At 46.1% G+C, this 71,455-nt stretch overlaps 2 protein-coding genes across 3 annotated transcripts; both read right to left on the reverse strand.

Annotated features, from left to right (window-relative positions):
* Positions 1-19,145: 19,145 nt before the first annotated feature.
* Positions 19,146-24,148, reverse strand: FUT11 (fucosyltransferase 11; the record flags this gene model as incomplete). The annotated part of the gene is made up of 3 exons (XM_080694778.1): positions 23,456-24,148; positions 22,713-23,338; positions 19,146-19,293 (listed from the first exon to the last, which is right to left on the reverse strand). The coding sequence occupies exons 1-3, from the start codon at positions 24,137-24,139 to the stop codon at positions 19,146-19,148; spliced, it is 1,458 nt and encodes a 485-aa protein (XP_080550904.1). The 5' UTR covers positions 24,140-24,148.
* A 1,216-nt stretch (positions 24,149-25,364) lies between these two features.
* Positions 25,365-52,846, reverse strand: SEC24C (SEC24 homolog C, COPII coat complex component; the record flags this gene model as incomplete). Of its 2 annotated transcripts, XM_080694575.1 has the most annotated exons (23): positions 25,365-25,505; positions 25,894-25,983; positions 28,802-28,993; positions 29,701-29,880; positions 29,977-30,095; positions 30,234-30,372; positions 30,555-30,700; positions 30,805-30,901; positions 32,323-32,493; positions 32,658-32,774; positions 32,986-33,079; positions 33,506-33,697; positions 33,835-33,959; positions 34,111-34,226; positions 34,431-34,569; positions 36,118-36,245; positions 36,481-36,592; positions 38,103-38,171; positions 39,410-39,546; positions 45,359-45,509; positions 46,019-46,115; positions 49,807-49,942; positions 52,675-52,846. In XM_080694575.1, 23 exons carry the CDS (start codon positions 52,844-52,846, stop codon positions 25,365-25,367), a joined length of 3,060 nt encoding a protein of 1,019 aa, XP_080550701.1. The 2 variants fall into 2 exon arrangements, with proteins under 2 accessions (XP_080550701.1, XP_080550700.1); XM_080694574.1 differs by lacking the exon at positions 38,103-38,171 and having other exon boundaries at positions 45,359-45,730; positions 45,943-46,115.
* Positions 52,847-71,455: the final 18,609 nt, after the last annotated feature.

Genomic DNA, 71,455 nt, shown 5'->3' on the forward strand with positions numbered 1-71,455 from the left:
CCTAGAAAGAGGTGAACCTGAAATTTCGACCAATATAACTTCAGCACAGGTGCTTTGCATTAGAAATAAAGACCCACCATGTTATGAGGTGTACTCCTACATACCTGGGAGCACACTTTTTTGCAAAAAGAAAAATAGTAAACTCACCTTGCCAAACAATTTTCAAACATGTGCCTTTTTGATGCCAGGAAATTTTATTTCTAACAGTCCTGAAGCCAGTTTCAATGCCTTAGAGTGGAGGGCCTGGCCTGGCCTGGCCAGGCAGAGCCAGCAAGGGCCTCAATGACAGAGATTTCACTCCAAGGAGCCACCTAAAGCAGCAACTGCTATGGGGACCAGGAGGCTTGATCATGCCAAAAATGAGAGAGTGGAGCCAAAAATGTAGGTCAAGAGCCAAGAGTTTAAGAGCCCAGAAGACCAAGACCTGCAGAAATCAAACAGAACCCAGGAGGAGGCAGATGCCTTATGTAGAGTCAGCCCAGGGCAGCTTGTGGGGTGAGTCCTCAACTTAGGGACTCAGGATCTGCAGGGCCCTTGGCTCATGCAATGAAAAAGAATTTCAGCACACATCAGTCAGAGACATGGAAAGAGATTTATTTGGGTAAATGGAAAGAAATACACATTCAAGCGAGAATGTGGACCACAAGATGAGGAGTGCATTTTGGTGGGTGCAGGGCTCTTTTCTTGTAGGGGACCTTTGTGAGTGTGGGCTAGAGGAGGTCTGTGAGGATGATATCAGTCCAGTCATCTCCTGGGGTTGCTGGGGGCCGTGTTCCCTATTCATGGCAGGCTTGGCTTAGGAGAGAGTTCTGACTGGTTGGTTCTGAACCTGTATGTGACCCAGGCCCCAGCTCCTCCAGTTGGTGTGCAGTCAAGGAGACTCCTCCCACCTCAGCCTCTGGGTGCCCAGGGAGCCATGCTGTGTGTGGATGCAACATACAGCTCTGTTCTCTCCCCTAGATGAGGTGATAAGGGGGCACTGATCAGTGGGCAAGCATGGCATGGGGTCAGGGCTGCAGGTGGGCAAGGATGATATTCAGCCACAGGTGACACCCCACCTGTGCCACTGCTAAAAGAGAAATTGCCACATCACGTGGGGGTCAAAAAGCAGGGGTAGGTCAGTGTGGGGATGCCTGACTGTGCCCCTAAATGGGGCATGGGTGCTGAGCCTGTTTGGTCTCTGGAAGCCCTGGGTCCCCTTTCACTGTGAATGTACAATCCAGCGCTCAGCGACCCTGCAGCTTGTAGATCATATCTCTGGGGCTGAGGCTGGGCTTTCTGGGCTGCTCTAGGAGTGTTTCAATTCATCTCTGAGCTCTGGGCTCCCCTCCAGAACCCCCTGCTCTGTGGGTGCTGCCCATCTGGCCTGTCACTGCAGGGGCAGATGCTGTGTCTAACTCCCCAGTGGGACTGTGGGCTCAAGGCCAGGACTGGGCCTGAAACCCTTACCCCTCATGTGCCTCCAACTCTGGGCACAGGCCTGAGAACAGAAAGCTGACTCTGATGAGTGCTGAGGGCCGGTTACAGGGGCCACTGTGTCCCAGCTCCAGCCTTCCCCACACGACCGCAGCCCTGGGGTCTCACCTTCATCTCTCCAAAATGTAGCGGGTTCTGGGCATCCTGTGCCTGGATCACACCGAGCCCGGTGTTGCTGCCAGTGTCTTGACACTCTTGACAGTGACACTGGCCACCAGGTAGATGGATGAAGAGCAGCAGAAGGTCCTGCTGCCCCTGTGGGCCTGGGAGAAATAAAAAACTTTTATTATTGCCTGTATTCTTGAGCATTGGCCTTCTACCTGGAGTCAGATGAATCAATCTCAGGAGGGTTTGAATTTGCATTTCCCTGATTGCTAATGATGTTGAGCATTCACTCATACCTTTTGGCTACTTGTGTGTCTTCTTCCAGGCAGTGTGCATTCAGTGCATTTGCCTTTCAGGGTATTTTTTTTTTTAGTGGAGTTTTTTAAGTTTCTTATATATTCTAAATATTAGCCCTCTAATATATATAGGGGATATCTGAAAATATAGGCTGCTCATCGAACAAGCACTAAGGGACTTTCCAAAAGTTCCAGTCACCAAGCCAGTGGACAGGAGGCCAGAACTCTGGGGTGGGCACATGAGGGGTAAGGATTTCAGGCTCAGTCCTGGCCTTGAGCCCACAGTCCCACTGGGGAATTAGACACAGCATCTGCCCCTGCAGTGACAGAGCCAGATGGTCAGCATTGTGGGGGATTAGCAAAACATTTATAATTTTTTTTTTTTTTGCAGTTACTGGGGGTTGAACCCAGGTACATTCTATCTCTGAGCTACACCTCCAGTCCTATTTTATTCTTTATTTTGAAATAGGATCTCACTAAGTTGTGGAGTGCCTCACTGAGTAGCTGAGGCTGGGCAGAAACCTGAGATCTTCCTGTCTCAGCCTCTCAAATACTGGGATTACAAATTTGAGCCACCATGCTCTGCTAGCAAAATTCTTAAGTAGAGTTCTGGCTCCATCTAGTGTCTAATGTGGAGCTCAGCACTTCAAAGAAGTTTAAAACCCATTTAGAGCAGAGGGAGGGCCTCAAGTCAGGTTTTGACAATTTGGGGGATGGATGGGAAAATTCAACTGGCAGAGCCAGCTCCTAAAACAATCCTTTACCTCAAACACATTGAAGTTTTTGTGGCAGGTAAACACATGATCATACTATACAGACTTGTGTTTTAGAATAACTCAACAGTGCAAACAGCCATGAATTGATTGTTCTATAGGATCAGATTCCCAAGTACTCCAAGCCTATGCTTACAGCCTGAATTCCTGAACCAGACCACCAGAGCAGCAGCCTCCTGATGGAGGGAAACTGGGATTACTGGCAGATTTGTTCTCCTCTGTTATACCCACTGACTACAACTGTGCCTGGTTCCTGATTGATTTCATATGAAAATACATGGAAGTAGTCCAATGATGATTCATAGGCCTCTACTCCTGGTGCTAGGGAGGCTGAGGCAGGTAGAGTGCATGTATGAAACCAGGCTGGGCAACCTAGCAAGACAGTTTCAAAATAAAAACTGAAAAGGCCTAGGTGTGCAGATCAGAAATAGAATGTCCCTGGGTTCACCCCTTAATACTACACACACATAAAAATACAACAGGATATTTTTTCCATATAAAAGTCTAAATGGAAGAGGGACATCATGGCACAGTCCTGTAATCTCAGTACATGGGAGGCTGAGATAGGAGGATTGCAGGTCCAAGGCCAGCCTCAGCAATTTAGAGAGACCTGTTTTAAAATAACAAACAAAAGGTCTAGGTGTGAGGCTTGGAGGTAGAATGACACTGGGTTCCATCCCCAGTACACCACACACACACACACACACACACACTCACACACACAGTAGAATGGGGTGGTGGCACATGCCTGTAATCTCAGTACTTGGGAGACAGATAGGATTGGAGGTTCGAGGACAGCCTCAGTATCTTAGTGAGGCTCTTTTCAAACCAAAAAATAAAAAGGACTGAACATAGCTCAGAGTTGGACTGACCCTGGGTTCAATCCCCAGTAAATGCACATGACTGCATTGTAATATTATCTTAACACAGATTTTTTTTGCCCATCCAACAGCCAAGTTGTCTTTTGGAGAAATAGGAGGCTGAACTTAGCTTCATGACAGCCCAAATGCCCAGAGTCACTGGCCTCAGTTTCCCCCTTTATGGAGGCAGGAGGCTCCCGAGGTTCCCTTCTCATGCCTGCCTCTTCAGCTGCCCGTGCGCATCAACACGGGGACAGTGAGACCCGACCAGGGTCCAGCAGAGTCAGCTGCTCCCACGGGTCCCTTCTCTATACCCTGTGTAGACACAGTCTACACAGCAGGCTCCACAGGGCACTGGGAACAAGCCAAGGACAACTATTGGCCCTGAAAGGCCAAGTCCCCAAAGCGACATTTCAGCACATCCAAGGGTAAGTGTCCCCCAGGGACACCATGGACCAGTGCCCGCCCACCCGAGAGTGCGGCCTCCATGCCATCCCTGAGGAGGAGGAAGTTGACCACATGCAGGGCTCTGCTGCTCCTCTCCAACCTGATTACAGAAACAGGAAACTAAGGCCCTGAAGAAGAGAGTTCGACGGTACATCTCGACCTGAGTGGCCCAGGGGCCTGCTGGCCTGTGGGGGACATGAAAGGATGCGGTCCACGGGAGGTCTGACAGGATCTCCACAGCCATTGAGGCTGCCTCACCTTTCCAGCCTAGATGGCCTCCAGCAGGCTGCCCCGGCCCCACCCACCAGCCCCCACCCCAACCACTCCTCCTACCAGGTGGCGCCACTGGCCGCTCAGCCCCGCCCACTCAGCTCTCCACCTAACAGTGGGTTCCATTTGCCCAGCTCGGCCCCGCCCACCCGGCCCCACCTCCAGCCGCTCCATGGGCTGGTTGGCTCCACTCTCCTGCTTGACCCCGCCCCGCATTTGACTCCCCTCCCCACCTCTGGGTTTCTGCTCCTCTGACCCGCTGGGCTTCAACCAAGCTCTTCTGCCCTGTTCTTTGGATCTGCTTGGCTCCGCCCAGCCTCTCCGAGGCACAGGGCCCTTTAGCGGGTCCTCTTCAGGCAGAGGTGCCATCCTGGACTCGCAGCTTCGCCCCTTCATCCTGGTTCCATGCTTGGTCTTAGGGTCATATGTGTATGTGTGTATCACACACACACACACACACATATACACACACACACACACACACACACACACACACACACACGAGGGAATGAATTCAGGGGCATTCTAGCACAGAGCTATATCTAGCCCCTATTTATTTTGGAACAAGGTCTCACCAAATTATCAGACTCTGGCCTCAAACCTGCAGTTCTCCTATCTAAGCCTCCCAGATGCTGGGATTCCAGGTGTGCCACAGCGTTGGGGTTTTCGCTCTTGGGTTCTCGGTCCTCATCTCCTCTTCAGAGGCTGTCTCTGGCCATGCTCCCAGGTTCCCCTCCAAGGCCTTCTCTGACACACATCAAGTAATTCATGCAGGTCCTTCTGAGCCTGGTCCGCATAGGAAAGTCTTTCTCTTCTTCATTCAACAGAAATGCTGTGTGTGGCACAGGGCTCCATGTGTTTCAAATACTTTTTTAATAAAAGGCTCCTCTGTAGTGTGGAGCTGAAGTCCTCCCAGTACTTGGGAGGCTGAGACAAGGATTGCAAGTTGGAGGCCAGCCTCAGCAATGTAGAGAGACTCAGCAACCAAGAAAGACGTTTCAAAACAAAAACGGGCTGGGGTGTATCTTGGAGGTTCCGCGTCCCTGGGCTGCGAAAGTGGATTCAGAAGTTTAACCCTCGGTGCCCTCGTTTCCAGCAGCATCTGGCACAGCGGGCTGATACATGTTAACACTAAACATTATTGCATTCCCAGATCCAAGTAGCCTTCCCGCCTGTGTCCAGCAGGGGGCGCCAAAGCGCCTGGTCAACTGAGCACCTGTCCCAGGTATGCTTGGTTTAGCTGAAGAGAAAACTGGGAGAGCTTTCCTTCCCTGAATCCAGGCAGAGGGAGGCACTGAGGAGAGAAGTTTGGGTTAACAGATTCAGACAAAACTGCTTTCTGAGTCACTGGGTCACAAAAGTTATTTTACTTGGCGCTTACTTTATGTATTTATTTTCTGGTACTGAGGATTGAACCCAGGGCATTCTACCTCAAAGCTACACCTACCAGCCCTATTGCACTTTTAATTTTGAAACAGGGTCTCGCTAGGTTGCTGAAGCTGGCCTTGAACCTGTCACCCTCCTGTCTTAGCCTCCCAAGTACTGGGATTAGTGATGTGCACCACCGTGCCCAGCTTAGATGTACAGTTCCTGCAGCATCATGCCTGCCAGGACCCAGGCTGAGAGGCCACAGAGAAGATCCTTGAAATGGGAGGACTGTGAATACTCTGTGGCTGTATCTAACACCCCATCCTAACTCAAGCCAGCCGTGCCTATACCTGCAACAGTGCTAGAGTCTCCAATCTGCCCTGTTCTGCTGTTCCTGGCCCATCTTCCCCCTGTGCAGTCTCCATGGAACAGCAAATGGGAGTGTGGGAACCCCAAATGAGATGAGTCACCCCTCCTTCATCCCTCTGTGTCTTCCCCTGAACTCTAAGCTCCTGGCATGCCCACACAGCTGTCTGGGATCTGCACACCCCTCATCTCTCTTCACCCTGACTGTCTTGCTTTTCTACAGCACAGCCTCCTGGCCTCAGGCTTGTGCCCAATGCTGAGCTGTTTGTTTGTTTGTTTGTTTGTTTGTTTGTTTGTTTGTTTGTGGCACTGGGGACTGAATTCAGGGGCATTCCGCCTCTGATCTACACCCCCAGCTCTATTTCATTATATATTGTTTTGAGGCATAGTCTAACCAGGTTGCTGAGAGTCTAAGTAACTGAGGCTGGACACACACCTGCAATCTATCTGTTTCTGCCTCCCAAGTACTGGGATTATAGGCACGCACCACCATACCTGTCTTATTTTTTGTTTTTTTGTTTTGGGGGGTTTTTTGGTGGTACTGGGGGTGGAACCCAGAGGCTTTCTACCTCCGGGCTATACTTCCAGACCTTTTTTATATTTTATTTGGACACAGGGTCTCACTAAGTTGCTGAAAGCCTCACTAAGTAGCTGAGGCTGGCTTTGAACCCGTGTGGTCCTCCTGTCTCAGCCTTCCAAGCGCGGGGATTACAAGCGTGCGCCACCACGCCCGGCTTATTTTTTGTTTTGAGCCATGGTCTTGCTAGGTTGCTGAGAGTCTCATTAAGTGGCTGAGACTTGCCACAAACCTGCAATCCTCCTGTCTCTGCCTCCTAAGTACTGGGATCATAGGCATGTGCCACCATGCCTAGCTCCACCTCTGAGCTTTTGCACTTGCTGGTCCCCTCTCTGCAATGCCAGGTCCCCAGATCCTATGTCCTTCAGGGCTCACCTTCAATGCCACCTTCTCAGAGCTGAAATAAACCCTCCAGCAGTGTATTCCCTCCACCATCAGCATGTCTCATCATCTTGATCCTGTGCTGTCTGAAACAGCATCTTTGCCTGCTCTCGTTTGTCTCCTTCATTGGCTTGAGAGGAAGGCCTCTTTCCTTTCTTGCTCCTGATATCCAAGGTACCCAGTATGATGCCTGGATCTGAAGTTTGTGGAATGACTGAGTGCATGAGTGTATGAACAGTAGATCAGGGAGGGTAGTGTGTGTGTGTGTGTGTGTGTGTGTGCATGTGTGTGTGTGTGTATGTGAGAGAGAGAGAGAGAGAGAGAGAGAGACAGAGAGACAGAGAGACAGAGAGAGACAGAGAGAGAGGCAGAGAGACAGAGAGACAGAGAGAGAATTTACTAAAGCAATCCTGAGTTCGGTATGGTGGTGCATTCCTGTAATCCCTGTATTTGGGAGGCTGAAAACAGGAGGATCACAGGTTCACAGCCACCCCCAGCCATGTAGTGACATCCTCATCAACTTTGTGAGACCCTGTTTCAAGATAATAAAATCAAATAGGTCTGGGGGTGGAGCTCACAGCTGAACATCCCTAGGTTCCATCCCCAGTACCACAATATGTGAAAAAAGGAAGGAAGGGAAGGAGAGATAGAGAAAGCGAAAGGCAATCTGAGGCTAGGCAGGTCTGGGGACCACGTGGGGAAGAGGAGGGTTTGCTGGGGTGGGAGACACCATCTTTCCAAACTGGCACTGTCACACACAAGCTGTTGAGCTTGGGGGAACACTTTCACCTCCATGAGCCCCAGATGACTCAGTTGTACTTGAATCCAGTATCTCCTTGACATTGCCTCCCTGTATCAGGGTGTGTGTCAAAGGAAGCCGTCAGCACCTTTGGTCAGTGAGGACACTCTGAGCATCCTGTTACAGGAGCGTTGCCAGGTGCACTACCCACCGCGCCAGCCAGGTGTTGGCTGGAGCGCACTCTGAGTGTCCTCAGCACCCTGAGACCAGGCTCCAGTGAGGCCCCCAGCCTGCAGTCCCTTCCCTACCACCCACTGCAGGTGCAATCTCAGGAGAGTCCCCCATCCAGCCTCACCTTCCAGCCCTCTCCTTATTGGAGGAAGGGATGTTGCCTCCTCTCTGTCAGTAACTCCACAGGGAGGGGGCGCACTGCCCCAAAGTTGGGCTCCTAAGCCCAGTACAGAAACCCGGGTGCATCCCTGTGCACTCCAGTTACAGCATGAGGGAACAAGCCTTGACCTCCATCTGAGACTAGCCCTGGAGCAGCTGCTTGCCCAACAGCCTGCAAGTTTGGGACAGTTGGGGGACTGCAGGATCCCAGAGAGCCCAAGCTCACTCTGCACCCAGCTCCCTCCTGCGCCCTTGAGAGAGACTGACCTGGGAGGGCAGCCTGTTCTCTGTCCTGCGCACTCAGATGTGGGAGGGCAGGCGCTCCAGGGGAGGAGGGCAGAGGACAGAGTTCTGGGGCAGCTGCAGCAGTGCCCTGTATCCCCAGTGTCTCCAACACTTGCACACCTGCTGGCTCCTCACCTGCAGCACTTGCTCCTCCCTCCCTCTACCACCCTGTGGCTCCCGAGCTCCCCAGGGAGTCCCAGGCACTCAGCAGATGAGGGCATGGAAAGGCTGCTTAGGGATACTGCAGCCCAGGCCTCCCATGCAGGGTATGAGGATTGCCCCTGCGGCCTACTGGGATCTGCACTGCCCGCTGCCCCCTGTGGCCACTGTTGGGCCACTTTTTTCTCAGCCTGGGCATGGTTTACCTCTAGATCCAGTAAGCACACCTCACAAGAATGGGGCTGCTCTGGGGGAGGGAGGTGGGCTTGACCCCACTCTTGAGTGAAGTATACATCCCTCTTGTGCCAGTATTGGGAAATGGTTTTGGTATTAATTTCAAAATATATTGGAAAATTACCCTGGTACTAATTATAATTCCAAAATGTTAAAAAAAAAAAATGTAGTCAGGGCCTGGCTGCTGCCAGGCACTCAGGCTGCTTGTTACAATGCAGAGTTCTTTCAGCAAAAGTAATTAACAAGAACTCAGAAGTAACAAAGGGCTGGGTAGCTCAGAGGTAGAACATGTCTGGGTTCAACCCCTGTACTACAAAAAGGAAAAGAAAGGAAAAGGAAAAAGATAAAAGAAAAAACCCACAAGTGACTGATACATTAAGAGGTCTGATAATGAGCTAATGACTGATACATAAATAGGTTAGAATGTGTTTCTGCCTATGGAAGGACATCTGGGGAGGAGACTTGTGTCAAAACTCCCTCGGGCCATGCAACAGGGGTCTAGACAGTCCACTGGGACCCTTCCTGTCCTGATGGACGTTTTCTTGGCCAGAGAAAGCAAGGCAGGTCCTGTATTTCAGAAGAGCTGCTCTGTCATGTGGACACAGAGGAGTGGGCATGAGGGTTCCTTGGGCTCTGACCCTCCCAGGTCCTGAGGTCAAGGGACACCCTGGCCTCTGGAAGTACAGGCTGCGCCTGGAGCTCCAGGTGGAGTGAGTAGTCAGTCTCCAAGAGCCCAAGCTGCACGCTAGGTCAGGAGGACGCACTGGGGCCAGGCCTCAACTTGTCTCTGGCTCCCATGATTTCCTGACCTTCCTGGACTTTGATTGTGGGATGAGATGCCACTTCCTTGTGAGGGTGGACAGAGGAGCCACAAGGCGTGGGGATGAGGGGACACAGATACCCCCAATGTCTGCAGGATGGGTCCCACTGCCTGCTGACTTGGGGATAGGAGATCAGCCTGGGTCCCACTGGGAACTAAGTGTCCAGCTCCACCCTGAGCAGGTGGAAATGTTCTCACCCTGCAGTTCCAGGAACCTTGTGCCAGCTCAGCTCAGCCACTCACTCCCCACACCCTGATTTCTCAACCTAAGCTGGGCTCCTCACACCTGAGGGCCCCTCTTAGAGAGGAGGTACTGGCTCAGCAGAAGAATGACCTGGCTGTCATAGGCCATCACCTAGTAAGGACAGCACTCCCCTGGCCCAGTGGCACCTGTGTGGTCTCCCCGGGCCTCAGGTGTGGGTCTTTTGGGCCCCTTAAACCTATCTAAATCTTGCCACACACACACACACACACACACACACACACACACACACACACACCAAACCTAAGGTGGCTTCCAGCCCAGAGGATCCCTAGGGAAAGGAAAGTCACTAAAAGAGCACAGTATTGTGCTCCCGGAGCCATAGACAGTCACAGCACAGGAGCCTTCCAAGCACTGCTGATTCTCCCGTGTCTTTGCTGCCTCCTGGTTCATTGTGCCTAGGCTGGGATCCTTTGCAGAGCCCAGAAAAAAAGTAGATGCTGGCATTCTATAGAGAGCCTGAGAAGAAGTAGAGGTGGACTTCCTCTACAGAGCCCAGAAAGGAGTACAGGCTGGTGTTTTCTGGAGAGTGCAGGAAGGAGTAGAGCCTGGCATCCTCTACAGAGCCCGGGAATGAGTAGAGGCTGACATCCTCTGCAGAGCTGAAAATAAGGTCTCGCTGAGTTGCTCAGAGCCTCACAAAGTTACTGAGACTGGCCTCAAATCTAAGATCTTCCCGTCTCAGCCTCACATGTACTGGGATTGCAGGCATAGCCACCACACTTGGCTTTGAAAGCTGTTTTAATGAGGTTTTTTTGAGGGGTTTGACAGCTATTTTCTAATTTTGGGGTATTTTTCTGAATATCAGGAGAAGATTGGGAAATTAAGTTGGCATTTAGGTAAAATTGTGTTGCTTTCTATTTGGGGTCTAGGTTGTTGTACTTAAGAAGTGCCTCAGGAGACTGAAGAAGGATGTAAGATTTTTTTTTTTTTTCTTGCAGTACTGGGGACGGAACCCAGCGGCAGTCTACCTCTGAGCTACATCCTCAGCACTATTTTTTATTCTTTTTTTTTTTTCTGGTGGTACTGGGGTTCCTGGAAGCCCGTCTATCTCCGGGCTACACTCCCAGACCTATTTTATTTTTGGAAACAGGGTCTCCTAAACCAGCGCGGCTGGCTTCGAACCTGAGCGATCCTCCTGTCTCTGCCTCCCAAGCACGGGGATTACAAGCGTGCACCACCACACCCGGCCTTTTATTCTTTATTTTGAAACAGGGTCTGCTGAGTTGCCTAGGGCCTCACTAAGTAGTCAAGGCTGTCCATGAATTGTGATCCTCCTGTCTCAGCCTCCCAAATGCTTGAATTACAATAATGAACCACCAAGTATGGCAAGATATAAGGTGTTTTGTGTGTGTGTGGGTCTGGGGATGGAACCCAGGGGCATTCAACCTCTGAGCTATACCCCCTGCCCTATTTTTTATTCTTTATTTTGAAACTGGGTCTCACTGCATTGCAGAGGACCTCACTAAGTAGCTGAGGCTGTCTGTGAACCGCGATCCTCCGATCTTAGCCTCCTGAATGCTGGGATTACAAGCGTGCACCACCACGCCCAGCCAGGATGTAAATTTTTTGAATGGGCTCCTGAGTGTGCAGATCTCCCGCAAATATTGCACAGAACTACATATGGGCCCTCGACTCTGTGGGGTGGAGCAGAATAGGACAAGGTACCCATGTGTTGAAATTCTTTAGTATATTGCAGAGAGGTCTATAGAAAAGGAACCTAGATATCTTTCACTTAGGGGAAGATCAGAGAGGAAGAAGGGTACATGCACATGATCAGTTCCCTCAGCTGGGGCAACCTCATGTAGAGGGAGTATTGGGGCCAGGGGTGTAGGTGAGACTGAGAGCTAAGGTCAGAAGAGAGAAGGAGGGAGCAAGAACAGGTGGACAGGAAGGTTCTGATGGAGATGAAAGAGGAGGGAAAGAGGTCAGGAGAAGGGGCTTAGCAGAGAGGCTCTTGGGGGTTTAGTGAAGAAAGTAGGGACTGTTACTGGTGGCTATAGCAGATGTTGTAGATACTTCTAAGACTGGATGCCCAGCTCTGTACTGAGCATTTTAGAAACCTCCCATGGTCCTGGCCCAGTAGCATCACAGCCAGTAGGTGGGGGAGCAGCCCTGTGGCTCCTGGGGTCACTCCTCGAGCTGTCATCCAGGCCTTAGAGTAGTAGCTGCACCTACTGAGCCCCAAAGAGCTCCTGTTTGTGTAGGTGTCATCTGCCATTATGTGCCCACTTATGACTTACAAACAAGAAACTTAGGGCCAGACATGGTAGCTTTGCAGATCTATTTAACACTTGTGTTTTTAGATGGTATCTGTAGTCTCCTGATGTTTTTGTGTTAATATGTGGTTTATATGAGGAAGTTTTCAGAAATATCCCTACACACTGCATATTTGTGTGTGTTTGTGTGTGTCTGTTGCTAGGAATGGACACAGAGGTATAATCCCATGTCTTTTTAATTCTTTTTTTTTTTTTTTGGTGGTACTGGGGTTCCTGGAAACCCTTCTACCTCCGGGCTATACTCCCAGACACCTATTTTTTATATTTTTATTTGGAAACAGGGTCTCTTAAGCCAGCAAGGCTGGCTTCGAACCTGTGTGATCCTTCTGTCTCTGCCTCCCAAGTGCGGTGATTACTAGCATGAGCCACCACGCCCGGCTTACTTCTTAATTTTAAAACACAATCAAGCTAGGTTGATGAGGGCCTAGCTACATTGCTGAGGCTGGGCTCAAACCTGCCATCCTCCTGTCTTGGCCACAGAAGTACAGAAATTACAGACATGCAATACCAGGCCAGGCTAGTATACAGTCTTGACAGGTAGAATTAAAAAGGTAAATAACATCTTCCTATGAAGCAAAACTTGTTTTGACCCTGCGTACCCTAGAAGCAGGTGTGCTGCCCCAGGATGTACTGTGCTCTGCCATAATATTTACTATATTGCTGATTTTCAAAGTTGCTTGTTTGTGTTGCAGTATCTTTTATTATTTACACATGTTTGCTTCTGTGTTTGTTCTAGTGGTTTCTTCCTACTTGGTCTTATTTTTAGCACCTTAGTCCCTTGTACTTTTACTTCAGTTTGTACTATAGGATTGTTAAGGTGTTTTCTCAAACCGCAGTGATTTCATTTATGTTAAATTGCACACAAACTGTGATACAGTCCTGATTTTTGTCTACTTTGCCAATACTTGCTTTTAATTGGTGCTTAGACCAATTGATACTTTATGTAGTTATTAATATGGTGTGGTTGAGTTCTAGCATTTAGGGATTTTCTTATTAGTAGCCTTTCTTGATTTTAACATCCTCTTTCATGCCTTTTTTTGAATTATTATTTTACCATTCTTTCTGGAGACATGCCTACATTTTCCCATGGCTGCCTTAGACAATACGATATGCAGAGCTAACCTTTCACAACGCACTTATGAAAAATGTAGTGGCATGATGCAAAGGGCACAAATCCTTCAAAAAAAAGCTATAGGTTTATGTATCCAAAACCACACTACACACATTATAAATTTTGATTCATATGTATGCTTTTTTCGTGCACGCTCGTGTGTGTGTGTGTGTGTGTGTGTGTGTGTGTGTGTGTGTTTGTGTGTTTTGCTTAGGGTTGAACCCCAAAACATTCTACCTCCAAGCTCTACATTTCCAGGCATTTTATTTCATATTTGGAAACAGATCTCAATAAGTTGCCAAGAGTCTTGCTGAGTTGCTTGATGAGTGCAATCCTCTGGTCTCAGCATCTCAAATGTTAACTTTAAAGGAACCTGAAAAAGAAATACTAGTAGTCTTCTAGTTATGCAGCTATTTACCATTCTCTTACTCTCCTTGATTTTTGAAGATCTCTCTGGATCAGTCCCTTCAGCACAAATTAAGATATAATTTCCTATAGACTAGATTTGATGGAAATTAATTCTTTTGGACTTATTTCATTTCAAAACCAATTTTTCTTTCATTCCTGAGAGAGATTTTTACTGGTTATGATAGTAATAGGCTTCTAAAATTTTGAAATTACATTAAAATATGATTTTCAGCCAGGTGTGATCCCAGCATTTGGGAAGCTGAGACAGGAGGATCACGGTTTGCGGACAGCCTCGCTACTTAGTGAGGAACTCTGCAACTCAGTGAGACCCTGTTTCAAAATAAAGAATAAAAAAATAAATTGGGCAGGGGTGCAGCTCGGAGGTCAAATGCCTCTGTGTTCCATCCCCAGACCCGTAATAAATATATATATATATAGTTTTTCAGCTGGGCATAGTGGCACATGCCTGTAATCCCAGTACTTGGGAGGCTGAGACAGTCACAGGTTCAAGGAGAGCCTCAGCAATTTAGTGAGGCTTTCATCAACTTATAGAGACCCAGTTTCAAAAATAAAAATCGCTGTGGGTGTAGCTCAGAAATAGAATACCCCTGGGTTAAAGCAGTACCATAAATTCTCAAAATATACATACATATATACAAACACACACACACACACACTCCTACCTACCTACCTGATTGGGATTGAGACTATATTTATTGTTGATATGAGTTGTATTAATTGGTAATAAGAACAAGCTTTTATGAGTTGTATTAATTGGTAATAAGAACAAGCTTTTATACTTAGGCAGAACAATAAAATCATTTTCTCTGCCTCTAAGCTGTCAGCCAAGAGCTGCAGCCAATATTGACCTTGGTTAGCTAAGAGTTGGCTGTCAAAGAGCTGAATATTGAATGTTAAAACACAAACACCTGCACTTAGGAAAAGAGTTATAATGGCTTTTCACAAAGTTTAGGCTAAAGTTAAAATGAAAAAGCAAGCTATATTAACCCAACATCGATTACTAATTACACAAAATAGTTATAGCCCAAAACCTTCCTACTTTAAAAGACTCTATTCCCATGTCTTTCTTTTCTTTATTTTAAGACAAGTTTTTAACATAATAATCAACTTTTAGCAGACGGAGATAGGAAAAGGCTCCCACATCTGCACACACAAGAATGGCCTTCCTGCACCTGCTAGGTAGGGACTCTTTCCACCCTCCTGCCTATTACTAGAGATCTGTTCTCCCCGTTTCCCATGTATCATTAATGAAGACTTCCTGTCCTCCCTATCACCACCTGCAGTCTGTGCCCACACTTTGGGCGAGGGCAGGGCATGGGGGAGAAGAAAAGAGGGGCAACAAGTATGCTCACCCCATTACCACTGGTGCAGATAGAGGATGATGTTTTTTTCTCTCTAGTTTCCCAATGCAAAGTTTAAAAAAGAAAAAACAGAAATGCATTTGTTATATCAAAGATGTGAATAATTTTATAGAAGTCATTCGACTTTTCATGTATATTTTACAGATTGGCTTGTATATCTAAAAGTCAAGTGAAGTAAAAGAAGTGGGTAGCTTCCTTTTCAGTTATCCTAAGAGATGACATCCATAAAATGTTTAAAAGAAGCCAAGCCAGCCGGGTGTGGTGGCGTATACCTCTAATCACAGTAGTAGCTGAGGCTGTCCTGGAAACACGATCCTCCTGTCTCAGCCTCCCAAATACTGGGATTACAAGTGTGTGCCACCATGCCCGGCTTCATTTTTTATTTTGAAACAGGGTCTCACTGAGTTGCAAAGGGCCTAAGTAGCTGAGGCTGTCCGTGAACCTTGATCCTCCTGTCTCAGCCTCCCAAATGCTGGATTATAAGCGTGTGCCACCACATCCAGTAAGATATCTTTTTTTTTTTTTTTTTTTGCAGGTCTGGGGATGGAACCCAGGGGTATTCGACCTCCAAACTACACCTCCTGCCCAATTTTTTTATTCTTTATTTTGAAACAGGGTCTCACTGAGTTGCAAAGGGCCTCAGTAAGTAGTAAATGAGGCTGTCTTTGAACCACAATTCTACTGTCTCAGCCTCCCAAATGCTAGGATTACAAGCGCATACCACCATGCCCAGCAAGATATCTTTTATTTAAGGAAAAATGAAGGAATTTCTTTCTAGAGCCTTTCTCTGGACTGTAACCCTTTATCATGTCCTTCTCTTAAACTGTACCCTCACTTCCCTAAATAAACTTCTTATATGATGCTAGGGTAAGGGGAAAGAAAATGAAGGGCTGGGCATGTAGCTCAGAGGCAGAACACATGCTAGACTTCAGCACCATTAAATAATAAAAGAAAAGAACAACATTGGCAATGAAGTCCAACCTAAATTACAGCTCTTATCATATCCTTAGATGTCACACTATTAAGAATCTACTCCAGTCATTAAAGCATTTCACATGTATACATATTTATAGATATGAATAAATATAAAATTTATAGTCATGGGGGAGGGAATAAGGTGAGATTTGGGGAAGGGCTAAAGGAGTGATGTGTGCATGTATATCTATACCATCTTGTACTCTATTAAGATGGATGACTACAATGTATCAATAAAAAAGACACTTAAAAAAAACAGTCATATATATTAATAAAGTGTGGAACTTCTCTAGTAATAATTAGTTAATATATTACAGCCAGAGTAGCTCTAAGGTCCAAGTTATTCTTCTTGTTCCACTACCCAGAAAAAGCTCTTGTTCTACTTGCTTATTAGACTATGTGTTCAAACCACAGCAATAGAAGGGTTTAGTCACATCCCCGTATCTAAATAAGATTTTTATTTAGCCATATACTTGTGGTGGCTTAAATCATTTCCCTTGCCTCTTTATCTCTAAGTTTAGAAAATTGTATGGAAGAATATCAGTAACAGAATAAACAAAATTGGGCTTTTCATCAACTCTTTCTGCCATCATTTCCAGCCTTAGTCTCCATCTTTGATCTAAAATAGAGCAAGGCAATACTTTTTTTTTTTTAACGATACTGGGGACTGAACCCAGGGGCATTCTACCTTTGAGTTAAACCCCCAGTCCTTTTGTTGTTATTATTATTTTTATATTATTTTTATGTGTGTGCATGTGTGTTACCAGAGATGGAACCCAAGGCATTCTACCTCTAAGCTACATCCCCAGCCCTTTTTTTTTTTTTTTTTTGCAGTACTGGAGATTGAACCCAAGGGCATTCTACCTCTGAGCTACACTTCCAGGCCCACTTTTTTTTTTTTTTTTTTTTTTTTTGTGGGTCTGGGGATGGAACCCAGAGGCATTCGACTTCCAAGCTACACCCCCTGCCCAATTTTTTATTCTTTATTTTGAAACAGGGTCTCACTGAGTTCCCGAGGGCCTCACTAAGTAGCTGAGGCTGTCCACAAACCATGATCCTCCAGTCTCAGCCTCCCAAATGCTGGAATTACAAGCATGCGCCACCACGCCCAGCTCCAGGCCCACTATTTTTTGGTTTTTTATTTTTGTCTTTTTTGGTGGTACTGGGGTTCCTGGAAACCCTTCTACCTCCAAGCTACACTCCCAGACCTATTTTTATACTTTTTTTTTTTTTTTTTTTTTTTGGAAACAGGGTCTCTTAAGCTAGCAAGGCTGGCTTCGAACCTGTGGAATCCTCCTGTCTCTGCCTCCCAAGCACGGGGATTACAAGCGTGCGCCACCATGCCTGGCCAGGCCCCTTTTTAAAATTTATTTTGAAACAGGTCTCAAGTTGTGGAAGGCCTAAATAGTTGAGGCTGGCCTTGAACCTGTGATCCACCTGCCTCAGCCTCCCAAGTACTGAGATTACAAGCGTGCACTGCCACGCCTGGCTATTATTTTGTTTTGAAAGGTCTTGCTAGGTTGCTGAGTCTTGTTATATTGCCCAGGCTGTCCTCAAACCTGTGATCTACCTGTCTCAGCCTCCCAAGTACTGGGATTACAGGCATGCAACACCATACCCAACCTAACATAGTTTATAAGTTTATAAGTAGTTTATAAAGCAAATGATGAGGAAAAAAGAATAGTGGGAAAGGTACTGAATAACAAAGGATTTGGGGAGTAGAACAGAAGTTCTAAGTTGTAACCTGATCCATCATACCTCATAATTGAGAGGATGAAATAAGAGAAGTGAGCAGTCCTTAAAAAATTGCTGGAAGCCGGGCGTGGTGATGCACACTTATAATCCCAGCATTTGGGAGGGTGAAACCTGAGGATTGCGGTTCACAGACAGCCTCAACTACTTAGTGAGGCCCTCACCAACTCAGTGAGACCCAGTTTCAAAATAAAGAATAAAAAATAGGGCAGGGGGTGTAGCTTGGAGGTCACATGCCCCTGGGTTCCATCCAGAGACCCGCAAAAAAAAAAAAAAAAAAAAAAAAAAAAAAAACTGCTGGAGCTGGGCATGGTAGCACACACCTGTAACCCCAGTACTTGGAGGCTTAGTTAGGAGATGCTCAATAACTTAGTGAGACTGTGTCAATATAAAAAAGGATAAGAGTATAACTAAGAGGTAGAATATACCTGGGTTCAATCTCCAGTACAAAAAAAAGAGTATGTCAGTGGATATAACTGAACCCATTCTAAGAAAATGTTTGGCTATGTGTGGATGTGTGTAGTCCCAGCTACTCAGTAGGCTGAGGCAGGAAGATTGCTTGAGCCCTGGAATTCAAGACCAGCCCAAGCTAGAGACTAAGCCCTTGTCTGTCTTTCCTTCCCTCCCTCCCTCCCTTCCTTATTTTTTGCAGAACTGAGGACTGAATCCAGGGGTATTCTACCTCTGAGCTATACCCCTAGCTCTAATTTTTTTTTTTTTTTTTTTTTTTTTTTTTTTTTTTTGGTGGTACTGGGGTTCCTGGAAGCCCTTCTACCTCCGGGCTACACTGCCAGACCTATTTTTTACATTTTCATTTTGGAAACAGGGTCTCCTAAGCCAGCGTGCACGGCTGGCTTCAAACCTGTGCGATCCTCCTGTCTCTGATTCCCAAGCGCGGGGATTACAAGCATGCGCCACCAAGCCCGGCTACTATTTTTTATCCTTTATTTGGAAACAGGGTCTCACTAAGTTGCGGAGGGTCTCACTAAGTAGCTGAGGCTGGCCACAAACCTGCAATCCTCCTATCTCAGCCTCCTTGTCTTCTTTAAAAAAAAAAAAAAAAAAAAAAAGCCAGCTGTGGTGGCTCATGTTTGTAATAATCCCAGTACTTAGGAGGCTGAGACAGGAGGATCACAGTTTTGCGACCAGCCTCAGCTACGTAGTGAGGCCCTCCACAATTTAGTGAGACTGTTTCAAAATAAAGAATAAAAATAGAGCTGGGGGTGTAGCTGGGAGGTAGAATGCCCCTGGGTTCCAAACCCAGTACTGAAAAAAAAAAAAAAGAATGCCCCTGATTAAGTCCAGTACTACAAAAATAAAAAATAAAAAGTAAAATGTTTCTTAAGGGCTTATGTAAAGATTGTTCCTTTTGTATCCTGTTAAAAAAGAAAAGATCTTCATAGGTCTTCCAAGTCCTCTTGCAAAGGCAGTTAGACATTTTGGTTTCTTTTCATGAAGATCTCATGTAGGTAATCCCAAAATTTACTCTGCTGTGTTTCATTGTTGTGGATCATTGCAGTGAGAGCTTCCCCCTGGTCCAGACCTTGCCAATAATCTTGCAGCCACATCTCCTTCCAGCTGAAATAGCAAAATGGGGGATATATGATGAGTGATAAATCCTGCTTTTCTCTGAGGGGGTACTAAGAAATCTTAAGCAGATACCATAGTTTCTGGCTAGTACAAGGCTCTTTTACAGTGAAGAGAAAGAAATGTGAATGGTAAATCCAATACTAGGCCAAGCTGACAGGAAATAAGGCAAAAAATAAAGAGATCATACAGTCCACCCAATTAGTTAAATTTTTAGCTAGGCATGGTGGCATATACCTGTAATCTCAGTACTTGGGAGGGTGAGACTAGAAGATTGCAGGTTCCAGGACAGCCTCAGAAAGTAGTGAGACTCTCATCAACCTATCAAGACCCTGTTTCAAAATTGGGCTGGGAATGTAGCTTGGAATGTTCCTGGGTTCAATCCCTGATACAAAAAAAATAAATAAAGGAAAAAAATTCTTAAACCAGGCATGGTGGTGCACACTTGTAATCCCAGCATTCAGGAGGCTGAGACAGAAGGATCACAGTTTGAGGATAGCCTCAGCTACATAATGAGGTTCTTTGCAACTCAGTGAGACCCTGTTTCAAAATAAAAAATAAAATATAGGGTTGAGCAGCCTCAGCTACTTAGTGAGACACTGTTTCCAAATAAAATATAAAATAGGTCTGGGAGTATAGGCTGGAAGTAGAAAGCCCCTGGGTTCCACCCCAAGTACCACCAAAAAAAAAAAAAAGGGCTGGGGTTGTAGCTCCAAGGTAGAATGCCCCTGGGTTCCATCCCCAGAAACACACACACACACACACACACACACACACACACACACACACACAATCTTGATGTGCCCAATCTTGTCTCCCAAACATGGAGGATGGAGTTCAGAGGCAGACATAGCAAGGGCAGTTTATGGATGTAGTAACGTTCTCACAGAAAATGAGGGTATTTTTATTTTATCTTTTTTTTCTGGTACTGAGAGTGGAACCCAGGGGCTTTTCTACCTCTGGGCTATACCCCCAGACCTATTTTTTATACTTTATTTGGAAACAGGGGGGTCTCATTAAATTGCTGAGAGCCTAAGAAGCTGAGGCTGGCTTCAAAACTGTACGATCCTCCTGTCTCAGCCTCCCAAGCGCTGGGATTTCAAGTGTGTGCCACCAAGCCCAGCTTGGAGAGGTCTTTAGATGGTGGGTGTTTTTGGTTTTGTGTGTATGTATGTGTGTGTGTGTGTGTGTGTGTGTATGCACGCATGTACGCACACACACTACTGGGTTTGATAGAACCCAGAGGCAGTCTATCTCTGACCCAAGCCCTATTTTGTTCTTTTATTTTGTTTTGGGGGGTCTGGGGACAAAACCCAGGGGCATTCGACCTCCAAGCTACATCCCCTGCCCTATTTTTTATTCTGTATTTTGAAACAGGGTCTCACTGAGTTGCAAAGGGCCTCACTAAGTAGCTGAGGCTGCCTGTGAACTGCGATCCTCTTGTCTCAGCCTCCCAAATGCTGGGATTACAAGCATGAGCCACCACGCCAGGCTGTTCTTTTATTTTAAAACAGGGTCTCACTAGGTTACAAAGGGCCTCACTAAGTTGCTGATGCTAGCCACAAATCTGCTATCATCCTGTTTCAGGTTTAACAAACCTGCTATCATCCAAGTACTACAATTACAGATGTGCAACACCAGGCCCCGCTAGTTACATTTTAAGTTTCACCTTTATTTCAAGAATCAAAATGAAGGTGCAGTAGCACCCACTATCTAAAAGAGACATAATCTGAATATTTATTTTCTTATTGTTTTACACTTTTCCTTTAGTAAACCATAGTACCTTCCGCATAAACTAAATAAAGATCACATGGAGGACTCCAAATGAAGGTGCAGTAGCACCCACTATCTAAAAGAGACATAATCTGAATATTTATTTTCTTATTGTTTTACACTTTTCCTTTAGTAAACCATAGTACCTTCCGCATAAACTAAATAAAGATCACATGGAGGACTCCACCATTAGGACCAAACTTTGCCAGAACCATATATAAGTAGCCCGCTGCTACCATCTACTGTCCAAGCCGGCTTCTGTAGGCCATTGTACTGTCTTTCTCCAGTTTTCATCTTGCCCCTCTCCCCCAACAGGTATGGCTTGTCCCCAGTGGCTTCAACAATTTTCTCTACATCACATGCTTACCTTGTTTCCCAGTGCCACCACTTTATGATACCTACTACAGTCACTTACTCATTTCCCTTCCAACTATACTGCTTGTCATTGTTATTGGTAACTAGGGCATTTTGTCCCTGAGCTACACCCTCCCCGGTCCTATTTTATTTTTTATTCTGAAACATGGTTTCACTAAGTTTCAGAGGACCTCACTAAGTTACTAAGGCTGGCTATGAACCTGGGATCCTCTTGTCTCGGCCTCCCAGTACTAAGATTATAAGTATGCGTCACCACCCAACTCAAATCGAAATGGGGATTGAACACAGGGGCACTCTACCCCTGAGCTATACACCCAGCCCTTTTTATATTGCATTTTGAAATAGGGTCTCAATAAATTGCTGCGGCTAACCTTGAACCTGTGATCCTCCTATCTCAGCTTCCCAAGTACACAGGGGAGTGAAAAAACGGCTGGAGGTACAGCTCAGTGGTAGAGTGGACAATTAGCATAGGAGAAGCTCTCAATTCAGTTCAATCCCTAGCAGCCTACAAATACACAAGAGTGAAAGTAGGGGCTATCAAGAATTATGCCACTGCCAGGTGTGGTGTCACACACTTGTAATCCCAGCATTACAGAGGATGAGACCAGAGCATCGCGGTTCGCGGACAGCCTCAGCTACTTAGTGATGCCCCTCTGCAACTCAGTGAGACCCAGTTTCAAAATAAATAAAAACTAGGGCTGAGGGTGCAACTCGGAGGTAGAATGCTCTGGGTTCCATCCCCAGTACCAAACAGAGGCGGAGACAGGAGGATCGCGCAGGTTCGAAGCCAGCCGCTGACTTAAGAGACCCTGTTTCCAAATTATAAAAAAAAAAAAAAAATAGGTCTGGGAGTGTAGCCCGGAGGTAGAAGGGCTTCCAGGAACCCCAGTACCACCAAAAAAAAAAAAAAAAAAAAAAAAAGAGATGGTGACATAACTACCCCATCTCCTCAGCACTAATACTAGTTCCTGGCCCACAGTAAGCAAGTAAGTATATAAATTGATTTGAGCTGGGCGTGGTGGCGCACACTGGTAATCCCAGCATTTGAGACTGAAACAGGAGGATGGCGGTTTGAAGATAGCCCCAGTACTACTTAGTGAGGCCCTTTGCAATTCAGTAAGACCTTGTTTCAAATTAAAGAATAAAAAATAAGGCTGGGGGTGTTACTCAGAAGTAGAATGCCTCTGGGTCCCATCTCCAGTACGGCAAAAATACATAAATAAATAGAGTTGACAGCTGTGCAGGACACCAGCAACCCCTACCTGTCATTCTCAGGAATCTCTTCCACCTTGCCAAATCCAGGTGTGGGCACTGGGCAGTCCATGTGTGAGGGCTGGGCAATGTGAGGGTCAGGGACAGGGATGTCCCCAGGAGAGGCTGCGTGGGCTTTCTGGGAGTCCAGCCGCGCCAGCTCGTGGTCACAGACGAAACACTCGAAGCCGTTGAGGTAGTTAGGCAGCAGAGGATCATTTACTCCCCACTCGCGGCGCTCCAGGCTATCCAGAAGGAACTGGTTGGTGATGCCCCCGGGCTGCTTATACTCCAGGTATTTCATATATTCCTCATCATGCTTGTCCAGAAAGTCAATAAACTCTGCCAGCTTCTGAGGGGACTCGAAGTCATCAATGAGGATAATGGAGTGGTTGTTGGGCATCCAGTCCCTCACAGAGGGAGAGCCACGGTACACGGGCACCGCACCCAGGTGCATGGGGCGCCACAGCTTTTCCGTCATGTAGTCGTCGCAGATGGCATTCTCGAGGGCCAAGTGGAACTTGTAGCGGGACAAGAAGGCCAAGAGCTCCGGGTCCTCGGAGGTGGCCGTGGCTGTGTCCTGCAGCCGCGCGGTGGGCAGCTCTCGGTTCTGCAGACACTTCCCGTAGGAGTCCACCTGGGCAGGGTAGAGCACCGGCGTCAGGGGGGCGCCGCCCCGCCCCGCCCCGCCCGCGCCCCTCCGCCCCGCCCCGCCCGCGCCCCTCCGCCCGCGCGCCCCTGCCCGCCCACCCACCCGGATGTGGCGCATGAGCTCGCGCACGTAGCGGTCGCGGTCGGCGGGCACGTCGCAGTGGGACTGCAGGTAGAGCAGCGGCGCGTAGCCGCGGCGGCGCCACTGCGCGCGCTCCCGGAGCGGCGGGGCCGCGCGGCGCAAGTAGGCGGCGCCCGGCAGCCACTGCAGCGGCAGCGGGTAGTCCGAGTGGCGGCTGAAGGTGGAGGTGAGGTTAAAGAGGCGGATGCCCGGGCCGTGGCTCAGCAGGAAGTTGTTGAGGGGCGACTCCTCGTGCAGGAGCGCCCAGCTCTGGTGCGCCAGGCGCGGGAGCGGCGCCTCGGACGCGCGGAAGTCGGTGCCGTAGAAGAGCAGCGCGCGCGTCCGCGCGTCCCCGCGCAGCCGGCGGTCCCGGGACGCCACGCACGCGCCGCGCGCGCACTCGATGCGCTCCGAGTCGCCCGGGAAGTGTGGAAACAGCCCAGGGCTCCACCACAGCAGCACGGGCGCGTCCGCCGCCTCCCCGCCCGGCCGCGCGGCGCGGACCCCGCGCGCCGCCCCCACCGCGCCCATGGCCGAGGGCGGCCGGAAGACCGCGCCGTCCCACGGCTCCGCCCCCTCCTCCGCCCCCGGCCCCCAGCCGCGGGCCGCACACACACTTAGCGCCCCCAGGGCGGCCAGCACAGCCCCCGCGCGCCCCGCCGCCATGTCCACGCCGGCAGCCGGCGCCCCTCGGACAAGACCCCGCCCTGCCACGGGTCCTACGCCACGGGGGCGCGCGACGCATGCGCGGCCGCTCAGCCCGGGGCAGGGCCGCACGGAAAGAGACGTCCTGGTAAAAACAAGGCTCCGGGTTACATCTCATTTTATTTTTTACAAATTAAAGATGCATTGAAAAATAAACCAATGAAGAGAAATGAGAGGTCCAGAGCAGGGGCATCCCAGGCTGGGAGGAGGCAAGCCTGGCCACCGTCAATCCTAGCCCTTGTCCTGCTCCAGCCAGTTGGGGTTGGAAGATTAACTGTCAGTCACTCAAGTCAATACCGAAGCCCAAATGCTGTCCGGTCAGGAGAGAGCAAGGGTCCACATGCCTCTCTGCCTCTCTCCCACAAATCCAGCTTGAAGAAGTGCTGCCAGTGGGAGCTGAGTGGGAAGTGGACTGGCTTTGTGAGGTATTGCAAGTTGACGATCAGGCTCCCTACAGAATCATCCAGAGTTGGGGCCTCTTATCTGAAAAGGAGGCTGGTACCTCTCCCAGGTATTTTGCAATTCAATTCCCAGACTCATCCATCTCTGACAACGTGCCCCTTTCCAAGAATCGATCATCAATCATTGCAGGGGAGAGACAGCACGCATGGTGGAAGCAGAGACAGAAAGCCAATCAATCACCCTCAGTAACTGATTTGGCTGCAGACTTCCAGGCCCAAGGACGGACCACTTTTCTCTCCACCACGTATGGTCTGTACCCCAGCTCTTGTGCACCTGTATGTTTTATCCCTAATATAGGAAGTTGATGATGACACTGAGCTGAATTAGCCACCCCTGTTGTAACCCTGGGATTCCTACTTCTTCCTGCCTGCCCCCCTCCTCTTGGAGGCTGGTCCAAAGGGACACAAAATATTGCCAGGGTCTGAATGCTTCCAAACCCCCAACACTGAATCATATACAGTGAACTGAGAAACTACATTCATTACAACAGGATTAGCAGGAAAAGGAGGATAGAGTGAGGGGGCAGGGCACCTTCCACCAGCAGGACATGACAGAGTGGTAGGATACTTGAGCCCAGAAAGGTGTCTCCTTAATCCCCCCTCCCCCCCCAAAGAGACTGAGGTCAGTTTACATGACTTAGATATGGAACTGTCCCAATTTCTCTGCCAACCTGGAGTACTTTCTGGAAGCTGGCCTGGGACCCTGCGCCATTTACCCACGTGCTTTAGCTCAGTAGCTGCCGAATCTCCTTGTGCATATGACAGAGAAAGTCCACATAGGATGCTCCCCCACTCAAGCTCTTGTCTTCCACCAGGAAGTGTTTGAACAGCATCTCCAGCTTATCCTCCTGTTTCACCACGATGAGCTATGGTCAGAATACAGAGTCATGAGGCGAGGCCAAAGGGAAGGGAATGTTGCATACCCAGAAATCCCAAGACAGAGTCACTCACTCCCCACGCCCTTCCAGGCAAGGACTTGACAAGGCAAGAAATTCAGTGTTCACTTGGGTGTGCTGCCACATGCCTCTAATCACAAATACTAGGGAGACAGAGGCTAATGGTTGCAAGTTCAAGGCCTGCCTTGGTAACTTAGCTAGACCCTGTCTCAAAGTTTAAGGACTTGGGGATATGGCTCAGTGGTAGAATTCCTGCCTTGAATGCACTAAGCCCTGGGTTCAGTCCCCAGCACTGCAACAACAACTACAAAAAACAGCAAGTATCAAAAAGGAAATTCAGAGTTCACATTAGTGTTACCTTCATGTACCGTGGTCTCTGTGCCCTTAAGCTATCGATGAGACCTCGAACCTTCTTGGACAGTGGATTATCCAGAACTGGCAGAACACTCTGCAACACAAAATTAATTTATCCTTATGATAGAGTACTGTGAGTTCAGTCAAAAAGAGACTTACACATCATCTGAAAGGAAGCCCAAGAAAATCCCCCAGTTGTCCCAATATGTGAGCAGACCAGCACACTTTTTCTTTTTTTGTGGTACTGGGGTGGAACTCAGGGGCATTCTACCACCAAGCTACACCCCAACCCTATCTATTCTTTATTTTTGAAAAAGGGCCTCACTGAGTTGCAAAGGGCCTAAGTAGCTAAGGCTTTCCGTGAACCGAGATCCTCCTGCCTCAGCCTCCTGAATGCAAGCGTGTGCCACCACACCCAGCTCAGCACACTAATTTTTTTTTTTTTTTTGGTAGTACTGGGGGTGGAACCCAGAGGCTTTTTCTACCTCCAGGCTATACTCCCAGACCTGTTTTTATACTTTATTTGGAAACAGGGTCTCACTAAGTAGCTGAGGCTGGCTTCAAACCTGTGCGATCCTCCTATCTCAACCACCCAAGCGCTGGAATCACAAGTGTGTGACACCTCGCCCAGCGTCAGTACACTGATTTTATTGGCTCCCATGCACATCACAAAGTACACTTCCAAGCAGGCTGTGGTGGTGCATGCTTGTAATCCCAGTACATGAGAGGTTGAGACAGGGGTTTGCAGCCAGCCTCAGCTACTTAGTGAGGCCCTCTGCAACTTAGTGAGACACTGTTTCAAAAATAAAAGAATAAACCAGGCAGGCGTAGTAGTGCACGCTTGTAATCTCAGCATTCTGGAGGCAGAGACCAGAGGACCTCTGTTTGCGGACAGCCTCGGCTACTTAGTGAGGCCCTCAATTCAGTCAGATTCTGTTTCAAAAAAAAAAAAGACAGGCCAGGCGTGGTGGCACATTCTTGTAATCCCAGTACTTGGGAGGCAGAGATAGGAGGATTGCACAGGTTTGAAGCCAGCCTCAGCTACTTAGGTGAGGCTCTCAGCAACTTAGTGAGACCCATTCCCAAATAAAATATAAAATAGGTCTCGGAGTGTAGCCCGAAGGTAGAAAGCCTCTGGGTTCCATCCCAGTACCACAAAAATAAATAATAAATAAAGAAATATAAAAGAAATAAAAAGACTAAGGCTGAGCATAGTGGTGAACACTTGTAATCCCAGCACTTGGGAGTCTGAGACAGGAGGATCACACAGGTTCGAAGCCAGCCTCAGCTACTTAGTGAGGCTCTCAGCAACTTAGTGAGACCCTGTTTCCAAATAAAATATAAAATAGGTCTGGGAGTGTAGACTGAAGGTAGAAAGCCTCTAGGTTCCATCCCCAGCACCACATAAATAAATAAATAAATAAATAAATAAATAAATAAATAAATAAATAAATATTAAAAAAATAAAAGTTTAAAAATAAAAAGACTAAGGCTGGGCATGGTGGTGCACACTTGTAATCCCAGCACTTGGGAGGCTGAGACAGGAGGATTGCACAGGTTCAAAGCCAGCCTCAGCTACTTAGTGAGGCTCTCAGCAACTTAGTGAGATCCTAGTTTTTTGGTTTTTTTTTTTTTTTTTTTTTTTTTTTTTGGTGGTACTGGGGGTGGAACCCAGGGGCTTTCTACCTCCAGGCTATACTCCCAGACCTATTTTATATTTTATTTGGAAACAGGGTCTCACTAGGTTGCTGAGAGCCACACTAAGAAGCTGAGGCTGGCTTCAAACCTGTGCGATCCTCCTGTCTCAGCCTCCCAAGCACAGGGATTACGAGCGTGTGCCACCACGCCCGGCTGAGATCCTGGTTTTTTTGTTGTTTTTGTTTTGTTTTGTTTTTTCGGGTCTGGGGATGGAACCCAGGGGCATTTGACCTCCGAGCCACACCCCCTGCCCTATTTTTTATTCTTTATTTTGAAACAGGGTCTCACTGAGTTGCAGAGGGCCTCACTAAGTAGCTGAGGCTGTCCGCGAACTGTGATCCTCCAGTCTCAGCCTCCCGAATGCTGGGATTACAAGCGTGCACCACCACACCCGGCTTTGAGATCCTGTTTTTAAGTAAATTATAAAATAGGAAGCCGGGCATGGTGGCGCATGCTTATAATGCCAGCATTCAGGAGGCTTCATGAGACTGAAGGATCGTGGTTCGCAGACAGCCTCAGCTACTTAGTGAGGCCCTCTGCAACTCAGTAAGACCCAGTTTCAAAATAAAGAATAAAAAATAGCCGGGCATGGTGGCACACGCTTGTAATCCCCGCGCTTGGGAGGCAGAGACAGGAGGATCGCTCTGGTTCGAAGCCAGCCTCGCTGGCTTAAGAGACTCTGTTTCCACATAAAAAATGTTAAAAAATAGATCTGGGAGTGTATCCCATGGGAGTGTATCCCGGAGGTAGAAGGGCTTCCAGTAACCCCAGTACCACCAAAAAAAAAAAAAAAAAAAGAATAAAAAATAGGGCAGGGGGTGTAGCTTGGAGGTCGAATGCACCTGGGTTCCATCCCCAGACCCGCAAAAAAAAAAAAAAAAAAAAAATAGGCCCAGGGGTAGAGCCTGGAGGTAGAAAGTCCCCCCCCCAGTATCACAATAAATAAATAAATAAATAAATAAATAAATAAATAAATAAATATAAAAAGACTAAAAACTAGGGCTGGGGGTATGGCTCAGAGGTACAGTGTCCCTGGGTTCCATCCCTGGTACTGCAGAAAGAAAAAAGAAAAAAAGAATAAAAGAAAAGAATAAAAAATAGGGCTGGGGGTATGGCTTGGAGGTAGAATGCCCCTGGATTCAGTCCCTCGCACCACATACACACAAAAAAAGTATACTCCCACACTGATAGTCTCCTTGACTCCCTTCCCTCACCAAGCCACTGGTGATCTGACTGAAGGAGGAGACGTTGAAAAGGCTCTGGACGACACCCTGTTGGACGCTTGCTCCCACCCAGAGGAAGAGGTTGAGCCCATTCTCCAGCAAATATATATCGCCATTGCTTAGCCGCTCTTCAGACGCTCGAACTGCTGGTGGTTCAGTGGTACTCTCAACAGGAGACTTTGTCTAGACAAAAGGAAGGGGGCAAAAGGTCACCAATCACTGTAAGACAGCCTGCCCCACCAACAAACACAGAACTCAAGTGGTGGGCTCAGTAACTCTATGAAATGTTTAAAAATAACTCCTAGCCATGCACATCTATAATTCTACTACTTGGGAGGCTGAGACAGGAGGATGGTAGGTTTCAAGTTAGCCTCAACAATTTAGCAAGACTTTTTTTTTTTTTTTTTTTTTTTTTGGTGGTCCTGGGGTGGAATTCAGAGGCTTTCTACCTCCAAGCTATATACTCCCAGACCTATTTTATATTTTATTTGGAAACAGGGTCTCACTAGGTTGCTGAGAGCCTCACTAAGTATCTGAGGCTGGCTTCGAACCTGTACAATCCTCCTGTCTCAGCCTCCCAAGCATGGGGATTACAAGTGTGTGCCACAATGCCCGGCTTAGCAAAACTATTTCAAAATATATTTTTGCAGTACTGGGGATGGAACCCAAGAGCACTCAACCTCCAAGCTACACCCCAGCCCTATTTTTTATGCTTGATTTTGAAACAGGGTCTCACTGAGTTGCAAAGAGCCACACTAAGTGGCTGAAGCTGTCCATAAACCGCCACCCTCCTGTCTAAGCCTCTCAAATGACCCCCCCACACCCTTCCTTCTCCTCTTAGGAATCCATTTTCTCTGTGCAGCCTCTCACACCCCAATCCTCAATCGCACCAATGGCAAGAGGTGAGGGTAAAAGAAGACATTGGTCTCAGCCACATCCATGGAGGTAACCAGCTGTCGGACATAGGCACGGTCATCAGTAGTGACTTCAGCTCCAGGCTGCAGGACATCACTCTTCAACACACAGTTCAGGTAAACTGGGAGTAGCTTCATGCACTCAGGAAGGATCAACTGAGGGATTTATCAAAATAAATTAAGAATCATGACAAACCCCTCCCAAGTACAAACTATGTTTCAGCACCCCAGCTGTTAATATGCCTGCCCTACCTGTCCTGCAGAGGAGGGGCTGGCACAGTTTTTTCTGTAACAGGCCAGTATCTGGGCACACTGGGTGATGAGAGTGTCACGGACAGTCTTCACAGGACTGTTCAGGACACCCCGGTATGCTGGACGGAGAAGGGAGACAGTTACTGGTCAGCTCTCATCACATGTGTCTCCCCACCATGAGACCAGGAATGCTGAATCATTGACCATCCCAGAACTTTCTCAGCCCCATTCCCACCCTGCCCTGTCTCTCCCCTTACCAAACTTAGCCATGTAGTTGATAAGTGTGTCAGTCTCACAGTTTCGATACAGATCAGCCAGCTGGGTGCAGCAGTTCAGGGCCAGGTTGTGGATGCGGAGCCGACGCTGCCCTCCACAGCTGGTATAAAGCAGGGCGCACTAGAGGAAGAAGAAAGAGAGCTTACACCCCTCCCTCACAAAAGTTCTCTGAAAAAAACTGCCCCTTTGCTATATTATTAAACTAGAAGGAAGATATGAACCACGCTTTCCCCTGCCTCTCCAGTCCTCTCTGCCAGCTCTTCACCAGCACTTCCTCCCAGCCCCTCCTTCCCGCCTGCCACCTGCAGGAGGGCTCCACTCTCTTCATTGAGCCGATCATCATGCTTGAACTCCACGGTCACGGTCTTGTCCCCATCCAGCCCAGCCAGCTCCACATCTGTCGTGTTGCTCATGTAGAAAGCTCCAAAGAAATCTACAGCACGGATACCTGAGGCACAGATACAAGGACAGGGTCAAGGCCAAGGGTATGACAGGTTCCACATGCTTTCCTCTCAGATTTTGCCCCCCACCCGCTCTTCAACCAGGACTGACCAGTGCTTGTCCGGACACGCATCACAGCATCAAAGCCAACAACCTTCTGTATATCACGACGCAGGTCACTCAGGAACCGTTCCTGATCATTCTCCACCTGTGGTATCCCAGGCCCAAAGAGATATCACTGACCATACAACTTACCCTGTAGTCAGGCTCCCTGCACCCCTTCCATTCAAAGGCCTGCTTAACTGTAATAACAGTAACAGTGAAGATGGTACTAATGATAATTTAGCACCTACTACATCTAAGGTACCACACAGAATGCTTTACATATAATTATTTAATTCTATAGATAAATCCTAATTAATAAATACTAATACTCCATTTTATAAATGAAAGAACAAAGGATGGAATAATTTAGTAATTTATTCCAGGTCATAGAGCCAGTAATGGGGCCAGAATATCAGCCCAGGAGAGAGCGAGAGCGAGAGCGAGAGCGAGAGCGAGAGCGAGAGCGAGAGAGAGAGAGAGAGAGAGAGAGTGTGTGTGTGTGTGTGTGTGTGTGTGTGTGTGTGTGTGTGTGTGTTACCAAGAATTGAACTCAGGGGCATTTTACCTCCAAGCTACAACCTCAAGTCCTATGTTTTATTTTGAAACAGGGTTTCATTAAGTTGCGGAGGACTCTCTTAAGTTTCTTTTTTTCTTTTACATTCTACCTCTGAGCTCTCCTTTTTATTCTTTCTTTTTCTTTTCTTTTTTTTTTTTTTTTTTCTTTGTGGTACTAGGGATGGAACCCAGGAGAATTCTACCTCCAAGCTACACCCCGTGCCCTATTTTTTAGTCCTTAAGTTTGAAACAGGGTCTTATTGAGTTGCAAAAGACCTAAGTAGCTGAGGCCGTCCTCAAACCATGATCCTCCTGTCTCTGCCTCCCGAATGCTGGGATTACAAGTGTGCACCACCCTGCCCAGATTTTATTCTTTATTTCTTTTTTTTTTTTTTTTTTTTGGTGGTACTGGGGTTCCTGGAAGCCCTTCTTCCTCCGGGCTACACTCCCAGACCTATTTTATATTTTTGAAACAGGGTCTCTTACGCCAGCACGGCTGGCTTCGAACCTGCGCGATCCTCCTGTCTCCGCCTCCCAAGCGCGGGGATTACAAGTGTGCGCCACCACGCCCCGCAAAAAGCCGGTTGTGGTGGCGCACACTTTTTTTTTTTTTTTTTTTTTTTTTATTCTTTATTTCTGAAATAAGGTCTTACTAAGTTGCAGAGGGCCTAAGTTGCTGAAGCTGGACACAAACTTGCAGTTCTTCTGTCTCAGCCTCCCAAGTACCGGGATTACAAGCTTATGCCACCATGCCCGGCTCTCTCTGAGGTTGGCCTCAAACCTGTGATCCTCCTGTCTCAGCCTCCCAAGTACTGGGATTACAGGCATGCACTACCATGCCTCTCGAGGGCTTACTTCTTTATAGTCCTCCAACACAATTCCTAGTAGTTAGCAACTAAAGAGCTACCTACATGTAATGAGATATTCCAAACCCTGCTGCCACCTGCCACCCAGAATCCCACATCATACCTGAAAGCAAGTATATTTATAGACTGAGCCACCAGTGAGCTGGGGTACGACAGAGAGTGTGGCCACATCCACATATTGGTTAGGAAAGAGGAAGAGATCTACACAGCAGCCTTGGGCCACACACTCTTTGGCCAGTGTCTGATAGGCACCTGTCTGGGGCTGGAACAGAGTCTGGGGAGAAACAAAAGAAATGTTCAGATCTCTCAGTTTTGCCCTATTTGAGAATGGTATATGTAATACAGGGATAGTCAAATACTTATAAAATTTCACATCTACAATAGTAGCAGAAAGGTCTCTAAAGATACAAGAATCCTCCCCACTGTCCAGTCCCACACCTTCTCCTTGTCCGTGTTGATCAGCTTTCTGTCGTCTCTGTTCTTTAGCTTCCCTGGGGCCTCTGCAATAGGAAGGGATGTGTGGAATACAAACAGCTTCCCTGGACACTCAGCAGCCTGGAGCAGAAGAAAGCACCACTTTTTTATTCTTTCCTTTATTCATCCATTTCCATTCATCCCTTCCCTCATCATTTAATTAAGCACCAACTATGTCAGGCAGGCTGACTTAGACAGTCATCAATCACTGAAGAAAGGAAAGCTGCATTCTAGGAGGTAATATGTAAGAGGAAAGTATGGTAGAGGGGGTTGCTGAGGACTTCAGCCTTACCTTCAGAGCTTCCATCCCAGCCTGGATAACTGGGGCAAAGACTGTCTCTGTCTCCCTTGTGTCCACAAACATTTCTGGAATCTGATCCAATAAGCTAAAAAAAATAGGTGATGGGAGACAAGTGAAATCATTATCCAGATTTCATATGTCAGCCAGGCATGGTGGCACACGCTTGTAATCCCAGTATTCGGGAGGCTGAGACAGGAGGATCATGGTTCGCAGACAGCCTCAGCTACTTAGTGAGGCCCTCTGCAACTTAGTGAGGCCCTGTTTCAAAATAAAGAATAAAAAAATAGGGCAAGGGCAAGGGGTGTAGCTCGGAGGTCGAATGCCCCTGTGTTCCATCCCCAGAAACACAAAAAACAAACAAACAAAAAAAGCAGATTTCAGTTCTTAATTCCCTCAAGAGTCATCTGGCCCCTTAGACTCTGAAAACTCCTGATCCACAGTCCCTGGCTTATACCCCTTGCACAGTTTTACCCCCTCCATACCTCCTTCACCCCCACAATCTGGCTCTTACCTGGTAATTACTGCCCGAGACTCATTGACATTGACCAGGAAGCCATCCAGCAGTGGCACAAACATGTCAGCCACATCAGAAACGACCATCATCTGTGGCTGGGCCAGCGAGCTCTTCACATTGTAGAAGTGGAGCACCTTATTGTAGGTGACAAAGCCAACGCGGATTGCTGACACTTCTGCCCCGCCCTCCCTGTAGATGGTGACATTGTTACCCAACGTTGCCACCTTCTCCACCACCCACAACTTCTTAACATCAAGCTCCATCTGCTCAGTCAGTCCACACCCCATCATTAACAAAAGGAAGCACCTTGGCTCCGTGACTCTCACCTAGGTAGATAGTCTAACAGTGATTTGAGCTCCTCACAGAGGAGCCTAACAAGACCAGTCCTGATGGCATTGTAGGAGACATCAATCATGAAGATGAAGGCAGGAGGACTGGGAAACTTATTGTTCTGCAGAGGAAGGAAATGTTGGGGGGAAAGGCAGTATGGTAAGCAGGCAGCATCAAAGGGGACAACGGAAGGGTGAGGGATATAATAACAGCAATTCTTAGCTGTCTCATTATCCTCTGCCCAGTAGTCCTCCCCTGCTACCTTCCCTCACCTTGCAGTAATCTACAGTGGCCAAGAATTCATAAGAGCCCAAGGATAGTTCAGGACGGTCATAGGCATCCACACGTTTGCCGGTATGATCCAGATGTTGAAAATACTGGGGAGGAACTGTGGGGAGTACGCAGTGTGTTACTCAAAGGTCCACTCTCGGTACATCTAGCCCTGGCTGAGCTGACCCCCATCACTCCACTGCCCCACATCCCACATGTGCCCTACTTCCCCCACTGCTGAGAACTGAACCCTCATCTATACTTAATTAGAAAGAGAACAGTAAAGACCCTCCCCCCTTAAGCCCCATCTCCATAAGCATACCATCATTGATGCAGCTGCAGAAGCAGCACTGGAAGCGCCTCCCTCCCTCAATGAATTGCATGAAGGGGCACATGTACGCTTTGCAGCGATTGCAACGCAAAGGGCCAGATTCCCCATGGTCCACAACATACGGGGCAGCCTAGAAAGCAAAGGAGAGGGGTGCAGACATAGAAGGAAGCTGGATTCAGACAGGTGACAACAGGTGAGGAACAACCTGAGGCAGAAGGGTCATGGATCAGATATTCTGCCAGGGAGTACAGTGGAAAGGAATGAGGACAAATGGTGAGGGTCCTGATCATAGGAAAATGTCCCTAAAAGTCTAAATTCCTCATTTCCCTCTTCTTACTCCCCATCCTAGACTGGATTTCTCTCTGAAAAAGGAGTGTGAAACTGGCCACAGCCAACCCAGGGAGCTTCCATGAGGATCTGAGGAGAGAATCAGAGATTGTCCAGGATTCTTGTTTTGATCTTCAATCTCTTCCATTCTTGCTCTAGACACCTTGACTCCTGCTTCCTTCCCTAAGTATCTATGGCATTTCTTCCTATCACTCATGATAGGATTCATAGCTACTGATGTCCCAGGCATAGGTGCCCTATGGATAAAAGACCAGTGTCCAACCATCCTACTGGGTCCCAGAGAAAAAGAGAGGGAAGACAGAGAGAAGCAGAATATATACTGAGTCTTGGCTTTTGGTTCTAAATAACTGTAACATTAGATAAGTAAGGCATGAATATGAGAATAATCTTTCAATGCCTAGAAAATCAACTGCCTAGCTCTTTTTTTTATGCTGGCTTCAGATACCAGAGTGACTGATCCGGCCCCAGATCAGATGAGATACAGAGTACTGGATCCTAATGTGCCTTTCTCTTGTATGATGCGCTAATGTCCCTAAAGCTACCTGGGGTAACAAGACAACCAATAAGGAAAAACAGAATGATGTACTTCTCATCTGGAGAGAACCATGCAGTGAGAAGTTCCCACATCCAGTAGTCTTCACCCTACAAGTTGTCCATGCCTCTTTCATACAGTTTTTTCATCCTACTAACCCTGGTCCCACCCAACAGTTTATCAAGCTTTTGCTCTCATCTCTACCATTTTTTCCAGGCATGGGCCCTGGGAAAGAAAGCTCCTGAAAGCAGGGCACAGCAGCACACACTTGTAATCCCAGTACTTGGGAGACTGAGACAAGAAGATGGCAAGTTCACAGCCTGCCTCAGCTACATTGTGAGGCCCACTGCAACTTAGTGAGACCCTGTTTCAAAAATAAAGAATAAAGGTGGGCATAGTGGCACACATTTGTAATCCCAGAATTTGGAGGCTGAGACAGGAGGATCGTGGTTTGTGGACAGCCTCAGCTACTTAGATCATTTGTAACCCAGTGAGACCCTGTTTCAAAATAAAAAATAAGACACAGGGATGAGAGTGTAGCTCAAAGGTAGAATGTCCATGGGTTCTATCCCAAATACTACAGAAAGGAAGGAAGGGAGGAAGGAAGGAAGGAAGGAAGAAAGGAAGGAAGGAAGGAAGGAAGGAAGGAAGGAAGGAAGGAAGGAAAGTTCCTGAAGATACTGCCCCCTCCTGCCCAACCAAGAGGTCTTCCATGACACTAGCCAAAATCACATCTAGGAAAAAGGCTTACTACCCTTCTCTTCCTCTCATTATATTCTAGCCCCTTCCTTGACTTACCTCCTCTGGGGGCAGCCTTGCCAATGGCTTGATGACAGCTGCTAGGGGCACCTGAGCCTGCTTTGCCATGTCAGATGTACAAGGAATATTATAGGATGTGCATCGGATGTATCGGGGACTTGCATTCCCTGAAGGAAGGAGAAATGAGTCAGATCACTGAATTCCTCCAAATGTCAGCTTTCCATTGGTAATTAACTCCATCACCTCCACAAATGCTACAGTTGATGGTGGCTTCCCTACCACCCCCAGAATGACTGGTAAGAGGAATGGTCTCTGGATAATGACTGACAAAAGCCCCATCCACAAGCTGATAACCTTGGCAAAAAAAAAGCCTCCATCATGAGGAGTTAATGCCCCTCTCACCTTGGTCTTTTACCACGAAGTTGGTGGTGACTAAGGGTGGCACCTGGCCCCGTACACCAGTAATAAATGGCTCTGAACCCCGGTTGTTTCTGTCATCTTCAATGACCTGAATCTGCAGGGAAGAAGTAAAATCAGTGAGGTGATAGAAGAAAAGGAAGTGCCAGGTTCCAGAGCTCTAGGAGAAAGGCTAGAGCTGAAGCACAGAAACTAGCAATTTGCCAAAAAACAACTCATGCACCAGGCCTACTCTCCTTCTGTTTTGCTTTGTTTTTGTGGTACTGGGGATGGAACCCAGGGGCATTCTACTTCTAAGCTACACCCCCAGCCCTATTTTTTTTTTTTCTTTATTTTGAAATAGGGTATCACTGAGTTGCAAAGGGCTTCACTAAGTAGCTGAGGCTATCTGCAAACTATGATCCTCCTGTTTCAGCCTACCAAATGCTGGGATTACAAGCATGCACCACCACACCAAGCTCCTGCTCTCCTTCTGGATACCATAGCAAATGCTAATCTTCCACCCTACAGTCGGCAGAGAAATGCTGAGCAGGTCATACTGAGAATGGGCTTCTTGACGAATTACTCCCTGAACCCCAATCAGTACTGAGCACTTTCTTATTCCCTCCACTCCAGAAAAGCTCCAGCTCTGATCACAGACCATCAAACATGATTAGATTATAATCCTCCCCCCCAAAAAAACCTTCCCTCCTTCCCCACTCCCAAGACACATTGAGTAAAAGCAAAAAAAACAGACATCAGTGACCATGGAAAAATGAATCTACCTGGAATGACTCTAAATGAAATTAACAAGGAAAAGGGTGAAGAGAGAATTAAACAGCCAGAAATGGTCAGGTAAGGCAAGGAAGCAGATGCTGCCTTCCTTTCAGAGAAGCAACTGAGTATATATGGGAGAAAATAAGTACCCAATCCTCAGCCCCTCCCCCCACTTTGACAGACAGTGAAGGGAGAAAAAAAAGGATATGCAAAGCTGATAATCAGATCCTCGTGCAGGCTGGTGATCTTTGGTCAGTTACTTCAAGACGAGTTTGGTAAAACCAGAAAAAGTAAAGGGTAAATAAGACTCTGTATCCTAGACCAGAAAGGGTGAGGCCTAGAAATATATCAGAGTCAAAGACTTTCCAGAAGAAAAAGTGGTCCACCCTATCCCAAATGAGCAGTTCTTTTTCCGTAAGAAATGCCAGTTTGGGATATAAATCTGTACATTATCAGCCACCTACCTACCTATGGTTTTCCACAATAGACCAACCCAAAATGGAAGGATCAACTTTGTCCTGTTCCATCACATGTCACACAGACTCCTGGAGGAGCCAGTAGGACTAAAACCACAGTTTAACATGCCATATGCCCTATCCTTATAGTCTGACCATCTACCATCCCATACTCAAGGCACTGCTAACAGCTTGCTACCTCTTCAGTACATGGCAACTGCAGTCATGCATATCCTTCAGCTTATAAAAGCAAGGATTCAGAAGGGCTAAGGGAAGAGAACGGATAGGAATGGACAGGGATGGACATGGTGGATGAAGTGAAGATGAGGTCAAAGGCATGCATGGATAACACTAACACAGGAATGACACGCACATACATCCACCCCCTGCACTTACTGGACTAGGAATGGCATCAGGGTCTATTCTGTGCCTGGTTTTCTGCTGAGGAGGCAGCTCATTTAGTTGCTTTTAGTGTTTTAATAAAAAAAGGCAGCAGGGGAATACAGGAAGGGAGACAAAAGAACAAGAGGCAGAAGTTACTTCTCTCAACCCTGATAAGACATAAACAGCTGGAGCCCAGCTCAGACTGCGAACATCAGGCCCCCGCGAGATCAGAAATTCCAAGTCTCTGGCCCAACACAGAGGACTCAGTGGCTTAGACTATGATGCAAGTTAAAGAATGGGGAAAAACCAGGAGGCAAACAGGGGTTACAGGAGGGCCTGAATGGGCAAAACCTTAAGGGGGAAGAGGGATTTTCCCTCCAAAAGACCAAATCTCCTATCTAAGGGTTCTTATTATCCTCTGAGAAGCTTCACTTATATCCAGCCAGACTCTCCTTCCTACTGTGATGAAGGAGAAAGGAAGAAGGGGCTACTCAATCCTCCCAGGTCCCCCTTAACCAGCAGGCTCTCTTGCCATGGTGATTCCCCAAAGGAAGAGGGAAAAGTACAGAATGGAATATGACAATGGCTAAGCATGGAGAGGTAACTGACATAGCGATGTTAAAGACAGGACTACAAAGTAGCTCCTACTTGGGAATACAGTCTCGGCCTCTGTCCTGAATCTGATAAAGAGAGCCTGAGGATGCTGATGGCTGTAAGGCTGAGATTCAACCTCCTCCTGAGTCTCTCCAGCGGGACTTCACAGACACACTGTCCTTGTACACTGTAGATCACTATTCCCCATCCACACAGCAGGGATTAACCAACCAAAAGTACTGGGGCTTCTTAAAACACTTTCCAAGTAGGAGCAGAGAGGAACCAGTAGGGCTTTCCTGCTCTCAACACCTAACATTAGAGATTACCCACCTGCTCTACTCCTAAGGAATAATGCTGGGGACAAGACCCAGCCACTATTCCACAGAAGGACACAGGTGACATGCTATGTATGTAGTGACAACACAGCCATCAACCCAAGCTCTACCAACACTGCAAATTATTCTTGGCTTCCCTGTGCAACTATGAAGTAAAACTGCCCCTATAAGACTGCTGGAACAGCAAGTTCTAGTTCACAGTAAAAAATTAAGAGTGCCAATAAAAAAACTTTTTTAAATAAAATATTATATCTAGGCTAAATTTAGGCCTACAAGAAGATGAATGGAAAGGGAAAATATCAGAAAATGCTAAGCAAACGTCATCTGGGTCAATCTGCTTATCTGGCAGACAAAAACACCCTCTTCATGACCACATAATAATCTACTTACAGGGCTGGGGATGGCATCCGGGTCCAGGCGCTTAGGAGGCAGGGGCTGAGGAGGCCCGGGCTGACTGCCAAAGTTGGGTGCTCCAGGGTAGGGGCTCCCATAACTGGGCTGAGGACCCCGGGCTGGTCCAAAGGAACCTGAGAAACAAGGGCACAGGTTGGTAAAGTCAAAAATTCCCTCCTTGTAGCCAGGCGTGGTGGCGCATGATTGTAATCCCAGCATTTGGGAGGCTGAGACTGGAGGATAGCGGCTCGCAGACAGCCTCAGCTACTTAGTGAGGCCCTCTACAACTCAGTAAGACCCTGTTTCAAAATAAAGAATTTAAAAAAAAAAAAAATCAGGCTGAGGGTGTAGCTCTGAGTTAGAATTACCCTGGGTTCCATCCGCAGTACCGCAAAAAAAAAAAAAAAAAAAAAAAAAAAAAAAAAAGGACTAGGGGAGCTGGGCGTGGTGGTGCATGCTTGTCATCCCAGCATTCAGGAGACTGAGACGGGAGGATCGTGGTTCATGGTTTGCGGACAGCCTCAGCTACTTAGTGAGGCCCTTTGTAACTCAGTGAGACCCTGTTTCAAAATAAAGAATAAAAAATAGGAATGAGGGTGTAGCTCAGAGGTCAAATGCCCCTGGGTTCCATCCCCAGACTGGCAAAAAAAAAAAAAAAAAAAAAAAAAAAAAACCTTCCTTGTGTCATCATAGTTTTTTTTTTTTTTTTTTGGGGGGGGGACGTGGGAGTGGGGAATGGAACCTAGGAGCATTCTACATCAAGCTACGCCCCCAGCCTTTTTTTTTTTTTTTTTTTTGCAGTACTGGGGATAGAACCCAGGGGCATTCTACTTCTGAGCTACACCCCCAGCCTGATTTTTTATTCTTTATTTTGAAAGAGTATCTCACTGAGTTGCAAAGGGCCTCACTAAGTAGCTGAAGCTGGCCATGAACTGTGATACTCCTGTCTCAGCCTCCCAAATGCTGGGATTACAAGCATGTACCACCACACCTGGCTTCCCCCAGCCCTTTTTATCTTTATTCTTTGAAAGAGTGTCTTGCTAGGTTGGTGAGGCTGGCCTTAAACCTGTGATCCTCCTGTCTCAGCCTCTCAATTACTGCTTCCCTGTCTCTTGTCTGTGTGTGATACCAAGGATTGAACCCAAAGGCTACAACCCTAACCCTTTTTATTTTTTTATTTATTATGTGTGGTACCGAGTATTAAACCCAGAGGCATTTTACCTCTGAGCTACACCCCAAGTTCTATTTTATTTTATTAAAATTTTATTTAACGTGTGTGTGTGTGTGTGTGTGTGTGTGTGTGTGTGTGTGTGTAGCACTGGGGATTGAACACAAGAATTGTACCTCCGAGCTAATCCTCAGCCCTACTGTATTTTTATTTTAAACAGGCGGGAGCCAGCCCAACATGGTGGTGCACGCTTGTGAGGCCCTCCACAACTCAGTGAGACCCTGTTTCGAAATAAACAATAAAATATAGGACAGGGGATGTAGCTCAGAGGTCGAATGCCCCTGAGTTCTATCCCCAGTACCAAAAAAAAAAGGGGGGACAGGAGCCGGGCATGATGGTGCCTGCTTGTAATCCCAGCATTCAGGAGGCAGAGACCGAAGGATCGCAGTTTGAGAACAACCTCAGCTACTTAGTGAGGCCCTTTGCAACTCAGTGAGACCCTGTTTCAATCAAAAAAATAAAAAAATAGCCTGGCGTCGTGGCGCATGCTTGTAACCCCAACATTCAGAAGGATCACAGTTCAAGGACACCCTTAGCTACTACTTAGTGAGGCCCTTTGCAACTCAGTGAGACCCTGTTTCAAATTAAAAAGAATAAAAAAGCTGGGCATGGTGACACACACTTGTAATCCCAGCATTTGGGAGGCTGAGACCTGAGGATCATGGTTTACAGACAGCTTCAGCTACTTAGTGAGGCCCTTTGCAACTCAGTGAGACCCGGTTTCAAAATAAAGAATAAAAAAAGGGCAGGGGGTGTAGCTCAGAGGTCGAATGTCCCTGGGTTCCATCCCCAGACCCGCAAAAAATAAAATAAAATAAAATATAGGGCTGGGGCTGTAGCTTGGAGGTAGACTGCCCCTGGGTTCTATCCTCAGTACTGGAAAAAAAAAAAAAAATTAGGGCTATGGTGCCAGGAATGGTAGCGCTCACCTGTAACCCCAGTACTTGGGAGGCTGAGACAGGAGGATCAAGGTTCGCAGCCAGCCTCAGCTGACTAAGTGAGGCTCTCTGCAACTTCATGAGACTGTTTCAAAATAAAGAAAAAATAAATAAAGCTGGGCATGGTTGTGTACTCTAGTAAACCCAGCGCTTGGGAGGTTGAGACAGGACCATCGCACAGGTTCGAAGCCAGCCTCAGCTACTGAGTGAGGCTCTCAGCAATTTAGTGAGGCCCTGTTTCCAAATAAAGTATAAAATAGACCTGGAAGTATAGTCCCGAGGTAAAAAAGGCCCTGGGTTCTACCTCCAGTACCACAAAAAAAAAAAAAAAAAAAAATTGTCTGGGTGTGTAGCTCCAAGGTATAATGCCCCTGAGTTTAATCTCCAGTACCACTAATAATAATAATAAAAATAATAATAATAATAATAATAATAATAATAAAAAAAATAAAGAAAAAGGATGTCACTAGGTTAATGAGAATCTCACTATTTGCTGAGGCTGTGCTCAAACTTGTAAGTCTGTTTCAGCCTCCCATATATTGGGATTACAAGAATGAACCACCACACCTGGCTTTTATTTTTATTCTGAAACAGGGTCTTGAGAGGTTAATGAGAGTATATTTGCTGAGGCTGTCCTCAAACCGGTGATCCTCCTACCTCAGCCTTTCAAGTACTGGGATTACAGTTGTGTTCCACCATGCCTGGTATCCCATTTATTTTATTTATTTATTTATTTGTTTGTTTGTTTATTTATTTATTTATTTATTTTTTGTGGTACTGAGGTTTGAACCCAGGGGCATTTTCCTTCTGAGCTATACCCCTAGCGCTATTTTTTTTTTTTTTTTTTTTTTTTTTTTTTTTTTTTTTTTGCAGGGGGGCAGTGGTAGAGATAGAACCCAGGGGCATTCTACCTCTGGGCTATATACCTAGCCCTATTTTATTTTTTTATTTTGAAACAGGGTCTGGCCAGCCATATTTTTTATTCTTTATTTTATTTTATTTTTGGTGGTACTGGGGTTCCTGGAAGCCCTTCTACCTCCGGGCTATATTCCCAGATCTATTTTATACTTTTTTATTTTTGGAAACAGGGTCTCTTAAGCCAGCGAGGCTGGCTTCGAACCTGTGCGATCCTCCTGTCTCCGCCTTCCAAGCGCGGGGATTATAAGCGTGAGCCACCATGCCCAGCGTACTTTTATTCTTTATTTTAAAACAGGGTCTCAGCCAGGCGTGATGGCGCACGCTTGTAATCCCCGTGCTTGGGAGGCTGAGACAGTAGGATCACATGGGTTCGAAGCCAGCCTCAGCTACTTAGTGAGGCTTTCAGCAACTTAGTGAGACCCTGTTTCCAAATTAAAAAAAAAGGTCTGGGAGTATAGCCCAGAGGTAGAAAGCCTCTGGGTTCCACCCCCAGTACCACCAAAAAAAAACAGGGTCTCTTAGCCTGGCGTGTTGGCGCACACTTGTAATCCCCGCGCTTGGGAGGCTGAGGTTCGAAGCCAGGTTCGCACAGGTTCGAAGCCAGCCTCAGCTAATTAGTGAGGCTCTCTCAGCAACTTAGTGAGACCCTGTTTCCAAATAAAATATAAAATGGGTCTGGGAGTATAGTCTGGAAGTAGAAAGCCTCTGGGTTCCACCCCTAGTACCACAAAAAAAAAAAAAAAAAAAAAAAACCAGGGTCTCACTAAGTTGTGGAGGGCCTTACTAAGTAGCTGAGGCTGACAGTGAACCTGCAAATCTCCAGTCTCAGCCTCTGAAGTACTAGGATTACAAGCATGCATCACCACACCCAGCTTATTTTTTGTTTTGAAATAGGGTCTCACTAGGTTGCTGAGAGTTATGCTATATTGTTGAGATGTCCCCAAATTTGTGATCCTCCAGTCTCGATTTCCCAAGCAGTAGAATTACAGGTGTACGCCCAGCTTCCCTGGATCTTTTTTTTTTTTTTTTTTTGGCAGTACTAGGGATGGAACCCCGGGGCTTTCTACCTCCAAGCTACATCCCCAGCCCTATTTTTTTATTCTTTATTTTGAAACAGGGTCTCACTGAGTTGCAAAGGGCCTAAGTAGTAGCTGAGGCTGTCCACAAACTGCCCTCCTCCTGTCTCAGCCTCCCAAGTACTGGGATTATAAGTGTACAACACTTCACCCGGCCCCTATATCTTTGTGGGGGGTGGGGGGGCGGTACTGGAGTGAGACCCAGGGGCATTCTACCTCCAGGCTACACCCCAGCCCTAATTTTTATTCTTTATTTTTGGAACAGGGTTTGTTTCAGCTGAGGCTGGCTTTGAACCTGCGCAATCCTGTCTCAGCCGCCCAAATGCTGGGATTACAAGCATGCACCACCACACCCGGCTAGCCTCAGCTAACTTAGTGAGGCTCTTTGCAACTCAGTGAGACCATTTCAAAAAATAAAAGAATAAGATGGGCATGGTGGCACACACTTGTAATCCCAGCATTCTGGAGGCTGAGACCAGAGGATCGTGGTTCGCGAACAGCCTCAGCTACTTAGTGAGGCCCTCCACAACTTAGTGAGACCCTGTTTCAAAATATAGAATAAAAATTAGGGCAGGGGGTGTAGCTCAGAGGTAGAATTCCCCTGGGTTCCATGCTGTAGATGAGCTGGGTGTGGTGGCACATGCTTGTAATCCCAGTACTTGGGAGACTGAGGCAGGAGGATCATAGGTTTGTAGCCGGCTTTAGCTACTGAGACTCTGTTTCAAAATAAAAGAATAAAAAATTGGGCTGGGGGTGCAGCTCAGAAGTAGAATGCCCTAGGTTCAATCACCAGTACTGCAAAAAAAGAAATAAACTGTAGAAATAGCAAGAGCCTGTGCTTGCTCTGAGAAATTATACACTGTTGCACTGGCTGTGATGAGAGCCTCTGTTTCCTTATTTTCCTCTGTGATCTAGTCTTGATATGCAAAATCCAGCTATATTTGGTACCTCTAGTTCCCTATTTTTCTCTGTGACCTGACCTTGATATACAAGATGTAAGCTCAATATGTTACCTCAAAGCACCACCAACTAATGGGGCAACTGATAGAGCAGAGATAGAAAAAATATACTAACACTTACACTGACCAACAACAAGATAATACCACCTGCCTAAAGTGACTTGCTAACCCCATTGTCCTGGGAACACTGTTAAGAACACACCAATAGGAAAACTTTATGGCTGTGGTCTGAGACCCTGTGGGAGCCAGAGCTCCACCTTTGGGCTCTCCAGTGTGCCTGTCAGGCACGCTGCTTTTCTTCTCTTCCCCTTCTATTTCCTACTGACTTTTTTGTTTTCCAAGTACTGTGGATGGAACTAGGGGCATTCTACCTCCGAGCTACACTCCCAGCCCCTATTTTTTATTCCTTATTTTGAAAAAGGGTCTCACTGAGTTGCAAAGGACCTTACTAAGTAGTAGCTGAGGCTGTCCAGAAACCGTGATCCTCCTGTCTCAGCCTCCCAAATGCTGGGATTATAAAGCATCCTACTGACTTTTTTTTTTTCTGGGTCTGGGTCTGGAACCTAGGGGCATTCGACCCCTGAACTATATCCCCAGCCCTATTTTTTAGAGTCTCTTAAGCCAGCATGGCTGGCTTCAAACCTGCGCAATCCTCCTGTCTCCGCCTCCCAAGCACGGAGATTACAAGCGTGCGCCACCACAACCGGCTGCCTATTAGTTTTAATTTCCCTATTCAACAATTATACTTAAATAGAGAAAAAGAGCCCAAAGCACCATTATAAACTGTAACACTTTTGGCCTCTACACAGAACTTGGGGAACACTCACCATTTTGCTGCAGTTGGTAGCCCGACTGTGGTGGGGAGTGCATAGGTGGCGGTGGTGGTCCTGGGGGCCCAGTCATTTGGGGGCCGGGGGGCAGAGCTTGAGGAGGTGAGGACACATGGTTGGGCTGGCTCACAGGGAGTCCCCCAAAACTCTGTCCAGGCAGGAGTGGACCAGTCATTGAAGGCATCCGAGGACCCCCTGAAGCTGGAGGTGTGAAACTGGAGGGCAGTGGTGGGGCAGATCTCTGGGGAGGCTGGGCCCCAGGGTGACCTTGGGCCTGGCTGAGGGGAGGAGCCTGGCCCTGAGGATAGGAGCCATATGAACTGGAGTTAGGGAAACTTCCTGAGGCTGAGGCCAGCGATGTTGGTGGGCCTGAGAAATAAAAAAGGTATAGTCAAGCCTCCTCATTCTCCCTCCTTTTTCAGTCAGTAAATCACCCCTTTCCAAAAAAGAGGAGCAGATATTACTCTCCCATTTCTGAAGCTCAGAGGCATGGGAAATAAAAATAATTCAGGTACACTCTCATAACCTAAAATCTCTGAAAAGAAGGGAACTGTAACATTCCTGTGGAAGCTGCTACTTACCATAGCCCATCCCCGAAGTGGGAGGGGCCGGGGCCACAGCACCACTGAGCTGCATTCCTGCCAGCTGTGCAGTCACCTGTGCACTTGTCGGAGGAGGGCCATAGGGCTGAAGCACAGCTGGCTGGCTGACCACAGGGGCCAATGGAGACCCAAATGGCTGAGACCCAGATAGCCTGTAAAGAAAAAGGAAAGCAGAGGTGACTACTGGGCCTCTCAGTGGACAGGAGCTTTACTTCATCAGTTTCTGGCAACCTGAGTTTTTTTTTTATAGCTCCATACTTGTTAATTTGTGGGTACATTATATTCCTAATTATCTACATTATGATTATTTGTGGCAAATCTTATTTTCTACTAATTTCTCTCCACAAACATATGCTAAGCACACTTAGGTAAAAAACTACTTAATCGAGGCTCACAGACAGCCTCAGCTTTTAATGAGGCTCTTTGCAACTCAGTGAGACCCTGATTCAAATAAAGACTAAAAAATAGGGCTGGGGTGTAACTTGAAGGTAGAATGCCTCTGGGTTCCATCCACAGTACCACCAAAAAAAAAAAAAAAAAAAAAAAACCTATTTAATCAACTAGTTAAATTATTGTCTCCTCTACCACAATTATATTTTGTGTGTGTGTGTGTGGGGGGGGGGGTCTGAGGATGGAACCCAGAGGCATTCAACCCCTGAGCTACAACCCCTGCCCTGTTTTTTATTTTTTACTTTGTTTTTTGTGGGTCTGGGGATGGAACCCAGGGGCATTTGACCTCCGAGCTACACCCCCTGCCCAATTTTGTATTCTTTATTTGAAACAGGGTCTCACTGAATTGCAGAGGGCCTCACTAAGTAGCTGAGGCTGTCCACGAACCACAATCCTGAGGTCTCAGCCTCCAAAAAGCTGGGATTACAAGCATACGCCACCATGCCTGGGACTATTCTTTATTTTGAAACAGGGTCTCACTAAGTTGTGGAGGGCCTCACTAAGTAGCTGAGGCTGTCTGCAAACTGCGATCCTCCAGTCTTACCCTCCCGAATGCTGGAATTATACCACAATTCTTTATTGACAAATCACCTCAATTTTGTAATACAAATCATGAAGAAGCTGAAAGGGAAGGCCCATAGAACCATGTACTCTAGCTGGGCATGATAGCACACACGTGTAATCCCAGTACTTGGGAGGCTGAGACAGGAGAATCACAAGTTTATGGCCGGCCTCAGCTACTTATGCCCTCTGAAACTTAGTGAGACCCTGTTTCAAAATAAAGACTAGGCAGGCATGGTGGCACATGCTTATAATCTCAGCATCTGGGAGGCTCAGACAGGAGGACTGCAGTTTTTGGACAGCCTCAGCTACTTAGTGAGGCCCTTTGCAACTCAGTGAGACCCTTTTCAAAATAAAGAATAAAAAATAGAGCTGGGGGTGTTGCTTGGAGATTAGAATGCCCCTGGGTTCCATCCCCAGTATAGAAAAAATAAAAAATAAATAGGGCTGGGGGTATAGCATGGAAGTAGAATGAAAAAAAGAGGTTTAAAAAAGCCGGGCAAAGCAGGGCATAGTGGCACATCCTTGTAATCCCAGCATTAAGGAGGCTAAATTAGGAGGATTGCAGTTTGCAGACAGCCTCAACTACTTAGTGAGGCCCTTTGCAACTCAGTGAGACCCTGTTTCTTTCTTTTTTTTTTTTTTTTTTTTTGTGGGTCTGGTGATGGAACCCAGGGGCATTTGACCTCTGAGCTATACCTCCTGCCCTATTTTTTATTCTTTATTTTGAAACAGGGTCTCACTAAATTGTGTAGGGCCTCACTAAGTAGTTGAAGCTGTCTGCAAACTGCGAGCCTCTGGTCTCAGCCTCCAGAATGCTGGGATTACAAGCATGTACCACCTTGCCCGGCCAAGACTTGTGTCAAAATAAAGAATAAACAATAGGGCTAGGGGTGTAGCTCAGAGGTAGAATGCCCTTGGGTTCCATCCCCAGGACTGCCAAAAAAAAAAAAATTTTTGAGCTGGGGGTATAGCTCGGGAAGTAGAATGACCCTGGATTCCATCACCAGCATCAAAAAAAAAAAAAAAGCTAGGCATAGCTGGGTATGGTGACACATGCTTATCATTCTAGTACTTGGGAGACTGAGACAGAAGGATCCGGGTTTGCAGCTAGCCTCAGCTACTTAGTGAAGCCCTCTACTACTTAATGAGACCCTATTTCAAAATAAAGAATAAAAGCCAGGCGTGGTGGCGCACGCTTGTAATCCCCGCGCTTGGGAGGCGGAGACAGGAGGATCGCGCTGGTTCGGAGCCAGCCTCGCTGGCTTAAGAGACTCTGTTTCCACATAAAAATGTTAAAAAAAAAATAGGTCTGGGAGTGTAGCCCGTAGGAGTGTATACCAGAGGTAGAAGGGCTTCCAGGAACCCCAGTACCACCAAAAAAATAAAGAAAGAAAGAAAGAAAGAATAAAAAAACTAGGCTGGGGGTGTAGCTTGGAGATAGAATGCCCCTGGGTTAATACCACACAAAAAAAGCTGGGCATGATGGCGCACACTTGTAATCCCAGTACTTGGAAGACTGAGACAGAAGGAGACAGTGAGGCCCTTTCCAACCTACTGAGACCCTGTTTCAAAATAAACAATAAAAGTAATGGGCTGGGGGTGTAGCACAGAGATAGAATCCCCCTGGGTTCCATTCCTAATACCACATAATAATAATAATAATAATAATAATAATAATAATAATAATAATAAAAATAGGTTTGGGGTGTAGCTCAATGGTTGAATGTCCCTGGATTCAATCCCCAGTACCACACATACAATACACAACACAGACACACACATGGCATCTCTGAGCTACTTAGTGAGACCCTGTTTCAAAATAAAGAGTAAAAAATAGGGCTGGAGGTGTAGCTCAGAGGTAGAATGCCCCTGGGTTCAGTCCCCCATATCACACACACACACACACACACACACACACACACACATCTCAAAGCTACACCTCTAGCCCTTTTTATTTTATTTCAAAATAGGGTCTCACTTAAGTTTCCACACACTGGCCTCAAACCTGTGATTCTCCTGTCTTAAGCCTCTCAAGTACTAGAATTACAGGTACACATCATTGCTCCTGGCTAAGTGTTAGAAAATTCTGTGAGATCCAAGGAGCAGGTTAGTTTAATGTGGCATTCTATTTTCTTTTTTTTTTTTTTTTTTCTTGATACTGGGAAATAAACACAGGGCCTCAACCACTGAGCAATATCTCCAGCCCTTTTATTTTATTTATTTATTTAGTGCTGGGGATGGAACCCAGAGGCATTCTAACTCTGAGCTATACCCCCAGCCATTTTTATTTTGAAACAGAGTCTCACTAAGTTGCTTATACTGGCCTCAAACCTGCAATCATCCTGTTTTAGTCTCTCAAGTACTAAGTTTACAGGCATGTGCCATCACACCCAGGTTAAGCCCTTTTTATTTTTTATTCTGAAACAGAGTCTCAATAAGTTACCCAGGCTGGCCTAGAACTTGTGATCCTCTTGCTGTAGCCTCTCAAGCAGCTGGGATTACAGGCATGTACCACTGCACCTGGCTGGACTGAAACCATGACTGAAGATATATGTCTATTAAAGAAAAATATTCAGGTTCACAGAAAGAAAAGAATATGCAAAAGAACCCAAATACCAAGTTGGGTCAATAATCCACAGGGCTAGATTTCAGCAGCAGCTGAAATCTGGAAAGAAGAAAACAAAATACAGCAGGGTAGAGAGAAGAGAAAAAGGGATATAGCAGAAAGGCAATTAATTAAAAAAAAAAAAAGAAAAAAAACCAGACCCTTGTAATTTCCTAACCTTTCCATTTTCATCAGATCAATCATAGGTTAACCCAAGTACATACCTTTGCATCTGAACAGTGGAACTTGGCCCATTCTGTACATCACCTTGGCCAAACTGGCCATATGCAGCCTGGCCACCAGGGACCTGTGCTGTAGAGACTGGAGGTGCTCCTGAGGAAGGTGGTGCTCTTGACACACCTGAGGGTAAAGGACAGAAACCAAATGATTGGGAAATAATTTTCTCTTCCTTACCAAGCCAGGAAGGAAAAAGAATAAGCCCAGACCGTCACTGATCCAATACCAATATTGGATTCACCAGAGTGAAAGGACAGCATCCACAAGCCACTCTAGCTACAACAGTATTCTGAACATAATGTCCAACAGAACCGACAATCTTAGGTGGACTAGACTGAGGCTGTACCCAGAGCCACAAAAATGTAGGACCTTCCTTTGATTACCATACTCTCTCACTCAACCCAGGACAGCTTAATGTTCTTACCCTAGACAAAAAGCTCTTTTTCTGTATTTGTATGTGGTACTGCATTGAACTTGAGAGTATTCTACCTCTGAGCTAAAACCCAGCCATATTTTAGTTTTTATTTTGAAACAGGGTCTCACTAAGTTCTAAGGCCAGCCTCAAACTTATGATCCCATGTCTCAGCCTCCCAAGTACTGGGATTACAAGGCATGCACCACTGTGCCTGCCTCAAAAAGTCAGCTATTTGAAGGAAACTATCTTATTCTGGAACTCAGAAACTTAGAGCATAATGAGAAATATTGTATAGGAAGTAACCAAGGAAGCCAGGCATGGTGGCACACACTTGTAATCCTAGTACTTGGGAGGCTGAGACAGGAGGATCCCAGGTTCGTGGTCAGCCTCAGCTACTTAGTGAGGCCCTCCACAACTAGTGAGACTCTGTTTCAAAAAAAGAATAAGCCGAGCGGGGTAGCACATGCTTGTAATCCCAGTGCTCAGGAGGCTAAGACAAAAAGATCGCACAGGTTTGAAGCCAGCCTCAGCTACTCAGTAAGGCTCTCAGCAACTTGTGAGACCCTGTTTCCAAATAAAGTATAAAACAGGTCTGGGAGTATAGCCCAGAGGTAGAAAAGCCCCTAGGTTCCACCCCGAGTATCACACACACACACACACAAAAAAAAAAAAAAAAGTGTAACTAAGTAGTAGACATGGTGGCACAGGGTTGTAATCCCAGTACTTGATAAGATGAGACAAGGAGATTACAGATTTGTGGCCAGCCTCAGCAATTTAGTGAGACCATCTGCAACTTAGTGAGACCCTGTTTCAAAATAAAGGAATAAAAATAGGGCTGAAGGCATAGCTCAGAGGTAGAATGCCCCTGGATTCCATCCCCGGTATCACACAAACACAAAAAAAGTAATATACTTAACTGAGCTATGAGATACCTTTTTCTTTCTTCCTGCTTTTTTTCTTTTTTTTTTTTTCCAGTACTAGGGCTTCATGCATGTTCAATAATGTTCTACCACTGAGCTATACCTCTTCTCCAAGAAAGGCATCTCTTACAGAGACTATTTTGCCACCATCTTCTTCATACATTCTACTATCCTAACCACATTATTTTCATCCACTTTTAAGCATAAAGCTTCCAATAGCACATGCTTCAGGACTCTTCTCATAGGTCAAAGGCCTTATTTCTGCCCAAAAGCTTACTTAGGACAGTTGGCCTAGTCTTAGCGTAACCAACTATGCACTCACACTAGATGTCTTAAGGTAGAAACACAGTCATAGATCTAAAAAGAAGGAAGGTGTGTATGGTGGCCCATGCCTGTAATCTCAGAACTTGGGAGGCTAAGACAGAAGGTGTACAGGTTCATGACCAGTCCCGGCAACTTAGTGAGGCCCTTCAAAATTTAGTGAGACCCTGTTTGAAAATAGAAAATAAGCCAGGCGTGGTGGCACATGCTTGTAATCCAGTACTTAGGAGGCTGAGACAGGAGGATCACAGATTCTTGGACAGCCTCAGCTACTTAGTGAGGCCCTCTGCAATTTAGTGAGACCTTGTTTCAAAATAAAGAATAAACTAGGCATGGTGGTGCACGCTTGTAATCCCAGTATTCGGGAGGCTGAGACAGGATCGCAGTTCTCAAACAGCCTCAGGTACTTAGTAAGGCTCTTTGCAACTCAGTGAGACCCTGTTTCTAAATAAAGAATAAAAAATAGAGCTAGGTGTGGTGGCACACGCTTGTAATCTCAGCATTCGGAAGGCTAAGACTGGAAGATCGCAATTTGCGAACAGCTTCAGCTAATTAGTGAGACCCTGTTTCAAAATAAAGAATAAAAAATAGGGCAGGGGGTGTAGGTCGGTGGTCGAATGTCCCTGGGTTCTATCGCCAGACCCACGAAAAAAATATATATAGGACTAGGGGTGTAGTTGGAGGTAGAATGCTCCTGGGTCCTATCCTCAGTACTGAATAAATAGATAAATAAATAAATAAATAAATAAGAGCTGGGTGTGGTGTACACTTGTAACCCCAGTACTTGGGAGGCTGATTTAGGAGGATCACACAAGTTCGCAGCCAGCCTCAGCTACTTACTGAGGCTCTCAGCAACTTAGTGAGACCCTGTTTCCAAATAAAATATAAAATAGGGCTGGGAGTATATCTCAGAGGTAGAAAGCCTCTGGGTTCCATCCCCAGTACCACAACACACAAAAAAAAATAGGGCTAGAGATGTAGCTCAGAGGTAGAATGCCCTTAGTTTCCATTCTCAGTATCACAAAAATAAATAAATAAAAATAGAGAAACACACACTGTACACAAGGCTCTCAATTTCAAATACCCAGTTTCATATTCTTTAATCTCAGGCACCTAAATTCCCTAGACTGCTTTGGTACAGCAATACAATCCAATACAAACTGAAGGCTGCTTAGTTCAAAAGAAACTTGAATACATACCTTGGTGAGGTGTCTGCTGATAGCCTGGCACTGGGCCATTGTAGGCTCCATAGGGAGTGGGGGGTGCTGCGGACCCTGGTTGCCCACCATAACTAGATTGATGATACCCTGGGTAGATGGGCTGGGGCTGCCCAAATGGTGGCACAGGTGGAGCTGACTGGTTGACATTCATTATGAGAGCATCCCCGACTTGGTCTCACCTATTAATGAGAGAAAAGACAGAAATTAGCAACTATCCAGGGTAGAAAGTAGACATAAAAAGGGACTGACTTAACTGGTAGTGATCAGTGTAATCATCCCCACACTACCACAGGATCTCAGTAATTTTTTACCTCAGCCAGTACCCAGATAAACTCCTCAAAGCCAGGTTGTTACTCTGAACCCCATGCTTTGTCACTGACATGAAATATAAATTTCAACTTCAGAGAGATCCACTGGAATGGAGCAGCAGCCTCCATTCCCCAGTGGTTTGATTTCTAGTATCTAGTCACAAAAGGAGTCCTAGGGCTGATGAACTACCAAGATGTTACAGGTAAATGAAACAAAGTTCCCACTAACCTTCCATTCTCTCTAGAATCAATTCATTTGTAAACACTGAGTAACCTCTAGTGGGCTACTTTTTTTGTTTTGTTTTTTCGGGTCTGGGGATGGAACCCAGGAGCATTCGACCTCTGAGGTATACTCCCTACCCTATTTTTTATTCTTTATTTTGAAACACGGTCTCACTAAGTTGCAGAGGGCCTCACTAAGTAGCTGAGGTTGTCCACGAACTGCAATCCTCTGGTCTCAGCCTCCCGAATGCTAAGATTAGAAGTGTGCACCACCACACCCAGCAAGGCTACTTATTTTTAATCACCAGAGCTAATAATAATCTCAGTACTTGGGAGACTGAGAAAGGAGGATGGCAGGTTCAAGGCCACTCTCAGCAACCTCATGAAGCCCTCCACAACTTACTGAGATCCTGTTTCAAAATAAAAAATATGAGCCAGGAATGGTGGCACATGCTTGTAATCCTAGCATTTGAGAAGCTGAGACTGGAGAATTGCAGTTTGTGGACAGCCTCAGCTACTTAATAAAGCTCTCCACAACTTAGTTAGACCCTGTTTCAAAATAAAGACTAAAAAATAGGGCTGTGGGTATAGCTCGGAGGTAGAATGCCCCTGGGTTACATCCCAGTACTGAAAAAAATAAAAAATAAACCAGGCATGGTAGCATATGCTTATAATCCCAGTACTTGCGAGGCTGAGACTGGAGGATCACAGGTTCACAACCAGCCTCAGCTTCTTAGTGAGGCCCTCTACAACTTAGTGAGACCCTGTTTCAAAATAAAGAATAAAGCCAGGCATGGTGGCGCACGCTTGTAATCCCCATGCTTGGGAGGCAAAGACAGGAGGATCACGGAGGTCTGAAGCCAGCCACACTGGCTTAAGAGACCCTGTGTCCAAAAAAAAAATTTTTTTAAGTATAAAATAGGTCTGGGAGTGTAGCCTGGAGTTATAAGGGCTTCCAGGAACCCCAGTACCACCAAAAAAAAAAAAAAAAAGAAGAAGAAGAATAAAAGATTTAGGTATAGCTCAGATAGAGTATCCCTGGGTTTAATCCCCAGCTCTTAATAAAAAATTAATAAAAATAAAAAATAAGCCAGGCATGGTGGAACATTCTTGTAATCCCAGCATTTGGGAGGCTGAGACAGGAGAATGTGGGTTCACAGATAGCCTCAACTAGTAAGACCCTTTGCAACTCAGTGAGACCCTGTTTCAAAATTAATAAAGACTAAAATATAAGGTTGGGGTTGTAGCTCAGAGGTAGAATGCCCCTAGGTTTCATCCCCAGTATAAATAAAAAAAAAAAAAGAGCCGGGTACGGTGGTGCATGCTTGTAATCCCAGTACTTGAAGGGTGAGACAGAAGGATCTTGGTTTGTGGACAGCCTCAGCTACTAGTGAGACCCTCCACAACTTAGTGAGACTTTGTTTCAAAATAAATAGGGCTGTGGTATAGCTTGGAAATGGAATGCCACAGGGTTCTATCCCCAGTACCTCCAAAAAATAAAAATAAAAAATAAAATAGGCCGGATGTGGTGGCTCACACTTGTAACCCCACTACTTGGGAGGCTGTGACAGGAGAATCACAGGTTCATAGCCAGTCTCAGCAACTTAGTGAGACCCTGTTTCCAAATAAAATAATAAATGGGGCTGGGAGTATAGCTCAAAAGTAGAATGCCCCTGGGTTCAATCTTCAGTACCAACAAAAAGTAAAATAAAATAGGGCTGTGGCTGTAGCTCAGAGTTAAAATGTCTCTGGGTTCAATCCCCAATGCCACAAATAAATAATAATAATAATAACAATAATAATTATAATTAATAAAATTAGCTAACACTTCTCTCTCAGAAGACAATTTTTTTTTAATTTTTTTATGGTACTGGGGGTGGAACCCAGGGGCTTTTTCTACCTCCAGGCTATACTCCCAGACAGGGTCTCACTAAATTGTTGAGGGCCTAAGTAGCTGAAGCTGGCTTCGAACCTATTGATTCTCCTGTCTCAACCTCCCAAGCGCTAGGATTACAAGCATGTGCCACCACGCCCAGCTTTAGAGTAACTGATTTAGAGAAATAACATTCTTTGGCTAACCTGTAATAATCTAAATACTATACTCCAATCACAGTCTTTCCACTAAAAGAAAGTATGGTCCTTAGAACTAAAGTATTAAAATCACCAAATGAGCTGGGCAGGGTAGCACATGCTTATAATCCCAGTACTTGGGAGGCTGAGACAGGAGGATCACAGGTTCACAGCCAGCCTCAGCTACTTAGTGAGGCCCTCTGCAACTTAGAGAGACCCTGTTTCAAAATAAAGAATGAAAAATAGGGCTGGAGGTGTAGCTCAGAGTTAGAATGACCCTCACTTCAATTCCCAATACCGTAAAAAAAAAAAAAAATCACCAAATGTAAAAGACACCTGAAAACTCTAACAAGGTATCAGAATAGAACTGAGCACAAATATGTTTCCACATCACCTAGGGAAACAGTTCAAGGACTGGTGGCAAAGTAAGATATCTCTCTGTGTCTGTAGTATCTGTAGTGCTCGGGATGGAACCCGAGCACTTTTCTACCTCCAGGCTTTACTCCCAGACCTATTTTATATTTTATTTGGAAACAGGATCTCACTAAGTTGCTGAAAGCTTCACTAAATAGCTGAGGCTGGCTTCGAACCTGTGCGACCCTCCTGCCTCAGCCTCCCAAGCACGGAGATTATAAGCGTGCGCCACCATGCCAGGCTTTTTAAAGATCTCATGGAAAGGTTATTCATCTCATTCCTTAAGCAGAGGACTTTTAGTATTCTAACTCCCAAATCACTTCTCCAGCTCTCCTGTTTGTGTTCTCCTCATAGGCTTGTTATAAATGTGTGCCTCAAGCCGGTGGCGCACACTTGTAATCTCAGTACTTGGAAGGCTGAGACAGGAGAACCACAGGTTTGCGGCCAGCCTCAGCTACTTAGTGAGGCCCTCCACAACTCAGTGAGACCCTGTTTCCAAATAAGGAATAAATAAAAAATAGGACTGGGGGTGTAGCTTAGAGGTAAAATGTCCCTGGGTTCAACCCCCGGTTCTGCACACACACAAAAAAAAATGTGCCACCATCAAAATTACTACAATCTTAGCTGGGTATGATGGCTTACGCTTATAATTCCAGCATTTGGGAGGCTGAGACAGGAGGATCGTGGTTTGCCAACAGCCTCCACTACTTAGTGAGGCCCTTTGCAATTCAGTAAGACTCTGTTTCAAAATAAAGAATAAAAAATAGGACTGGGGCCGGGCCTGGTGGCGCACGCTTGTAATCCCCACGCTTGGGAGGCAGAGACAGGAGGATCGCGCAGGTTCGAAGCCAGCCGAGCGCGCTGGCTTAGGAGACCCTGTCAAATAAAAATAGGTCTGGGAGTGTAGCCCAGAGGTAGAAGGGCTTCCAGGAACCCCAGTACCAAAAAAAAAAAAAAAAAAAAAAAAAAAAAATAGGACTGGGGGTGTAGCTCGGATGTAAAATGCCCCTGGGTTCTATCCCCAGTACAGGAAAAAAAAAAAAAAAAAAAAAAAAAAAAAAACACTAGTATCTTGGCCAGAAACAGAAGAATGAATTAGAGAAACTTTCAAGGGTCCTTCCAAATATTTAGATATCTGATCATATCTAAATAGTCCTATTGTAAGCCAGAAGTGGTGGCACAAGCAATCAGGAGGCTAAGACCAGAGGATCTCGGTTCGAGGACTGCCTCAGCTACTTAGTGAGGCCTCCGAACTTAGTGAGACCCTGTTTCAAAATAACGAAAAAAAATAGGGCAGGGGGTGTAGCTTGGAGGCCAAATGCCTCTGGGTTCCATCCCCAGACCCACAATAAATAATTAATAGTCCTATTGTTCTAATTATATGCAAAAGGGGCCCAGAAGGCAAGAGATCTAACAGGTATTTTTGTGGAACAATGGGCCTCTCCTCTTTGCTAGGAAGGGCCATCTTAGAAAAGTTTAACTGCTCCTGGATAAGAACTGTAATAAACTCAAAGCTAACTCGATACTGTTTCTTTCAAATTTGGAAGCTTGGCCGGGCGTGGTGGCACACACTTGTAATCTCAGTACTTGGAAGGCTGAGACAGGAGGACCGCAGGTTTGTGGCCAGCCTCAGCTTCTTAGTGAAGCCCTCCACAACTTAGTGAGGCCGTTTCAAAATAAAGAAAAATAGAACTGGGATGTAGCTCAGAGGTAGAATGCCCCTGGGTTCCACTCCAAATACCGAAAAGAAAAAAAAAATCCGAAAACTTGCACAGGTCACTGACACTAAACTTGAGGGATGTGTCTCTCCTTATCTTTCTAACGTCGGAGGGGAGAATGAAAGAAACTTCTCCAGATAACAATACCCTCAAATAGACTCATGAGCTTAGAGTCAAGCTCAAGTCTTGACTCCAGACAAAGTGGACAGTCAAGGGTGACAACCCAAGGGGGCGGGGCAAGCTTCACAGAACTCTAAAACTAGTCGAGCTGTGGAGGCTGGGATCGCCGAGGATCGAGATCGAAGAGCTAAGCAGCTTCTCGGACCACGAAGAGACAGAGGGCTGATCCATTAAACATTACAGACCGAGCTCCCCGAGCCTTTCCACCGGTTCGAGGCAGGAAGCGGTAGCGGGAACCTGGGCCGGGAGTTGGGAGGGTGGAGGACGGACACTGGGTTGTGGGTGCGTTAAATAAGGGTCTCTCCTCGGGCCCCGCCCCCAGGCTCCTCCCTTTCCACTTAAACCGGACCCCGATCTGGTAAGTGATACCCCGGCCTATCTTCTACATTCCTACCCACCTCCCAACCTCCTGATGCCACTCCTCACCCGGCTCCAGATCCAGGATCGACTTCGTTCCTAACGTCAAGGATCCCAGGCTCCACTTCCGGTTCCGAGGGGGGCCGTCGTGTCGCCTCCGGAAGTCCCGCCCCGCGCCCCAGGGCCGGGCCACTCCTTCGGCCACGTCGACTTTAAGCACGCTTTGGGGGACCCGGATGCCGCGCACGCGCGACTTCGTTCTCCGGTCTTGGGCGGCCCCTGCAGAGCTCCGCTGAGTTTTACGCATTTTCGTTTTATTTTGTGCTTTCAAATGGCCTAGTCACTTTCTGGCCTCATCAACCGAGATGCGATTGAGAAGCCTGAGTTAAACCCCCTCAATCAGGCTGTGACGTGTTGGTGACCTCTGATCCAGAGCCTCATCACCACTTCCTCCTGACCCTTGACCCCATTGATTTCCGTCTCGTAGATTGATCTCACCTCGGACCTTTGCTCAACCTGTGGTGGTGGAAGCACACTCAGGCTGTGTGCGTGAGTTGAAGTTCTGACTGCAGTTCAGTGGCCTAGGCAACTTCTCTGCCTCCGTTTCTTGCTCCATAGAATGGAAATAATAATGTCCATCGAAGAGCGTGTGAGAGGATGGATTTAGACAGGTGTCATAGATTGGTATTACAGTAAGCGACCAGTAATGGTCAGTTTTGGATGATATGTTTATTTTGTGATACAGGCAGCTGAACCCAGGGATGCTCTTTCACCCCCAGTCTTTTTTTTTTTTTTTTCCTTGTGTTAATAGGGATGGAATCCAGGGGCATTTTACCTCCGAGCTACACTCCCAGTCCTATTTTTTATTCTTTTTATTTTGAAACGGTCTAAGTTGCGGAGGGCCTCACTAAGTAGCTGAGGCTGTCAGCGAACCACGATCCTCCTGTCTCAGCCTCCCAAATGCTGGGATTACAAGCTAGCGCAACCACGCCCGGCCTACTCCCAGTCTTTTTTTATTTCTTATTTTGAAACAGGGTCTTGCTGAGGCAGGCTGCAATCCTCCTGTCTCAGCCTCCCAAGAACTGAGATTGCAGGAATGCACCACCTAATTTTTTTTTTTTTAAACAGGGTCTCAAAAAGTTACCGTAAATGGGCCGGGAACTGCAGTCCTCCAGTCTCAGCACGCAGCTAATGATCAGTTGTTATTAACCATTTTTTGTACCATGCCTTTGTTTCCTTGCAGAAGTCTACCAGAGACAAAAGATCTCTCTGTTCTCTGTTGGAAGAGCTACAGTTTCTACAGCAATCTCTACCCCATTTAGTGAATAACTGTAGTTAATATATGTATTAATTTTTACATACATTTAATCCTTTCAATACTACTTATTCATTTAATTTTTTTGTTTGTGTTTTTGTGGTACTGAGGATTGATCCCAGAGGTGGTTATACCCCCAGTCCAATTTTATTTATTTTGAAATAGGGTCTCACTAAGTTTCAGAAGGCGTCACTAAGTAGCTGAGGCTGGCTGCAAACTCTAGAGCCTCCTGTCTCAGCTTCCCAAGTACTGGGATTACAAGCGTGCATAACTAGCCCTGGCCTTTTTTTTTTTTTTTTTTTTTTTTTTTTTTGCGGGTCTGGGGATGGAACCCAGGGGCATTTGACCTCTAAGCCACACACCCTGCCCTAATCTTTATTTTGAAACCGGGTCTCACTGAGTTGCAGAGGGCCTCACTAAGTAGCTGAGGCTGTCTGCAAACCGTGATCCTCTGGTCTCAGCCTCCCAAATGCTGGGATTACAAGCGTGCACCACCACGCCCGGCATTTAATAATTTTTTGAGCACTGCTTTTTTTGTTTTGTTTTGTTCTTTGCAGGCATGGGGATGGAACCCAGGGACATCCGGCCTTTGGGCTTCATTCCCAGCCCTTTTTTTTTAATTATTTATTTTTACTTTTTTTTTGTTTTAAAGGGTGTCTTTTTTTGTCTTTTTTGGACTGGGGATCAAACCCAAGGTGGAGTACTTGCCAGGCAAGTGCTTTGCCATGAGCTACATCCCAGCTCTATTTTTATTTATTTATTTTTGCAGGTCTGGGGATGGAACCCAGAAGCATTTGACCTCCGAGCTACACCCCCTGCCCAATTTTGTATTCTTTATATGAAACAGGGTCTCACTGAATCGCAGAGGGCCTCACTAAGTAACTGAACCTGTCCAGGAGCCATGATCCTCGGGTCTCAGCCTCCCAAATGCTGGGATTACAAGCATGCACCACCACACCCGGCTTTTTTTTTTTTTTTTAATTTTGAAACAGGGTCTCACTGAGTTGCAAAGGGCTTTACTAAGTAGTAGCTAAGGCTGTCCTCGAACCACGATCCTCCTGTCTCAGCCTCCCAAATGCTGAGATTACAAGCGTGTGCCACCACACCAGGCTTACTGCTGTGTATTCTGCAAATACACTAGTGAAAAAAATCTTCTTGCTCTTTGACTAAGGATGTAGCTCTGCAGCAGTGTGCTTACCATATGTACAGGAGGAACTGGATTCCATCCCCAGCTCTCTCCTCCCCCCAAAAAATGTTTTTGGAGCTAGGTGTGGTGGCACACTCTTTTTATCCCAGTAAATGGGAAGTTGAGACAGGATAATTGAAGGTTCCATTGGCAACCAGTCTCAGCAATTGAGTGAAACCGTTTCAAAATTAAAAATAGAAGCCGGGTGTGGTGGCGCACGTTTGTAATCCCAGCATTCAGGAGGCTGAAACTAGAGGAATGCGTTTCGCGGACAGCCTCAGCTACTTAGTGAGGCCTCTGCAACTTAGTGAGAACCTGTTTCAAAATAAAGAATAAGCCGGACGTGGTGGAGCACGTGTGTAATCCCCGCGCTTGGGAGGCGGAGACAGGAGGATCGCGCAGGTTCGAAGCCAGCCGCGCGCGCTGGTTTAGGAGACCCTGTTTCCAAATAAAAATGTAAAAATAGGTCTGGGAGTGTAGCCCGGAGGTAGAAGGGCTTCCAGGAACCCCAGTACCACCAAAAAAAAAAAAAAAAAGACCCTGTTTCCAAAAAAAAAGTATAAAATAGGTCTGGGAGTGTAGCCCGGAGGTAGAAGGGTTTCCAGGAACCCCATACCACCAAAAATAAATAAAAATAAAGAATAAAAAAATAGGGCAGGGGATGTAGCTCAGTGGTCTAATGCCTCTGGGTTCCATCCCCAGAGAGACGCACAAAAAAAAACATTTTTTTTTAGTTTAAATATTTAAAAAATAGAGCTGAGGGTATAACTCAGAGGTAGAATGCCCTTGGGCTCATTCCAGTAACACACATGCACTGTGTGTTTTTGCTTTCACATCTTGACAGTGAAAAGGCACAGAGTGGCTCATTCACTGAAAACAGCTGCACTTCAGTCTGTGCTAGAAACTGTATTAAGAATCCTCTTCAGTCTGTAGTCAATGTCGGTAGATCCTGAAATCAATGTATGGGAATCACCTGAACTTGTTAGAAATGCAAATTTCAGACCCATCCTAAACATAGTGAGGTTTTGGAGACTGGGCCCTGGAAGCTATGGTATAATAGGCACTCCGGGTGGTTCCTTTGTTCACTGAGGATTGAGAACCACTGGTCTAGATGAATCATTTGCCAAATTCAACGAACATTTGTCAAGCACCTGCCCTGTGCTAGGCCGTTTGCTAAGCATTTTCACATGATTTATACCATTTGTTTTTTACATCACTGTAGAAAAGTTAGTAGCCTCTGTCTTATTTAAGATTACACTCTAAACCGGGTTGTGGCGCACGCTTATAATCCCAGCATTTGGGAGGCTGAAACAGGAGGATCATGCAGGTTCAAAGCCAGCCTCAACTACTTAGTGAGGCCTTTGCAACTCAGTGAGACCCTGTTTCAAAATAAAGAATAAAAAATAGGGGTGGGGGTGTCACTCGGAGGTAGAATGCCCCTGGGTTCCATCCCCAGTACCACACACACACAAAAAAAAAAAATTACACCCTAAGCCAGGTATGGTGGCACACACTTGTAATCTCAGTATTTGGGAGGCTGAAACAGGAGGATCACAGGTTTGCAGTCAGCCTCAACTACTTAGTGAGACTGGTTCAAAAAAAGAAATTAAAGGGCTGGGGGTGTAGCTTGGAGGTAGAATGTCCCTGGGTTCAACACCCAGTACTGAAAAAAAAAAAAAAGATTGCACCCCTAGTAAGAGCAGATTCATAATTTCTTGAGGATGAAGGCTAGTGTGATGCATTTTATTATTTTCTGTATCTCCACTAAGTGTTTCTCAACCTTGGTTGTACAATAGAATCATATGTGGTGCTATATTTCTTTCACATGCTGGGCAAGCATAATTACTGCTTACCTATATCCTATTTATTTATTTGGTACTGCTACACCCCTAGTCAGTCAGTCAGTCTCTCTCTCTCTCTCTCTCTCTCTCTCTCTCTCTCTCTCTCTCTCTCTTACAGTACTGGGGATAGAACTCGGGGCATTCTACCTCTGAGCTATACCCCTAGCCTTTTCTTTTTTTCTTTCTTTTTTTTTTTTCTTCAGTACTGGGGATAGAACCCAGGGATATTCTACCTCCAAGCAGCACTCTCTTTATTTTGATACAGCCTCACCATGTAGCAAAGGATCTCACTAAGTAACAGCTGAGGCTGTTAGCAAACTGATATCCTCCTGTCTCAGCCTCCCAAATGCTGGGATTACAAGTGTGTACCACCATGCCTAACTTAAATTTATTTGTTGATTGGTAATACTGGGGATTGTACACTGGGGTGGTTTTTTTTACCTCCAAGATATGCTCCCAGCCTGATTTTATTTCTTATTTGGAACAGGGTCTCATTAGGTTGCTGAGAGCTCACTAAATTGCCAATGCTGGCTTTTTGTGTGTGTTTGTATGTGTGTGTGGTACCAGGAATTGAACCCAGAGGTATTCTACCTCCCAGCTATACTCCAACCCTATTTTTTAGTTTTTGAGGTACTAGGGATTGAACTCAGGGGCGTTGTACCTTTGAGTTACACACCCAACCCTATTTTTCATTCTTCCTTTCTTTCTTCATTTTATTTATTTATTTATTTATTTATTTTGCATACAGGGGATGGAATCCAGGGGCATTCTACCTCCAAGATATACCCCCAGGCCTATTTTTTATTCTTTATTTGGAAACAGTGTTAACTGAGTTGAAAAGGACCACACTAAGTAGTAGCTGAACCTGTCCTCGAACAGAGGATCCTCCTGTCTCCACCTCCCAAGCACGGGGATTGCAAGCGTGTGCCACCACGCCCAGCCTTTTATTCTTTATTTTGAAACAGGGTCTCACTAAGTTGCAGAGGTCCTCACTAAGTAGCTGAGGCTGGCCTTGAACCTGCAATCCTCCCGTCTCAGCCTCCCAAGTACTTGAATTACAAGCATAAACCACCATGCCCAGCTAGCCCCAGGGTATTCTACCTCTGAGCTAAACTCTCAACCTTATTTTATTTTTCTTTCTTTCTTCCTTATTTATTTTGCAGTACTGGGGATGGAACCCAAGGGCATTCTACCTCTGAACTGTACCCCCAAACCTATTTTTTATTCTTTATTTGGAAACAGTGTCTCACTAAATTACAAAGGGCCTCACTAAAGGGCCTCACTAAGTAGCTGAGGCTGTCCGGGAACCATGATCCTCGCCTCCCGAATGCTGAGATTACAAGTGTGCGCCACCACACCTGGCTTTCCTCTTCGACCTCCTCCTTCTCCTCCTTCTTCTTTCTTCTTCTTCTTCCTCCTCCTCCTCCTCCTCCTCCTCCTCCTCCTCCTCCTCCTCCTCCTCCTCCTTCTTCTTCTTCTTCTTCTTCTTCTTCTTCTTCTTCTTCTTCTTTTCAGTACTGGGGATGGAACTCAGGGGCATTCTACCCCTGAGCGACACTCCCAGCTTTTTTATTCTTTACTTTTACTTTTTTATTCTTTACTTTTGAAACAGGGTCTCATTGAGTTACAAGGGGCTTTACTAAGTAGCTGAGGCTGTCCACAAACCACAATCCTCAGATCTCATCCTCCCAAATGCTGGGATTACAAGTGTGTGGAATCACTCCCAGCTTATTTTTATTAATTAATTAATTTGTTTATTTATTGCAGTACTGGAACCCATTCCCATATTCGGAAACAGAGTCTCATTAGGGTTTTTTGTTTGTTAGTTTGTTCGTTTTTTGGTAGTAGAGATTAAACTCAGGGGCATTCTACCTCCAAGCTACACCCTCGGTCCTATTTTTTAGTATTTATTTATTTATTTATTTATTTATTTATTTATTGTGGTACTGGGGGTGCAACCCAGAGGCTTTCTACCTCTGGGCTATACTCCCAGGTCTATTTTATATTTTATTTGGAAACAGGGTCTCACTAAGTTGCTGAGAGCCTCACTAAGTAGCTGAGGTTGGCTTTGAATCTGTGTGATCCTCCTGTCAGCCTTCCAAGTGCGGGGATTACAAGCATGCACCACCACACCTGCTAGTCTTTATATTTTTTGAAACAGGGTCTCACTGAGTTGAAAGGGCCTCTCTAAGTAGCTTGAGGCTGTCCGTAAACCTCAAGCTACTTAGTGAGGCCCTTCACAACTTAGTGAGACCCTATTTCTAGCATTCGGGAGGCTGAGACAGGAGGATCACAGTTCACAGACAGCCTCAGCTACTTAGTGGGGCCCTTTGCAACTCAGTGAGACCCTGTTTCAAAATTAAGAATACAAGTAGGACTGGGAGTGTAGCTCCAAGGTAGAATGCCCCTGGGTTCAATCCCCAATATCTCAAAATAAATAAATAAATAAATAAATAAATAAATGGTTTGATCCTTCTTCCCTCAGCTTCCCAAATAGTTGGGATTATGGGCATACATTACCTGGCTCTGTGTGTCTCATTTTAGTAAATCAGTCACTCTCAGTTTTCCAGGAAGTCTAAACTGCACTGAGGATTACTTAAAAGCCACCGGAGGGGCTGGGCATGGTGGCACAGGCTTGTAATCCTAGCATTTGGGAGGCGGAGCCTGGAGGATAGCAGGTTGGAGGGGCCATCACTCGGCTACTTAGACCCTCTACAACTTAGTGAGACCCTGTTTCAAAATAAAGAATGAATAAAAAATAGGGCTGGAGGTATAAGCTCAGAGGTAGAATGCCCCTGAGTTTAATCTCACTACCAAAAACAAGCCTAATAAGACCCTTTTTCCAAATATAATTGGGCTGGGGGGCGTAGTTTGGAGGTAGAATGCCTCTAGGTTCAAACCGTAATACCAATTAAAATATATAGCCAGGCATGGTGGCACACGTTGGTAATCCCTGCGCTTGGAAGGCGGAGACAGGAGGATTACACAGGTTCGAAGCCACCCACGCTGACTTAAGAGACCCTGTTTCTAAATTAAAAAAAAAAAAAAAAAAGCCGGGCGTGGTAGCGCACGCTTGTAATCCCCGCGCTTGGGAGGCAGGGACAGGAGGATTGCGCAGGTTCCAAGCCAGCCGCGCGCGCTGGTTTAGGAGACCCTGTTTCCAAATTTTAAAAATGTAAAAATAGGTCTGGGAGTGTAGCCCAGATGTAGAAGGGCTTCCAGGAACCCCAGTACCACCAAATAATAAATAAATAAATAAATAAATAAATAAATAAATAAATGCCACCGGAGCTGGGCATGGTGGTGCATCTAATCCCAATACTTGGGAGGCTGAGACAGGAGGATCGCAGGTTGGAGAACCACCTTAACAATTTAGCAAGGCCCACAGCAATCTAGTGAGAGCCTGTGTCAGACTAAAAAAATAAAGGAGGGCTGGATAGAATGCCCCTGAGTAAAACCCCCAGTATCAAAAATAAAGAGCTGGCGTTGTACATGCTTGTAATCCCAGTACTGGGAGTCAGACAGGAGGATAGCAGGTCTCAGCCAGCCTCAGCAATTTAGGCCACCTGCAACTTAGACCCTGTTTCAAAATAAAGAATAAGCCGGGCATAGTGGTTCATGCTTGTAATCCCCACGCTTGCGAGGCTGAGACAGGAGGATCGTACAGGTTCAAAGCCAGCCTCAGCTACTTAGTGAGGCTCTCAGCAACTTAGTGACCCTGTTTCCAAATAAAATATAAAATAGGTCTGGGAGGATAGTCCAGAGGTAGGAAGCCTCTGGGTTCCACCCCCAGTACCACCAAAATAAATTAATTAATTAATTAAAAATTAAAATTTAAAAAAAGGGCTGGGAGTGTACTCAGAGGTAGAATGCCCAGGGGTTTGACTTCCAGTACCAAAAAAAAAAAGGGGGGGGGGCCTAGGGATGTAGCTTGGAGGTAGAATGCTCCACGAAAGAAAAAAAAAAAAAAAAAAAGAATAAAATAAGTCTGGAAGCCAGAGGATAGTGGCACACACCGCACAGGAGGATCACAGGTTTGCGGCCAGCTTCAGCTACTTATTTGGGCTCCCCACAACTTAGTGAGACCCTGATTCAAAATTTAAAAATGAATAAAAAATTTAAAATAGGGTTAGGGGTGTAACTCAAGTGGTAGTATGCCACTGGGTTCAATCCCCAGTACTGCAAAAATTTAAAAAAGAAAAAGAAAAAGAAGGGCCGGGCGTGGTGGCGCACAGTTGTAATCCCCACGCTTGGGAGACAGAGACAGGAGGATCGCGCAGGTTCGAAGCCAGCCGTGCTGGTTTAAGAGACCCTGTTTCCAAATTTAAAAAGTATTTTAAAAAAAATAGGTCTGGGAGTGTAGCCCGGAGGTAGAAGGGTTTCCAGGAACCCCAGTACCAACAAAAATAAATAAATAAATAAATAATGGCAAAGCCACTAGGAAACCAGGCGTGGTGGTTCACGCTTGTAATCCCAGCATTTGGGAGGCTGAGACAGGAGGATCACAGTTCACAGACAGCCTCAGCTACTTAGTGAGGCCCTTTGCAATTCAGTGAGACCCTGTTTCAAAATGAGGAATAAAAAATAGGACTGAAGGTGTCACTTGGAGGTAGAATCTCCCGGAGTTCCATCACCAGTACAAAAAAAAAAAAAAAAAAAAAAAAGCCACTAGGATAGCACAATGGCTAACATGCAGTCAGTATTTAATAAAATCCTTTTTGAGTTGGGCGTTGTGGCACACGCTTGTAATCCTAGCATTTAGGAGGCTGAAACCAGAGGATCATGGTTCGTGGATAGCTTCAGCTACTTAGTGAGGCCCTCCACAACATAGTGAGACCCTTTTAAAAATAAAAAATAGGGCAGGGAGCCGGGCGTGGTGGCACATGCTTGTAATCCCAGCATTCGGGAAGCTGAGAACAGAGGATCGCGGTTTGCGGACAGCCTCAGCTACTTCATGAGGCCCTCTGCAACTTAGTGAGACCCTGTTTCAGAATACAGAATAAAAAATAGGGCAGGGGGTGTAGCTCAGAGGTAGAATGCTCCTGGGTTCCATCCCCAGATCCCCCCAAAAGAATCTTTTTGAGATCCAGGTACAGTGGCATACACATCTGTAGTCCCAGTACTTGGGAGACTGAGATAGGAAGATCACAGGTTTGAGGACAGCATTAGCAAATAGTAAGATTCTCATCAACCTAGCGAGACCCTGTTTCAAAAACAAAAAATAGAGCCGGGCTTGGTGGTGCATGCTTGCAATAAGACAGAAGGATTTTGGTTTGTTCACAGACAGCCTCAGCTACTTAGGCCCTTTACAACTCAGTGAGACTGTTTCATAATAAAGAATAAAAAATTAGGCTGGGGGTGTAGTTCAGAGATAGAATGCCCATGGCATTACTGCAGTACTGCAATCAATCAATACATAATAAAATAGAGTTGGGGGTATAGCTCAGAAATAGAATGATTCCTCTAGATTCAATCTCTAGTACCACCAAAAGAAAAATAAATCTTTTAATGAAGGGATATTTAGATGTTTTTATTTTTTTAGTGGTACTGGGGTTGGGACTCAGAGGCTTTCTATCTCTGGGCTATACTCCCAGGCCTATTTTATATTTTATTTGGAAACAGGGTCTCACTAAGTTTCTGAGAGCCTCACTAAGTAGCTGAGGCTGGCTACCAACCTGTGTGATCTCCTGTCTCAGCCTCCCAAGCGCTGGGATTACAAGTGTGCGCCACCACGCCCAGCTTTTTTTTTTTTTTTTTTTTTTTTAACTGATGAGGCCAAACAACTTACTGGGGATCACACAGCTGATAAATGGTGGAAAAGAACCTATGTCTAATTCTTCCAACTCAAACCCCATAATTTCTATGACTACATGTACACCAAAGAAAAGCATTAAAAAATTTTTATTGGTGTATTGTAGTCATACATCTTAATGGAGTACAGGATGGTAGTGGCATACATGAACACATCACCCAGTTAGCCCTTCCCCAATTAGCACATTCAAGCAATAGCTATCACACAAAACTCTGAAATTCGGTAGGTTCCTCCCTCCAATCAGGTATTAGGAATTCAATTCAGGTGCATTCTACTGCTGAGCTACAACCCCAGCCCTATTTTGTGTTTTGTCATTTGAAATGAGGCCTCATTAAGTTGCTAAGGGCCTGGCTAAATTGCCAAGGCTGTCCTCAAACCTGGGATCCTTCTGTCTCACTTCCCAAGTACTGAGATTATAGGCATTCACTATAATTATTTTTTTCTGGAGATTGAAATCGGGGCTTTCTACCTCTTAACTACACCCCCAGCACAGCCCTATCTTATTTTTTATTTGGAAATAAGGTCTCACTAAGTTGATGAGAGCCAAGGCTGACTTGAATCTGCAATCCTGTCTCAGCCACCCAAGTGCAGGCAGGTGCCCAGCTTGTAGAGGCTTTTATAGCCATAGTTACAGCACCATAATGTTATGTTTTGTAACAGATATAGAGCAAATTCATGTAATGGAAACCTAAAAACAGTAGGGATTTTGTTATTAACATTAATTGTTATGTTTATATATACCTATCTGTCCAACATGCCATGACCACCTATGTATCATAACGGCAGCATAGTTCACCAAACATTGAACACCCAATACGTCAGCTATTGCTCAGTAGGTTTTTGATGACACACAGTCCTTGCCTTCAATTTTCTCAGTCTAGGAGGGAAGACAGGCATATGAACAAAGTATGCTATTGGCTGAGAAATAAAACAGTAGAAGTAAGAAGAAGGTACATTTGTTGCCCAGAGGAAGGAAAGATTATAGGTGGGGAGTTGGGAGATGGTCGGAAAGGGCCTTATGGAACAGATAGCTGCACAATTGACACAGATAGGATCAGAATTTCTCTACACAGCACCCAAACATGAATAAATTCTCCAGCTTCCTTTGCTTTTAGCCACTTCCTCCTGCCCTTCCTCCCCCTCCTCCCCCCTCCTCCTCCTCTTCCTTTGTGGTCTAGGGATTAAATCCAGGGGCATTCTACCTCTGAGCTATACTCTAGTCCTATTTTATTTTTTATTTGGAAACAGCTTCTCATTAAGTTGCTGAGGCTGTCACAGCATCCCAAAAACTGGGATTACAGGCATGTACCACCACACCTAGCCAGCTACTTTCTTTCTCTTTCTTTTTTGTTGTTGTTGTTGCCATACTGGGGATGGAACCCAGGGTCATTCTACCTCTGAACTACACCCCCAGCCCTTTTTTTTTCTTTTGTGGTACTGTGGATGGAACTCAGGCCCTTCTACCTCCAGGCTACACTCCCAGACCTATTTTATATTTTATTTAGAAACAGGGTCTCACTAAGTTGCTAAGAGCCTCACTACGTAGCTGAGGCTGGCTTTGAACCTGCCTGATCCTCCTGTCTCAGCCTCCCAAGCGGGAAGTTTACAAGAGTGTGCCACCATGCCCAGCGTTAATTCTTTATTTTGAAACAAGGTCTCACTAAGTTGTGGAGGACCTCAATAAGTAGCTGAGGCTAGCTGCAAACTGCATTTCTCCTGTCTCAGCCTCCCAAGTACTGGGATTACAAGCATGCACCACCATGCCAGGCTGGCTACTTGCTTCTTGTTGACTTATTTATTTTTCAACTGGGCATTGAACCCTAGGGCACTCTGCCACTTTTCTTGGGCCTGTGCAGGTACCTGATGCATGATCAGGTACCTGATGTAGGATGGCCTAACACCTTGCCATCAGATCATGCTATGCCACAGTTGTCTGAACATTCATTCTGAAACAGAACTATGTGAGAGGTTGAGAATAGAGTTAGGGAGTTTAGGAGGGAGGTAAAAACACCATCTGGGTTATCAGAGACCACTGCTTTATTCAGACCCAACTCAGCACCCTCCAGGGAGTCAGCTGGCCATGGGGGAAGGGATCGACAGGCCAGGCATCTAGAGTTGTGCATAGTCCTGATCGGCCAGTTGAGTCACGTGGTGGATCAGAAGCACTGATGTTTTATAGGCATGCCGATTCACAACATCTGTAGTCTCGCGATGTTTGGAGTCTCAGAAGCACCTGGATTCTCACAATATCTCCACTTCCAGGGTTCTGCCTCCTGTCCCCGCTGCAAGATCACATGGGGGAGGGAAGAGACCGGACTTATCACTCTGAAGACTTATTACACATATGCAGACCACTGGTTAACTCCAGTCACCGTTCCCCATACCTTAGACCACCCTGTTTCTTTGTCTCATCAATCACCCCAAATCCTGTCCTTGGGAAGGCAGATTTGAGACTTGGGTTTTCCATATCCTCACCCTTAGCTACCTCAATAAGAAACTCTTGTTCTTTTGCAAAACTTGTAATTTTATTTTATTTTGCAGTACTGAGGGTTAAACCCAGGGCCATTCTACCTTTGAGCTACACACCCAGCCCTATTTGTGTGTGTGTGTGGTACTAGTGATAGAACCCAGGAGTATTGTACTTCTGAGTGACACCCCCAGCCTATTTTTTATTCTTTATTTTGAAAGAGGGTCTTGGCCTCAGTAAGTAGCTGAGGCTGTCTGCGAACAGTGATCTTCATGTCTCAACCTCCCAAATGCTGGGGTTACAAGTGTGCACCACCACACCCGGATTCCAGTCCTATTTTTTATTCTTTATTTTGAAACAGGGTCTCACTGAGTTGCAGAAGACCTCATTAAGTAGCTGAGGCTGGCCGTGAACCTGTAATCCTCCTGTCTCAGCCTCCCAAATAGTGGGATTATAAATGTGCACCACCATGCCCAGCTCGTTTTTATTTATTTATTTATTTATTTATTTATTTACTTAGTCATATGGTAGCCAACTAGGGGAGGTGGTAGTGGAGTGCTGTAGATAAGAGGTGGTAAATAAATTATTTATTTATTTGTGTAAATAAATAAAGGGATTGAACCCAGGGGCATTCAACCTCTGAGGTACACCCCATGCCCTATTCTTTTTTTTTTTTTTTTTTTTTTTTTGCAGGTCTGGGGATGGAACCCAGGGGCATCCAACCTCCGAGCTATACCTCCTGCCCAGTTTTTTCCAGTTTTTTATTCTTTATTTTGAAACAGGGTCTCACTAAGTTACAGAGGGCCTCATTAAGAAGCTGAAGCTTTCCAAGAACCACAATCCTCTGGTCTCAGCCTCCCAAATGCTGGG

The sequence above is a fragment of the Muscardinus avellanarius genome, assembly GCF_963383645.1.
Source record: "Muscardinus avellanarius genome assembly, chromosome: 4".
Lineage (NCBI taxonomy): Eukaryota > Metazoa > Chordata > Mammalia > Rodentia > Gliridae > Muscardinus > Muscardinus avellanarius.